We start from the raw sequence: 72,089 nt of genomic DNA, 5'->3' as shown, positions 1-72,089 counted from the left end.
CAATCTCTATTTGGCTAGTGTTACCGGAATGCTGTGCTCTAGGCACCTTGCTGGGAGAAGATTTCACAGACTTCTCCTGTGTAGATTTTACCAGTTGGGAATGAAACTATTGACACCACAGTCACAAGCTTGGCTTGAGATTCAGTAGACTACTATTGCGGTCCATTGTGTAAAAGTAGTGCTCTTGTCAGCCACAGACCGTAATTAGCAACTATCCTTGACAAAATTCCAAGATTAGTTCTAACTTTGTGTTCTCCATCATTCTGTGGGGGTGGGGGTAGATGTCAGTTTGTTTTCAACCAATGGGAACACATTCAGTAAAAAGAAACAGATGTTTGTTTTCCTTTTTGATTTTGCCTCTGGCTGCACCAAGCCCCCAGTGAGGCTCTCCAACGTTGAGGCGTTCGGCCCTAGTGGTAAGAGCAGGGACTGCAGGCGGACCCGTGGAGTTATGACGAGGAAACCCCGTGCATCTGGGCTTTAACATTGAGCGCTCGTTTGCACTTCCGCATTTTGGACACCAAATTTTGGTGTCCTTTGTCCAAATCGAAAAAATGCGGAAGTAGACTGTTCTTCCAAAACGCCACTGAGCAACTTCCACTGAAATAAATAGCGGGGGGTGGGGCTATCACTCCGGTTCAGTCTCTATCCTTTTAATACTCTATGGGACACCACCTTTTTTGTGATGAGACAGGAACTCTGTTTGGCGCCTCCCCTTTCTAAGTCCACTTCCTCCCGGGGGTCTCCTGTGTTTATTCCTACTAACAACATTTCATGTTTATGGCAGTGAGTGGTGCTGACATATTCTGCTGTTAGTACTTAGCAGAATCTGTCTTGAGACATTTAGCTTTCGAATGGTAGATGTCTCATTTTGGAATGAAAGCCTGTCACTGTTTTGACAACATGGAATCTGTCCCATGAAGAAAGCCGACCGTTAATTTTGATTTGAATTTCAAACCGAGACTGGCTACTCGGTGAGCCTCGACATCCATCGCAACTGGGCCTGGAATTTAATCAACTGGCTGTGAGTGGAGGGAATTCCTGACGCGCCAAACACCAGCCTCTACTATACTGGACCATATTTAGACAGCCGTTACTGCAGCCCTAAACCCCCCCTACCCTCCCCTACCACCCTTGTCCAGAGGAAATGGGTGGGCCCTGAGCCATGGCCTCTGTCCAGGAAATCATCCAGCAACCGCTCGTACCATTTATACAGCACGGTGGAACAGGAAGGGCCTGTTTCATACACCCCAGTGGATAAATGACATTAGATCATATGTGTGAGTAACCAGAGCCGTTGTACCACATGGAGGGGACATGGGTATACGGAGAGTTTCACATTCTAAGCTTTCATTCGGACCAAAGGTTATGAAATTGGCCACAAGTCTGATTCTGAATCATAGACAAAACATGCAAACCTCTCACCCAGATCGGTGTAAAGAAATGTTTAAGGGAACATTCCGTCATCAATATATCCATCTATCACATACACATTGTAGACGATATTTCCATTAATGGCCTTTTTCTTTTCTTTTTTAATTGAAAAAGTCCCTAGACAATCATTGAGTCACTGTTGGCTAAAATGCATTGTGCGGTTAGAAAGGTCTCTGAGGTCATTTAATTTGGAAATCAATCTCTTCACCAGGGGCTATATTTGGCTAGACTTTTCAGATCATTACACACTTTAAAATGGGTTGAAATCGAGCACTAACACAACTGTCATGAAGTATATTCAGTTAATTGTGTTATATTATCTTTGTCAAGCAAGGTTAATGCTGTACTGAAATAAATGGAATACATGCAATGGCTTGTTCAAAATTAAAACGAACCACAATATGCCTTGGGAAATGATTAGCAGTAATTGTCAAGTATACCGTAAGTCAGAGTCAACAGTCTGATGCCAGACCACTGGTATGGTCTTAAAAAAATTGGCCGTGGTGCCTCAATGGCTCATCATAAAGTGTGTGTGCTGACCACACAATCGCATGAATACCCCCGGGTGAGAATGTGGCTTTCAAGACGCGTGTTTTCTCCCTTCTCTGACCTTTCAGGACAGGAAGTTGTACCAGCCTCCGGTGGTGGTGTTTGTGGACTGCAAGCTGGGGGCAGACTTGCTGTGCGAGGCCGTCGCCAAGGTGATGGAGCTCAACGTCGTGGCCATCCACTCTGACAAGACTCAGTGGGAACGTAACCGCATCCTCAAGGTGAGGCCACCGGCAGCCATGACACGGGCCGTAAAACAACAGTAAAACAACAAGACAGGAACATGGCTCAAGTACAGCCAGCCAACCACATTACCCTGGCATCCACACTTTGAGTAGATTTTCAACTCTTTCCATTGTGAGCTTACATGGCAATTTATTTTTTCTTTCTTTGTCATACAGTACAATGACATACTGCATATAGGGCGTATGCATATTAAGTGGTTAATGCAACATGTTAATGCAACATGTCACTAGTGTTTAATACAACATGTGTACATATCTCTACATATCTCTCCCACAATTATCTTTAGAATAATTACGCCTTACAGTATTGTACTTTGAAGCCATACAGTGCAATTTTATTTTTGTTTTGCATAGATTAATTCATTCAAGTTTTGTTTGTTCTCGAAATTACACTGAATAATCAAACTCATTTTCAGTGTCGTCGAGTAATACAATTTACAATTTACAATTTAGGCATTTAGCAGACAGGAAAAGAAAAACAAAAGATATACATGTGAATTACATAGGTTTACAAATAAAAAGCTAAGACAAATTTCAAAACGACTCAAAGGTACCAATGTGGTCAGTTTCAATGTCGTTTGCAGGTCATTCCATGTATTAGGGCCACAGAAGCCAAAAGCAGATCTACCGAGTTCAGAGCTAACTTTTGGTTAGATGATCCCAGTAGGAATTTGACATTTGTTGTGAGGACCATGTTTTGTCCAATGGGGTAGAAGAACTCTGCAGTCAGGCAGATGTTGTGAATATTAATTTGTATTTCCATAAGTCATTTGTGGTATAAATACATAAAGGTACTTATATTTTGCACAAATAATATTAGAGTGGCTGGTAGGTAGAGTGGCCGGATGGGAACCACAAGTTTTCCAGTTTGATCTCAGGCTACCCCAGAGTTAGTAGTGTCCTTGAGCAAGACTCTGAACCCCTAATTACTCCCGCAGGTTGGTGCCTTGCATGGTTTCCGACGCCATCGGTGTATGAATGTGTGTGTGTGAATGTAATGCACAATCCATGTAAAAGCGATTTGGATAAAAGCGCTACATAAATGCACCATTTAATGTAAAAATGTCATTGTTAATTGTCTACAAACCATTTAGTGCTCTGAACATGTGGTGTCTTGCTGTGCTTGTGTGCTCAGGGTCTTCTAGAGGGGGACTTTGAGGTGGTGGTCAGCACTGGAGTGCTGGGCAGAGGACTGGACCTGGTCAATGTTAAAGTGGTGGTCAACTTCGACATGCCTCCCAGTATGGATGAGTATGTTCACCAGGTAGGTTCTACCTCTGTAGGTGGTTTGCTAATCTGAGTTCCCAGAAGTTTTATTTTTCGCCACTAGTAGTTTTCTAATGTTGTGTCCAAGGCACGCTCAAAGGTCAACTAAACATCTCAAGGTACAGCTCTATTTAAAATGTTTTATCACTCTTTAAAGGTTTATTTGTATATTGTTTATTTGTTTATTGTATTTACTAGTGCCAAATAAAAAGTTCAAAATATTTTTTTTGTTTATGGATTTTACTAATGTGCATTTATATTGGAAATGATTGTGTACAAACTACTCGTATAGTAAACAATACAATAATTAATCTATTTTTGTATACTGCAAATAATGCAATAATAATGTGTGGTTGTCACATATATAATCCCAATGCATACCTGGACTCTCACTCTGTTTGGGAACCACTATGCAATATTATCTTTCAGTCAGCAGCAGTGACTGTAAAAAACGTTTACAGTCAGAATCTCTTCAGTGACCAAATACAATTAGCATAGATGGAGCATACTGTATGTTGACATTTGTCACAGGGACATACTGTATATTGACCAATATTGAGTTGCACAGCCAGTGTTCAAGTTACACGATGACTTTCAGGAGAGCCCTGTTTCCCTGGGTTGGGAGCCTGGGGTGGTACAGTACTGTACAGTACAGTGTTGTCACGCATACATGACGTACTGTAAGTTGCATCCCATAACCATTACCCACGCCACGGCTGTACAACGACATACAAATATAGTATGGGGTCCTGACTCCTTTTATTTTCTATACTAACCTTTCATCCTGGCGTCCCTATTTTATCTATTTTTCATTGTAGGCGAACATTTTCAAATGCATATACTTAAAATAAATGCCCAAACGTTCAAAAATATCGTATCTACAATTACACAACGTGTCACGTTCTGAGCTTTTAGATTGGCTACTAATGCTATTTGTAATAAAATAAATATGCAGGTATAGGACTTTAATTTTAAACATTCAGCTGGTCACTCTGCTACGGTGGTCGTCAAAGTGGGGTCCAGGGACCTTGAAGGAGTTCCCAAATGGATCTTTACACGTCTATAATCCTGAGAGTTATTGCCACCTTGACATTAAAAAAACATTTGAGAACCACGTGTAGGAGCCATAATGTGACAATTGTGACATAATGCCTAGTCTTGTGTTTTATTGGTGACGTAAGGCATGTCACTTTAATGGACAGACACTGCACTGGTAGTAGGTGGTGGGCATGATCACTGGTGCTTTGGCACTGCCACGCTAAAAACTATCTTATTCACCTGCCGGGCACTATACTACTGTGGGAATTTGGACAGAGAGAGGGGTTGAGCGTGGGAGAGGACGTTTTCTGTTGACCGTCAAATGCAACTTTTAACACCGTAACATCCACGTTTAGGCAATAGTTAAGGCCTGGGAACTGTTGTACCTTTTAACGTGTGTTGTGGAGAATAAATGGTCAAACTATTTTCGTGTGCGTGTCATGTTTAACTCCTCGGCTGGCGACTTTATGAACAGCCGCAACACCACCACCACTGCTCCACTAACCTGTTGTGTACCCCCCCTCTCTCCAGATGGGGAGGGCAGGTCGCCTGGGTCATAGAGGTACGGCCATCACCTTCCTCAACGGCAACAACAAGCGCCTGTTCCTGGATGTAGTGAATAGAGTGAAGCCCACGGGCTCCATCTTGCCCCCGCAGCTCCTCAACTCGCCCCACCTCCACGAGCAGCAGAGGAGGGAGAAACAGAAAGCCAAACCGTGGGCCGATGACCCGCTGGTCACCCCCAACAACCTCATAGACATCATCAGGAAACACGACCGGCGCAAGAAATGACCACCATGTTGACTGTTTACTGGTCAGTGGTTCTCAAAGTTTATTTTCATGTCAAGGACCGCCAAATTGATGTGTTTTTGGCCGCGGACAGTCCATGGCATGTAAATGTTAAAGATTACTGTATGTAAATGTTTGATTTGTTTTTATTAATAAATTATAAAAATATGACAGATGTATGTGCGTTTATAAACGACAGCAGTGCTATGCAATCAACACAGATGACCAAACAAAAATCAAAACCATACAAAATGTAAAACTCGTAAATCACAATAAGCCTATAAAAGTTGAGGCAATACAATTTTAAAGTTTAGAAATTGAATGAAAATGGATGTATTCTGCTGTGCCATTACTCTGATAGAATGCAAACTGTTTGAGTTGAGTATCTATGGTTGAGTATTACAAGATAGCGTTGAGAGTGCTGCCACCTACTGCCTGTCCTATTTACATACAAGATAGCGTTGAGAGTGCTGCCACCTACTGCCTGTCCATGTATTTACATGCAAATCTACACACAATATATCTGAGAATTCAGTTACAGTAGGAATGGGATCATTTTAGACAAGCAGTATTTGAAATGTATTTATTCAACCAAGAATATGTGTAATGTTTAAGTTCAAATGCATGAGACTGCAAGCTCCGTACAGTAGGTGGCGCCGCAGTGGCAGAATACAACTTGAAGCCAGTGTTGCCAGATTTTGTGAGAATCAACCAAGTGTAGGAAAACAAGACCAAAACAAAAGCTACTATAGGCCACATGAGCACTTCATTATTTGGCTATTTGAAAATAATACAATCTACAATCAACAACACTTGATGTCTGGTAGGGGGCGGGGCTACCTCCCTGGCGGCTGGCACAAAACATTTTCAGATGGGGTTCCATCATCAATGACATGGAAATATTTGATAACCACTGGCTTAAATAAAAAAATAAAAAAAGCTGCAAGCAGCGACACAGGGGCCAAGGAATGCATGAAAATAAACCATAAAGCAAGCAGTTGATCACAATTTCAAAATAACAAAGGAAACTAAAATATAATTCAGACAATCGTGACAAAAGTCAGATATGATTCATGTGTTCTGAGAGATGCTACTGACTTCATGATGTTCCTGAGGGACAATCATATAGCCAGCTTGCTGATTCTACTCAAACTATCATCTCAGATTAACCTCGGATAAATCCAAAATCTCCAATAAAGGTGTTATTGTATGCGGGCTAAGTGATCATTTTATGCTATTATGTAGGCCTACCCACAAAGGCTTGATAGCACATCAGTGAGCTGGATGCAATCCTACCTGGAGGGGAGAGAACAGATGGTGGAGGTGAACGGAACAATGCCCCCCTCCCAGTGAGATGTGGCGTTCCACAAGGAAGCATACTAGGGACTTGCTGGGCCGTGCTGGTCTCGGACATGCAGGGATTCAAAAGGCCCTCAGCTCTGACCTCGGTATAATCTGCACCTGGGTGGGCTCACTGATAACAAACTTTCATTACACCTGGGAAAAACTGAATCCATTCTTTCCTGTGATAAAATGGCTACCAAAAAAGTCAACCAAAGAACAAGATTCTTGTACAGGATCTCCTCACTGTTCAGGAAAAATACCTCGAAGACCCTCATACAAGGTATTCTCTTTGACTGCATGCACCTTATGGTACCACAGCACCTCAAAGGCCCTAAAACAAGGCTCCAGACATCCCAAAACAAACTGGTCAGGCTACTACTTGGCCTCACTCCCAGAACCCATACCTCACCCCTGCTCATTTTGATAGGTTGGAATGGTTGACGATAGAGTACAGCCACTTGGGCCTGGTCTACAAGATTCGCTACACCACTAAGATACCCTTGTACAAAAATACTTCCTTAATGTCAATGAAGTACACAATCACAACACCAGAGGGAGTTCCACGGCTCAAAGAAGGGGTTAAATTAATTATGCTACTATGCCACTAAAATGTGGAACGCCCTACGAACAGCTGTTAAGAAATGTGAATCCCTAGACTCCTTCAAAAGACTCCTTCCTGCCCCCCTCCTACTATTTTTCTATACTGTACAATACATGTTTTCCCTGTTTTTCTAACTGTGTATATGATGATTTTTTTTGAGTGGTGTAAACCACTCCTACAACTGGCTTTTTGAGTGGTGTAAACCACTCCTACAACTGGCTTTGTTAGTTTACGTGTCTGTTCGTACCAAAAAATGAGCATGGTTGCTATGGCCACCCAGTTCACCCGGGTGTGATTTCAGCTTTGTTAGTTTACGTGTGTTCGTACCAAAAAATGAGCATGGTTGCTATGGTCACCCAGTTCATCACACGGGTGTGATTTTATTACGTCAGACCACAGCTGATCAGTCTATATAAGACCTTGCACCACTCAGTTCACACGGGTGTGATTTTTTTTGTTTTTACATAGAAGTGTATATTTGTATGTCTTTAAATGTTCTGATAAATTGAAAATGGAGGACCCTTATGTAAACAAGTCTTAGTACTTTTTATGGTTTTATAGAAGATTTTGTATTGACCTGTACTGTTGTTGAACTGTAGTACCCATTCTACAAACTGTTAATAGCATATTCATTCACTCAATCAATGTCACGTTGCCATTAAGAGCATGCAAATCCCTTGACTCCTTCAAAACCGCTCTCAAAGGGCACCTACGGACGGCTGCAATTCGAAACTGGCACCCGTAAAATCTCAATCCCCCCCCCCCCCCCCCGCGCCCCCTTTCTCCCTTACTGTATATGTTTCCTTTCCCTTTTTACCTCCTTACATATTTCCTGTTTTTTTGAGTGGTGTAAACCACTCCTACGACTGGCTTTGTTAGTCTGTCTGTCTGTCTGTGCATGAAAAATGAGCATGGTTGCTACGGTCACCCAGTTCACCCGGGTGTGATTTCATTACGTCAGACATTACATCAGATCAGAGCTGATCAGGCTATATAAGACCTTACACCACTCAGTTCACACAGGTGTGATTTTTTTTTATATAGAAGTGTATATTTGTTCGTCAATGTTCTGATGAATTGAAAAAGGTGGACCCTGTTGTAAACAAGTGTAATGCTTTATCAGTGTGTCGTCCACAGTAACAGTCTTTGTATTGAGTTGTGCTTTCTCATGAAATGTACCCATTCTGCAAACTGTTAATAAATACTTCAATCAATCAATCAAACGTCATTCATCAGAAAGTCAACAATCATACAAGCATGCTGCAGAGACGTGTGCACATCACAAGATGTTGCTCCTTGACATAATGAACTCATTGCATGTACTGTACATTAACTAGCCATGGGCGCTCCTCTGAGCACAGATCCCCACCATCTGGGTGGATTGTCTTTATATTAAAATACGTAATTCAATATTGAGTTAGGCGCTGACGTTTGAGCTCAAACAGTGTTGTATAAGTGAATGTAAACTATGTATTCATCATTAGCAGGAGTCTAAAGAGCATGATTTGAAGCAAGACGTATAGTCTACATCAGTTGATCAGCTGCATGGTTTAAATAAGAAAAAATATATCTGCAAGCAGCGATATCATAGGGGCCAAGGAATGCAGCAATAAGAAGAAAAAAAAAATATATGCAATACGCAAAATAAGCCATAAAAATATATAGAAGATCCAATGTCAGAGAAAGATGAGATTAATGAGCATTTTAAATAGCTGACCCTAACCACAGTAAAACTATACAGTACCTAAACCCAACCCTATATAATCCTGAGCTCACTATATGTTAAACCTCAGTTTAGCATATGTTAAAACTATATTATGTTAAACCTCCTCAACTATGCTTAACCTCAGTAATGTAGCATTATTGTAACGGTTTCCACTTAGATTAATTTGTATTTTGTATTAGTCAGGGTGACAGGTAGACACCTTAGTGAGTTCCACATCTGAGTTTTTAACCACTTGTGAAAACCGACGTATACACATTCAAGATATGAACCCTTGTCATTGAGAATAAAACCATAAAGACAATTGTCAGACAGTCAAAATGTTGCTCTTTGTCCCGATAAGGTGGAGAAGCACTGGTCTAGTTCAGTGGTTATAAACGTAGGTTAGTTTGCAGAATGGGTACAGTTCACCTGGAAGAAAGTTGAGTCCAAAGGGAATGCTCCATGTTTAAGAACTTATTAACAGTATGGAATCACATGGTATTCTGTTGCATGGTGGGAGATCGTATCATCCTCTTTGGAGGATATAGATCATACAACACAGTCAATGATGACCTGTATGTCTTAGACTTGTGTCCTAGTCTGAAGACCTTATGCAAGCTGGCAGTTATTCAGTACGGTCTGGATCAGTCTGAACTCCCACACATCAGGTGGGAACTGGCAGCCATGACAACCAACAGCCAATAGAAAGAAAATCAGACTTGTGTGAAGTGAGGGGCGCTCTTATCATCATACATCACAATCCGTGCTCAGCCAATGAAATCATTGCTATGGGGTACACACATTGCTCAACCAATCAAATCATTGCTATGGGGTACACAAACAAACACACAAAGGCGTAGGAGGGGCTAGCGCCGCTCAGAAATAACAGCCCGTAGAAAAAGAGAAGGGCGGCATCTCCAAATATGGAGTTCCAGGCTGACGTCATCAACATGCCATCAGAGATGAATGAAACAGTCAGATTGTTCTGATCCGACTTCGGCGCTCTGTAGCTGATTCATCATAGAGGTGACCTTTGACCCCTAGACTCATTAAAGTGATAATATTCTACAGCTGATTCATCATAGGGCTACACCCACCTGACACAGAGGTGACCTTAACCCCTAAATGGAACTATTGGGCCAAAGAACTAGTGCACTGTTTGTTTCCCAAACAGTGGGTCGGGGCCCCCATGAGGGTCACGGACCAATGTTTATGAGTCTAGAGTAAATTACCCTTTATTTGTTTTTATTTTGCTTCCTACATTTATTTTTAATTAATTAATTAATTAATTAATTATAAAGTAAAACTATTTTAAAAAAATCTTCCACTTCCACGGGGCAGATAACAGCTTGAAGCCCCTACGCCCCACTTCCACGGGGCAGATAACAGCTTGAAGCCCCTACGCCCCACTTCCACAGGGCACATAACAGCTCTCCAGCCAGCCTCCCTGCACTCCACCACCAGGTCTGAATACTTGGCTCGCTTGCGCTCATTAGCAGCATCCAAACCTCCCTCCCATGGCACGGTGAGTTCCACCAGAAGGACTGTCTTCAAGCCTCTGACCACATGACTAGGTCAAGCCTCTGACCACATGACTAGGTCAAGCCTCTGACCACATGTCTGGCCGCAGCGACTGATTCCCACTCTTCCTGCACCCTTTAGTGAAATTCCACCTGTTGAGTTTCACAGCTCCTTAGCGTGTGTACCAGGAATAAACTAGAAAAAGTGCCCTTCTGGGCACAGGTCTCCACAGAGGATAGGAGTGTGAGTGTGATGTTTGGCAAAATGTTTAGGAGCAATATAAACGTGTGTGTGCGCGTGCGTACATGCGTGCGTTTGAGTGACGTAGCTTGGCCTGTTGTAGCGCCACCATGAGGCTGATTTGAAAACTGTCAAGTGGCATTTCTTCCAAAGCCTAGTGGGAATATGCATGCACAGTTTCACCACAATCAGACGCTGCGTTGAGTAGTTGTGGCGATTTGTACAAAACGGGTACAAAGCGGGCTACTCCTGAAAAGTTTAGAAGCCAATCGTAGCCAATGAGGGTGGATTATGATAAATCAAACAAACCCGTCTTGATCACATGACTATGGAGAGCATGTGTACCGATTTGCGTGAAATTTGGATACAATCTGAAGGAGTAATATTAGAAAATGTGTTTTACATATGTCGGCCTCCTGGTGGCGCTATAAAGAGCAGATGTGAAAAATTCCAGGCAAAGGTTTTTCCTTGGCCTCTAGGGAGTTGGCATACAAAGTTATCCACAGATCCGTGCAGTTAGAGGTAAAAACACTTTTCTGCCAGTTATAGCGCCACCATGAGGCTGAGTTGAAAATGTTCATGTGGCATTTCTTCCTCGGCCTAGTGGGAATGTGCGTGCACAATTTCACGGAAATCACACGATGTGTTCATGATTTGCAGAATTGTGTTTGAAACCGAGCACTCCTGCTTGCTTTGGAAGCCAATCTTAGCCAATCAGGATGGAGTCTGAGAAATCTGAAAGACCCGTTTCGTTGAATGGCTCTAGAGAGACTGTGTACCAATTTGCGTGATGTTTGGACAAAATCTGTAGGTGCAAACTTGTTATTTCAGATTTATATACACATAGGACTTAACAAGCACTTCCTGTCTAGGTCTTGTCACTTCACAATAAGAGTTCATTAATAATAAAATATATATACAATTCAGATGACAAATCTCAACACCACCGAATCAGTAATTTTGCTTCTTCTATGGGCCATGTGAAAATTAACTTGTGAAATCTGATCTGATCTGATGAAGGCAAAAGTTTCAGAATGTCTCACATCCTGCATATTTCCGCGTGCTGAAAATAGCTGATCTACAAGCTCTGGCTGATAACGTCCCATAACTGGCGTGTATGAATATATAAGCTCTGGCTGATAACGTCCCATAACTGGGGGGTATGAATATATTCGTACTTTGAAAAAAAAGTGTTAAGTGTGTTAGTGTTAGAAGTATAGTGAAAGTATAGCCGATCTACAAGCTCACAACGTGGCTCGAAGTGACACGTGAGAATATTTGTAACATTTTATTTTAACATGTTTTAATGTATTTTTGTTAGATTTTGTGAATATTTTTACATTTTGTGAATATTCTTTTACATTTTGTGAATATTTTTAACATTTTGTGAATATTATTTTACATTTTGTGAATATTTTTAACACTTTGTGAATATTTCTAAACATTTTGTGAATATTTCTAAACATTTTGTGAATATTCTTTTACATTTTGTGAATATTTTTAACACTTTGTGAACGTTCTCAGATCTGCGTCCTGCTTTCCCTCTTTATTTTCTTTCTTACGGGCAGTTGATTTTTTTCCTTTACTATTTATTTTGCTGTTGCTATTCATGGCTTCCAGTTCCCACCTGATGTTGTGTGGGAGTTCAGACTGATCCAGTCCGTACTGAATAACTGCCAGCTTGCATAAGGTCTTCAGACTAGGACACAAGTCTAAGATGAACAGGCCACATTCTTCAAAGAAGATGATACGATCTCCCACAATGCAACAGCCGCAAGCATTCATCCTTGATGGGCTGTTCCCCTTGGGCTTAACCTCCTTCCAGGAGAAAGTCTCTGGATTGAATTTCCACACATCATTGATTGGCCGAGACGTCTCACCACCAAATATGTACAGCTCTCCATTGTAGGTAAAGGCTGAATGATAACAGCGTCCTTCTGGAAGGGGCTGTGTAGAAGGTGTGTCCATCCAGTGGTTGGTCTCTGTGTCAAACACTCTGATGGTGTTGTAGTACTCATCCAGTTCCCCCCTGTAGCCCCCAAATACAAACATCTTTGTCCCGATGATGGTGGCAGAGTGACCTGCTGTAACAGGTGGTGGAGTTCCTCTGGTGTTAATTAAAGTCCAGACCATTGTGGTGGTGTCCAACTTGTAGATGTCATTGATTTGTAATTGTCCATCCTGGGTCCATCCTCCATGAATGTACATGACCTTCTCCAACACACAGGCTGAGTGGTTTTCCCTCCCCTCTGGAACAGCCCCAGAAACCCTGGGTTTGGACCATGTGTGGGCGTCGACATCAAGTGCATAAAGCACGTTGCAGAGACATGTGTTAGTGCACCCTCCCCAGATGTAGACGATATCTCCTACCAGCACAGCTGTGTGGGAGTAGCGCCAGGAGGGAACCACAAGGTGACGTTTTCTTTTTCCAGTCGTCACTGGAGACAACTTTGTCCAGCGTAGAGACACTGTGTTGAAGACGTGCACAACCATGGGATCAGAATTGTTCCTCACATCGCCTCTCCAATTAGGAAAGGCGTAAACTTGATGTCCGATTGCTACGGCAGCACCGGAATGCTCTGGACCCTCCGGTCCTTTGATTCTGCACACTGTGTAGTGAAACATGTCTGTCTGTCTGTCTTCGTCTCTGTCAGGCCTGCCTGCCTTTCAGCTTATATAGAGTGACCAGGGCTGTGGTGTGACATCACATGACATCAGCACACTGCCAATCGGACTGATATGCCCATTTATGGAGAGCTCTGATGTCATCAATACATGCCCATATATGCAGATCTCTGATGTCATCAATACATGCCCATATATGCAGATCTCTGATGTCATCAATACATGCCCATATATGGAGATTTCTGATGTCATCAATACATGCCCATATATGGAGATCTTCAGTCCCTGTTCCTTTCACGACTAGACGTGTCATTAATGACATCATAGACGTGTCATTAATTACATCATAGACGTGTCATTAATTACATCATAGACGTGTCATTAATTACATCATAGACGTGTCATTAATTACATCATAGATGTGTCATTAATGACTGTAAATCACAACCCTCAAGTGTAATATTGCGATTATACAACAGTTACCCTTAAAGGACCACTTCACCACTTTTCAACCTATCTTCATATAATAGGTCCTCAGTAATAATCATGATAAAATGGCACAATTTTCTGCTCAGTATGTGTCTCATAGGAGGGCTGTGGGCAGTTCAGAAACCAGTCTGTGTCTCATAGGAGGGCTTTGGGCAGTTCAGAAACCAGTCTGTGTCTCATAGGAGAGCTGTGGGCAGTTCAGAAACCAGTCTGTGTCTCATAGGAGGGCTGTGGGCAGTTCACACACCAGTCTGTGTTTCATAGGAGGGCTGTGGGCAGTTCAGAAACCAGTCTGTGTCTCATAGGAGGGCTGTGGGCAGTTCACAAACCAGTCTGTGTCTCATAGGAGGGCTGGGGGCAGTTCACAAACCAGTCTGTGTCTCATAGGAGGGCTGTGGGCAGTTCAGAAACCTGTCTGTGTCTCATAGGAGGGCTGTGGGCAGTTCAGAAACCAGTCTGTGTATCTTAGGAGGGCTGTGGGCAGTTCAGAAACCAGTCTGTGTCTCATAGGATGGCTGTGGGTGCGTGCGTGTAAGACCATCCTTTGAACAACGAGTGACACATTTGTCTTTATTTTTCAATGCTCAAACAATTGGAAACAAGCCAGTCTTTTCTTGCCTTCTTGGGCTCAATTCTTTAAGCATTGAATTTGTATTAAATTAAACTACTTTTTCTTACAACTGTTCGAATGTATTCAATTAAAAAAAATGTTCTCAAACTTCTCAGTGAGTGCAAATGGACTTGAAAACAAACTGTAAAAATCCTCAAATACCAATACAATGCTGCTGATACTTAATCATCAATAAACTCTGAGAGTGTAACACATGGAAACAAATTGACCCTTACAGGTCTGTAACGCAGAGTGTAACACATGGAAACAAATGGACCCTTACAGGTCTGTAACTCTGAGAGTGTAACACATGGAACCAAATGGACACTTACAGGTCTGTAACTCTGAGAGTGTAACACATGGAACCAAATGGACCCTTATGAGTCTGTAACTCTGAGAGTGTAACACATGGAAAACCAAATGGACCCTTACAGGTATGTAACTCTGAGAGTGTAACACATGGAACCAAATGGACCCTTATGGGTCTGTAACTCTGAGAGTGTAACACATGGAAACAAATGGACCCTTACAGGTCTGTAACTCAGAGTGTAACACATGGAAACAAATGGACCCTTACAGGTCTGTAACTCTGAGAGTGTAACACATGGAAACAAATGGACCCTTACAGGTCTGTAACTCTGAGAGTGTAACACATGGAACCAAATGGACCCTTACAGGTCTGTAACTCTGAGAGTGTAACACATGGAACCAAATGGACCCTTACAGGTCTGTGACTTTGAGAGTGTAACACATGGAACCAAATGGACCCTTACAGGTCTGTAACTCAGAGTGTAACACATGGAAACAAATGGACCCTTACAGGTCTGTAACTCTGAGAGTGTAACACATGGAACCAAATGGACCCTTACAGGTCTGTGACTTTGAGAGTGTAACACATGGAACCAAATGGACCCTTATGAGTCTGTAACTCTGAGAGTGTAACACATGGAAAACCAAATGGACCCTTATGGGTCTGTAACTCTGAGAGTGTAACACATGGAAAACCAAATGGACCCTTATGGGTCTGTAACTCTGAGAGTGTAACACATGGAAAACCAAATGTACCCTCACGGGTCTGTAACTCTGAGTGTACCCTAACAGGTCCATTTGGTTCCATTTGTACGAGTTAAATTTACATTGATTATACAATATAAACTGGGGTCTCAGAGATAGAAATGCCATTAAATGGGGGTCCGTACCCTGTTGCATATCAAACTGGGGGTCCTTCTGTTATGGGGGTCCTATCTTTTCAAATGGGGGTCCACAGGCTAATAATACGTAAGCTAAGAACGTATGTGGAATATCTATATAATGAAACTATACATATAAACTACATACTATACTATACTATACTATACTATACTATACTATACTATACTATACTATACTATACTATGGATATATACTATAAAGTGCTATGACTACTTAAAATGCAATTCTAGCGCTGTCTACGTAACATGCTATAAGTCTGTTTAAAATACTATCTAAGTCTATACATAAAGTGCTATCTAAGGGGGTAGGGTAAGTGCTACGGGCCATGATGGAGTCTGAAAAGGTGGGTTTTCAGACTACGGTGGAAGATTGGGAGTGAGGCTGCAGTTCTGATTGTAATGGGAAGTGCATTCCATAGTTTTGGAGCCAGAATGAACTAAAAGCATATTGAGAAACACAATACATAACTTTTCAAAACTCATATTTATTCAAATATAAATGAATAAATAGATAAATAGATACATAAATAAATAGATACATAGATAGATATATTGATAGATGCATAAATAAATAAATACATAAATAAATAAATAAATAAATACATAAATACATAAATACATAAATAAATAAATAAATGAATGAATGAACAAATGAACGAATGAATGAATGAATGAATGAATAAATAAATAGATTGATATATGAATGAATGAACGGACGGACGGACGGACAGACGGACAGACAGACAGACAGACAGACAGACAGACAGACAGACAGACAGACAGACAGACAGACAGACAGACAGACAGACAGACAGACAGACAGACAGACAGACAGACAGACAGACAGACTGATTGGGGATCTATAGACTAATGCATGTCAAACTGCATGGGGGCCCTTGAAATTAAACGTGTTGAGAATTATTGGGCCGTAAACATATGCATATCTCTTTAAACTGGGCCTAAAACATATCATGCATGCAGCATGGGGTCTCTAACATATTTTTTTAAACTGGGCCGTAAACATATCATGCATGCAGCATGGGGTCCCTAACATATTTTTTTAAACTGGGCCGTAAACATATCATGCATGCATCATGGGGTCCCTAACAATAACATATATTTTTAAACTGTAGGGTGAGCCTTTTTTTTGTGAACACTGAGGCCTGAAGGCTGCTTGTAGTCCTTAGGACAGATGTCGCACTTAAAAGGCCTCTCTGTGCTGTGAGACAGCATGTGGCTCTTCAGCTCCCGGTTCCTTCGGAAGATCTGGTCGCACTCCTGGCACTTCACAGGCTTTGCCCAGGGCTGGCGGTGTACGATCTGGTGCCGGTCATGAGCTATTGGTGAGGAAAATGTTTTCTTGCACGATTGACATGGGAATTCCTGCTGCTGCTCCCCGATGGCGATGGCCTCCTCCGCAATCACCTCGTTCTGTAATGGATGGAAAGAACAGGCACAATTCAATTACAATTCACAATGTAGGCATTTATCAGACACTTAACCTTATAACACCCAGCGTTGCAATAATACAACATATTTTAATTAATTATTTAATTATTCATTTTTATGTTTTTTTTTTCACCTAAACGTCATCATTGATGTTCATTGCAATGCCATTGGTCATGATATTTGCATATTATTACCCCCCACAGAGGCTGAAATTCACACAAATTAAAAATCTCTGGACTCTGCAATTTTGAACAATTTTAACCTATGACCTTTTTTGACCGTTTTGTTGTGATCATTAGAATGTCTAGAACATGTTTTATTTATTATTGTGAAAGATATCCACCAAATGTAAATTATTAATTTATTATTATTATTTTAATAATTATTATAAATGTGCATAACATTTCCAAAAAACTTTGTTTACATCATTTCCTCTGATGCTAGTAGTAAAAAGTAGTAGTAAGGTTAAAATATCTTTTTTACAAGTAGAAATTAATCCGGGTTTTACAGGACTAATCCAGAGCGATTTACAGTCGTGCGTGTGTGCGTGTGTGTGTGCGTGCATGCGTGCGTGTGTGCGTGCGTGCGTGCCAGCCGGGACTCGAACTCTGCCTCTCGCCTGAAAGTCCAGATTTAGATTTTAGTTTTAGTCATGATAGTCTCTTGAATAGTTTTAATTTAGTTTTAGTCACATTTTAGTCACCCGGACTGTTTTAGCGTTAGTCTAGTTTTAGTCGACTAAATATCACAAGATTTTAGTCGACTGAATCTACAGATGATTTAGTCGACTAAAATGTACCTTGGCGGGCCTTGATGCCGTCTGACTGATTTTACACATGCTGAAAATAGCCGATCTACAAGCTCGCGACGAGTTGTGAGCTTGTATATCTGCTATTTTCAGCATGCAACCAAGTGTAAAAGGACTTATACTGGATGTCTTGTCCACTAGTCCCTTCCTGACATTTTAGTTGACTTTATTTGTTGACAAAATTGTCAGTATATTTAGTCTTAGTTTTAGTCATCATACTGTAGCTTATTTTTCATGTAGATTCCATGTAGTGGAAGTAGTCGATGGACATTTTTCGTCTTAGTTTTAGTCGACAAAATCAACAGTAGGCTACCAACCTCTTCCAAACTGGCCATGTTTTTTCCTATCTTCTCTGCTCGGCTCTGCTCGTCTCTTCAACCTCTGGAGACAAACCAAAGTTTGGTTAATTAGCACCAACTACATAACATTATTATTATTATTATTACATCAACAAGGTTTTCAACCACTTTCATATCAAGTTCCATTATTTATTTATGTATTTATTTATTCAGCATTTGGTGACATTTTGCCTCTCAGAAATGTTGATCAAAATAACAATTCTTCTACATTATCTTTGTGTCGACTTCTAGTAAATTAAGTGATGTCCAACCATGGTTTGGTTTCATTTCATCCTCTCAAGAGTTAAAGATATTTAAGGGTTAAATATCCATCATGGGTCCATTTGGTTACCAAGTCAAACCACTGACATAGACTGATTGTTGGTGATGCTTTAGCTTCAGGTTAGCTGTAGTAGCTTAAGTAGTTTAACAATTAAAGTGATTTAAACAGTCATCATAGAGTCACCATATTAAGCTCTAGATAAGTATTTGTTGTGAAATGATAGATTTATTGTTTCTCCACCTACCGTCACTCGTTCTATCTTCAAAGTATTCAAAGTATAAATGTTGTTTTAAAACAATGACAAAGTTTGTCAACAAATTGATGTGTCTTAAATTGTCACTTAAGTTAAGCGGGAAGTTAGTTCGCGGGCATCCACCTACGTGATGATGACGTCATCGCGCAGTGTGTGTGTGTGTGTGTGTGTGTGTGAGTGCGTTCATACAGAGGAGGGACACGCACACGCACATGCACACGCACACACGCACGCACACACGCGCACACGCACACAGAGAGAGAGAGTTTGTGTACAGCCTGCACAGGTCTACAGAGCAGCAGCGAGGCTCCGAGCGTGTTGAACATCAACACCATGCGGGTCAGTGCACCAATAGCAGCAGATGAAGGTAATTATTCTCTCTATGGATGTGATCATGCCTCCATGTCTCCGTGGCTTGTTACCTGCTCACCCCTTTTCCCCTCACTATATATTTTTTCCGGTCTATTTGGTACGTCTCTAAATGCTTTGATGAATTGAACAAGGTGGACCCTCTTGTAAACAAGTGTAATGCTTTATATTGGGTCGTCCACTCCCAGTTAACAGTCTTTGTATTGAGTTGTGCTTGAAATGTAGGGGAGAGAAAACTAGAAAACTGTGTTGCCATGTGACCTTAAATCTAGTAAGCATCCATCATTTACACCTGGCTGTGAAGTTGGGAAGCACATGGGGAAAGTAGAAAACATTATTTTACACAAAAAACTGTTTTTTGTCGGTCAAAGTAATATATACTCTGAGAGTGTACAAATGACACTTTCATGTAAAAAAGGTTGCCGTCGTCAGCCGGATTTGCCTGTCTCCAGCCAGGAGGTCTCAGGTGATCCAAGTCAGTGGTTCTCAAACTGTGGGTCCACACATCATGTTTGGGAGGGGTCCCCACTCCCCAGGTCACGGTGACAGTAAAGTGATGATTTAAGGACTTTCAAGACCTTTGTAATACCTGCAACAAAAAAAAAGACCATTACTGCATTATGCCCGTAGCCTCGACGACCTTACAGGCGTATGCAAAGGCTCAACTTATGTAACTTAGATATACATTTTATGTAGACATAGCACCCTATTGTACACGTTTCATTATATAGATATTCCACTGTTAGGTTCTTAGCGTAGCGTATGTATGATTCTTGACTATTTTATCATGCATTTGATTTATTACCATGTTTGATTCTTGCTTACTGTAAATCGCTCTGGATTAAGAGCATCTGCTAAATGCCTAAATTGTATATTGTAAAGATATTCAACAAAGTATAGGCCTACTATAAAACTAATTGACATGAAAACGTTTGAGAACCGCTGCTTTACAGTATGCATGTGGTACATGCATTACATTACAGATGTGTGACAAATAAGGAGGATGCAGCTAGTACCTCTGGACACCCACCCACGGACCCCCATTTGAAAAGATAAGCCAGTTACCCCATGAGTTTTATTTTATTTTTTATTGATCTAGCAGTGAGTGATTTAACTACTTTCAGTTCAAGGACCCACGTACAGTTTGCCATGCATTATGCTACAATAAATATCCTTTCGTTCCATTTATACACTCTCTGAGTAACAGACCAATACGGGTCCATTTGGTTCCTAACTATTACTAATAGCCTATCATTCACCCGGGGACCCCCTTTAGCCCTTCTTCACAAATTGTTCCAACCCAACTCCCTTGGGAAACAAAAATGTCCAAATTTCATTATACTTTAAGTAGCATGTGATGTGTCAAACTAGGGGGTTTTCATGATTCTGAAACTATTGCAAGCATTAGTTTTGCACAAAAAATGACCATAGCCGTCATCACAAATGTGATGAGGTCAGCACATTTGGGCACATTTGGGCAAGTGGCTATGGCCAGATTTAGCCCAAGGAGGGTTTTCGTGCAAAACTATTGCTTGGGATGGATTCAGCATCATGAAAACCCCCTAGTTTGACACGTCACATGCTACTTAAAGTATAATGAAATTTGGGGAATTTTGCCTTATATTGGTTGATAATGGTACCCCAACTTTCAGCAGCTGTCACAAAGTTTCCCAAGGGAGTTGGGTTGGAACAAATGTATATGTTACAGTAGACACCTTTATGAACACATTTGTGAAGAAAGCTAGTGGTATTATATCATTCAAACTACAATATGACTACAATACCCATCGGCATCAAGCGAAGCACTACGTCATCAACGTGCGCTGGACCGGTGCTTGTTTGTTTTGATGAACGTCTGGAAAGAAAATTAGAAGAAAGCGGCTAAATATAATGTCGTGTGTTATATTGTTGCGTTAATTGATCTTTCACTGCATTCCAGAAACTATCCGGTAGGTTTACATTAAAACATTTGACAGCGGCCTGGGCCGTGGCTCAGCGGTCCAGGCACCTTGGCTGGTAACCCAGTCTGGCAGTGTGCCGCGGGTTCGACTCCCGATCCCGACGGCCTTTACTGCATGTCATCCCCCCATCTCTCTTCCCATTTCCTGTCAGCCTACTGTCTGTCCCTCCATAAAAAATATAAAATAAAGGCGAAAGCCACAAAAGAAAACATAAAAAAAAAAAACATTTGACAGCCGCGAACTTCGGCCTAAACATTCTAACTGCGTGATTTCTACTGTAGCTAAAATGTAATAATAATAATAATAATAACACTGTCATTGATCTCTGTCTGTGCTAACAGAACACCATGTTTATGCCGAGAGCCCTGAAAGTGAAGAGACCCGCCGAGGTCCCAGCACAACGTCCTACTATAAAGAAGGTCAAGGTGGGTCCTCCTCCAGGAGAGAGGGAGACCCCCGTCCAAAGCTCCACTGGAGCCCCTCTGGACCACGAGGAAGATCTGGACCACGAGGAAGAGCGCACAGATGTGAACCTGACAACAGAACAGACAGCAGCAGCACCACCACCTGTTACAGACAGTGGTGGACAAAGTATTTGCATATTTTATTTGTTACTGTGGACGACACCATGATAAAGCATTACACTTTAGTTACACTTTTGAGTTACACTATTGAGTTGTGCTTGAAATGTACTGTAATTCTCCATTCTGTTAATACATCTTTCAATCAATCAATCAAACTTGTTTACAACACCACCACCATTTTTAATTCATTCAGAACCACCACAATGTAGAAAAATAATACCAGTATTCACATTAAAAATCACACCCGTGTGAACTGAGTGGTGCAACTACACATTTAATGTGGCATATGTTATAGTTACTGTACATTAGAACCAGGAAAGCATCTGTGTCATAAGTACTCTCCGCAAACAAATTATATAAGGTATTTGTATCTATTCCTCTACATGTCCCTAAGGTATTTCTATGTAATTCAGGGTCTTTTGATTTTTCCATATCGTCTTCTAAAGTGAAATATCTCCAATCTGATCTTTTGCCACTATGCCTAACATCTGTTGAGGAATAACTATAAAGATTGATTATATAGAGATTGATTCACTCTGACGTGATATCTGTGATGTCAGTGACGTCACATACTAACCATAGCAACCATGCTCGTTTTTTTGGTTGCTAACCATAGCAACCATGCTCATTTTTTCGGTACGACTACGAACAAACACGGGTACACAGGTACAAAGCCAGTTGTTGGAGTGGTTTGCACCAAAAAAGTGGGGGTGGCAGTGGGTCAGGAGTTAGAGTGGCTGTCCTTGGAATCCGAAGGTTTCAGGTTCGATTCCCTCCCTCCCTAACTGCAGAGCAACCCTAACTGCTCCCGATGAGCAGGTTGGTACCTTGCCTTGCATAGTTTACTCCACCATCGGTGTGTGTCTGTGTGAATGGGTGAATGTGAAGTAGGCTACATTGTAATGTAAAGTGCTTCGAATAAAATATAAATGCAGTCCACTCCATTTACCATTTACTGTAAAAAAAAGTATTGGCATCAACATGTATTTAAAGTAGCAATAGTGTTCAAAATGTAAACAAATGTATATAAATATATAAATGTAGATCGGCTATTTTCAAATGGGGGTTAATGTATGTTTTGTAATAATAATAATCAAAATCTACAAAGTAACTAGTAACAAAGGTTTTCAAATAATTGTAGCGGAGAAAAAAGTACAATATTACAATACATTTTAAAATACTTCATTAAAGTAAAACAATCCTCAAATGTGTACTTAAGTGCACTACTTGAGGACATGTACTTAGTTACTTTCCACCACTGGTTACAGACACAGCATCTGTGAAAGAGAGCCAACCATGTGAGGACGGTGAAAGGGGGTCGTCGTCAGATGACAGTGAGGAGGATGAAGATGACGACGATGATGAGGAGGAGGAACCGGTCAAGTCGTTCAGGAAGAGCCAGAGGTGGCCCCAGCCCGGGGAGCCGGCGTGCGTGATGTGCGGCCGCTACGGGGAGTACATCTGTGACAGCACGGACAACGACGTGTGCAGCCTGGAGTGCAAGGCCAAGCACCTGGCCCAGATGGGGCTGGGGACCGGGGCGGACGCGTTTGACCGCAAACACAGAACGGAGCACGACAATGTATCGCAGAGATTTTAATTTAATGTGAAATTGTCCCCTCTGGATTTGGTTCAGCTGCAAATTCAGTATTCCCTTATACTAAAACCAGTAAAGAGTGCATTTGATTCGCAAAATTAGCAGATCTCCAATCTCACAAGCTTGTAGATCGTACATGTTTTGTGACCCCCCAGAATAGGGATGCTGGGGATTCAAGTGCTTAACAACAGTGACATTTTAAGTTTTAAGCATATTTTGATTATCGCGATAATATCGTTAATCTCTTATTATTTTTTGCCACAATAATCGTGACGTGTCATTGTCATATCGTCCCATCCCTAATGACAGGACTGCAGAACCAGCCGTGGACCCAGACCCCGGCGGCGGCTCCTCGTCTGACACCCTTCAAACCGCCGTCTACTCCTACAGAGAGGACCCCTTCATCTCCGGGCTGACGGAGGCCCAGGTGCAGCGAGTGAAGCAGGAGCTGGGCATCTCCACCCAGGGCACGGACGTGAGCAGACCCATCGTGGAGTTTCAGCACTGCGGCTTCCCCGACACGCTGGCCGGCAACCTGAAGAAGGCGGGCTACGAGGCCCCGACGCCCGTCCAGATGCAGATGGTGCCGGTGGGTCTGTCGGGCCGGGACGTGATTGCCAGCGCCGAGACGGGGTCGGGGAAGACCGTGGCGTTTCTGCTGCCGGTGTTGCTGAGGGCACTGGAGGTACAGGATTATATAATAATATTATTGTTACAGACCTTTTACTGTTCTTACACCTTTGACCAGGACAGGTTTGCCACTTATTATAGTAATGACCTTTTGCCTTACCGTTACATAATGTCTGTCCTGTATAACCCCACAGGGATCAATAAAGTTCCTGTCTTATCAATATCTTATCTTCTAAATCAATGCATGGGAACCGTTCTTGGCCACAGTGGAGGAGAAGAGTTTTATTCATTCATTTCAGTCTCAAATGTTGCTAATCCCCCTTATTAAATCTTATCTTATATTATCTTATTAAAATGAATCAGTCACTTTGAATAGTAAAAAGAGCAGGCTTGTTTAATTTCTTCACGATCATTAGACTGCATTTCTCATCAGTATTGGTGCTGGTTTGAGAAAATAAATTCAAATAATGCACTCATCCTTGGGGATGTGAAATTCAGAATAATACTAAGAAATGAAGAAAACATAAATATAAATGCCTAGAGATGGGCTTGAACCCAAATACTTTAATCGTGTTTGTTAGAGCAGTATTCTCTCAGTCTCTTGAGTCCTCGCACCATTTGTGGAGAAAGTAAAGTTGGTGGAAATCAGTTCAATTTGATCCTCTAGTGTCTAGTCCAGCTGCAGCTGCCCCCCCCCCCCCCCCCCATGGAAAAACAACAATGATTAATTCATAAGGAGAGGTCTATTTTTAGCTTTTGTAATCTGTGCAACCTCAAATTTCAACAAACAATTAATTGTCTTTCTCAGCTATTGAGAAGTGAACTTTAAAATGAAGTTGGAAGTTTGGAACTAAAACTTAAACAATCGTGGAATTTGGAATTTGACTGCATGAAATGTTTTGATTTACTTTGCTTGGGAAGTTCAAGTTTGTAACAGAAATAGGCTGAGGGCTACTTTCAGTCTTGCTTTTATTTTGTACTTTATCTCGTACCATGATGAATCTTAAATATTCACATCTTAAAACTGTCTTAAATTGTCAATTAGGCAAACTAGTGTTGTGTGTCTTATTGTTTTATTACCGGTATATGTAGTTATTAGTATTTCTCCTGGGAAGAGCAGAGAACATGTGTTCTCTGCGTATTATGTTTATCCAGAAATGATGTGTACGGTAGAAATGAGTGTGATTCTCAACATTAAGTCCAGCTCTGCCTCTCGCTGTTCTCCATAGAGTCCAGTAAGCACAGCGGGTCGCCCTGTGGCACTGATTCTGACCCCCACCAGGGAGCTGGCCATCCAGATAGAAAGGCAGGCCAAGGAGCTGGTGGTGGGCGTGCCCAACATGAGGACAGCCCTGCTGGTTGGGGGCATGCCCCTGCCCCCTCAACTTCACCGGCTGAAACGCACCATCAACGTACGGTCACTCATTCTGCCCTAACACTTTTTTGTCTCTTTTATTGGTTATTAACTTATGACTGTGTGTGTGTGTGTGTGTGTGTGTGTGTGTGTGTGTGTGTGTGTGTGTGTGTGTGTGTGCGTGTGCGTGTGCGCGCGTAATCCCGGCTCCATACTGGCAATTTGCAATACTAAACCATTTAATTTCATTTAGAACTCAAGCTGTAGTTAAAAAATCAATCAATCAAAAATGAAGTGAGGGGCGCTAATATATTAAAGTCTAACTCATGTTGATTAGGTGATGTAATGGTGATGTAAAACAAAAGGTGCCATTAACAATAAAGAGGCAATATGACGTAATGAGGCACATGACGTACATTTTCCCTTCATTGTCAATGGCTTTTACAAAACAAACATTGAACTAAAGACAAACATTAAACCTGTGTATAGGAGGGGCTCAAAAATAGCACGGCTGCTAATGTAATGAAAAAGTTGGCAAAAGGGCCTTTCTGTGTGGAGTTTGCATGTTCTCCTTGTGTCCCCTAGGCTAGGCAGGTACCCTCACAAAAACATGCAGTAATCCTGGTCTCTAAACTACGTACCCCTGGCCAGCCTGATGGAGGGGAAAATAACTGGTCAGAATAACGTGTTCCTTCCACGCGCTACGTCCGGCCAGGGAGAGTCTCCCCTGTCAGGTGAAAAGAAGCAGCTTGGACTCCTCGTGCATATAAGGAAACATGAGGTCAGTCCGCTGCCCCCCCCTAGGTTGGCAGAGGAAGTGTAGCGCCCAGGATTACATTAGATAATTGACACTGGGTGAAAAGAATGGGTTGCAAAATCGTGGGATAAAAATTTAGTTAAAACAAAAAAAAGATGGAAAAAGTGCAATAGAATTAGTTTACCAAATTAAAGATGGGACATTTTAAGCTTAAACAAACCGGATGACAAGGATTTCACTGTTCCGTCCTTTTTGTCATCATCCTCTGGTTAACCTTTGAAGTCTCTCCCTTCCAGGTTGTCATAGCAACGCCTGGGCGGCTACTTGAGGTGCTGAAGCAGGGGGCGGTGAAGCTGGATGGAGTGAAGGTGGTGGTGGTTGATGAGGTATGGACATTATGTTAATTTCGTGATATCACACGTCATTATTGCAAAATAAATCCTAACGAGGTGAATGATGCAGGGCTAGATATCCTGGGAAGCCCAGAGAAATGTATGTTTATAGGCAGGGGTTCTTGCCATCAGTCATCCTGACCGATACCAGGTCAGGCCTGTCCTGGTATCTGGCCTCTTCCAGGTCCCTTGTTCCGCTCTGGGGCCCCTAAATTGTTCAGGGTACCTGGTTTTTGAGGGGCGCTAGCCCTTCCGATGTCCAGCTTTGAGGGTTTGTGTAAACACAAACATTGAAGACAATGAAGAATCCTATGCGCAGGTTTGAGTGTTCGTGTAAACACAAACATTGAAGACAAGAGTGAGGACGTAAATTGTGATTGGCCGGAATGAGATGATGTATGATGATAAGAGCACCCCTCACTTCACACGGGTGTGATTTCTATATTTAACCGATGACATGCCACCACCATTGGCGGCGCTCTGGAGCCAGTGCTAACAGAATGCACGAAGAAGACCCCGTGATTTGCTACCGTGAACCGGAAGTCACCGTCAGTCCTCTTCTCTAGTTAGAAATGCTATATGCTAACCGGGAGGTTGTCATATCTTTGAGGGGCGCTAGCCCCTCCTATATACAGCTTTTGTCCACACACGTCTCAATATTTGCCACTGACAATGAAAGGGGAAATTTGGTCGAATGTCCGCCAAATATGACATACATTTTGTCCTCACACATCTCAATATTTTGCCATTGACAATGAAAGGAGAATTGGATCAAAATGTCTGCCAAATATGACGTAAATTTGTGGCAACAGAAACATTAAAGGCAATTGACAATGAAGGGAAAATTTACGTCATATGTATAGACGAGCAAATCGGCTAACCAATCACATAAATTCAGTTCATGAGATGATGTATGATTATGTATAATGATAAGAGCGCCCCTCACTTCACACGGGTGTGATTGTTTTTATTGAGCTCCTACCATTGTCCCTCACCCCGTATCACCTCTTTCTGAGCCTCTAAAAGCCACGAAAGATCGTGTGTGCGCCAGTCCACCAGGTGGCACTCATTGTGTTAAATTCAAGAACCGCCCCAGTGTGCAGTCCGTGGGGAAAAAATGCAGGCGAGCTTTTTTGGGGTGAGCCTTCCGGTTACCCTTAGTAGTACATTCAGTATAAAATAGATCAAATAAACAACAATTAATAGACAGGATACCACTGATATGGTTGACTGTACGCCATTTTCTTTTCAGATGTTTTCCATGAGCATTTCATCATCTTACTGTTCTATTCTATAGTATGCAGTGTTACTGAGCAGCATGGGTGGCAGGGTTGAGGGTTTTCTTTTGCTTTTTGACTTTGTATTTTTTCTTTCCTCCTTTTTTGTTTTCTATAAAAGAAAAATGTATTTCATATCATAATGTTTGTGTAACAATTTATAATCTGTTCTCAATAAAAACCTATTTGGCAAAAAAAATTAATATACACCATCAACAATCAATACAAATAGACTATTAAAATCTGTACATTGCATCATGCATCAAGTTAAGTTGAATCTGGCATCCCTGTTTGGGACTTGCCATTATATAGTTGAAAATTGTCATGTAATGTTTTTATGTGTTGTTGTCTTCCGCAGGCAGACACGATGTTGAAAATGGGATTCCAGCAGCAAGTTATGGCTGCCCGCCTGACCCGTGACGCTGTGGGCATCACCATCGGGGAGAAGAACCAGCCCTGTGCCAACGTCAGGCAGATCCTTCTCTGGGTGGAAGAACCCTCCAAGAAGAAGAAGCTGTTTGAGATCCTCAATGTATGTTACACACCGTGGTGTGTTCTACCATGTTTCACTATATATACACACTAGTATACCAAGGGCTGTCACCATAAAAATGTAGCTTGACGATTATTTGCCATCCATATAATTGTGATTAACGATTTGCATTCAACATTGGAACGTTACAATTTGTATTTATTATTTTCTTTTAGGCTTTGTAATCAGAAATTGCACATAGGGCAGACATGACAAATAACTTAAATATACAAAGAAATCACTGACACATTTCATATAATATAATATAATCTTTTCATTGACAGTACATTATCAAACGTCTTTAAAAAAAACCCACTGGTTACATGCTACTCCAGTAAATACTTGGACACAGACCAGATCATTAGAGCTTTGCCACCGTCTTTGAATACCTACTGTACATGCTTTGATCACAGTTATGAAACTGTGCCAAAAACAAACAAAGTCATTTATTCACCTTTCCAACAACAGTGTTTCACATTATATCTTTATGGGGTAGAGAGGCCGCTTGGGAAGCAGAAGGTCCCAGCAGGTTCGATGCCCGCCCCCAGAAATGTGTACTGTAAACTGTAACTGCTCCCTGGTGCACTCAAGTCTGACCACTTGGGCAGCAATCAGTTGATTTGGGTGAAGGTGAAATTGGAATTTCTCCCACGGGAACAAATGGGCCTAATTACTGTATAATCAAGAAACTGCCTAATATAATACAACCTTCTGTTCTGCTTATTTGCCACTGTGTGCAGTGTTACCGGAATGCCGACATCTTTACAAGTCACTAGACATGGCTGAATAATTGAGTCACTGTTGGCTAAAATGCATTGTGCGGTAAGAAAAGTCATGGAGGTCATTTCATTTGGAAATCAATCTCTATTTGGCTAGTGTTACCGGAATGCTGTGCTCTAGGCACCTTGCTGGGAGAAGCTTTCAGCAAGGCAGATCTACAAGCTCATAGCGCGCCACCGAGTGGCGCGCTACGAGCTTGTAGGTCTGCTATTCTTTGTAGATTTTACCAGTTGGGAATGAAACTATTGACACCACAGTCACAAGCTTGGCTTGAGATTCATTAGACTACTATTGCGGTCCATTGTGTAAAAGTAGTACTCTTGTCAGCCACAGACCGTAATTAGCAACTATCCTTGACAAAATTCCAAGATTAGTTCTAACTTTGTCTTATCCATCATTCTGTGGGGGTGGGGGTAGATGTCAGTTTGTTTTCAACCAATGGGAACACATTCAGTAAAAAGAAACAGATGTTTGTTTTCCTTTTTGATTTTGCCTCTGGCTGCACCAAGCCCCCAGTGAGGCTCTCCAACGTTGAGGCGTTCGGCAACTTCGGCCCTAGTGGTAAGAGCAGGGACTGCAGGCGGACCCTTGGAGTTATGACGAGGAAACCCCGTGCATCTGGGCTTTAACCTTAGAGTATATATGAAGCTTTAACATTGAGCGCTCGTTTGCACTTCCGCATTTTGGACACCAAATTTTGGTGTCCTTTGTCCAAATGCGGAAGTAGACTGTTCTTCCAAAACGCCACTGAGCAACTTCCACTGAAATGAATAGCGGGGGGTGGGGCTATCACTCCGGTTCAGTCTCTATCCTTTTAATACTCTATGGGGACACCACCTTTTTTGTGATGATACAGGAACTCTGTTTGGCGCCTCCCCTTTCTAAGTCCACTTCCTCCCGGGGTGGTCTCCTGTGTTTATTCCTACTAACAACATTTCATGTTTATGGCAGTGGTGCTGACAGATTCGGCTGTTAGCACTTAGCAGAATCTGTCTTGAGACATTTAGCTTTCGACTGGTAGATGTCTCATTTTGGAATGAAAGCCTGTCACTGTTTTGACAACATGGAATCTGTTCCATGAAGAAAGCCGGCCCTTAATTTTGATTTGAATTTCAAACCGAGACTGGCTACTCGGTGAGCCTCGACATCCATCGCAACTGGGCCTGGAATTGAATCAACTGGCTGCGAGTGGAGGGAATTCCTGACGCGCCAAACACCAGCCTCTACTACTGGACCATATTTAGACAGCCGTTACTGCAGCCCTAAACCCCCCCCCCCCCCCCTACCCTCCCCTACCACCCTTGTCCAGAGGAAATGGGTGGGCCCTGAGCCATGGCCTCTGTCCAGGAAATCATCCAGCAACGGCTCGTACCCTTTCTACAGCACGGTGGAACAGGAAGGGCCTGTTTCATACACCCCAGTGGATAAATGACATTAGATCATATGTGTGAGTAACCAGAGCCGTTGTACCACATGGAGGGGACATGGGTATACGGAGAGTTTCACATTCTAAGCTTTCATTCGGACCAAAGGTTATGAAATTGGCCACAAGTCTGATTCTGAATCATAGACAAAACATGCAAACCTCTCACCCAGATTGGTGTAAAGAAATGTTTAAGGGACCATTCCATCTATCACATACACATAGTAGACAATCTTTCCCTTAATGTCCTTTTTTTTCTTTTTCTTTTCTTTTTTAATTGAAAAAGTCCCTAGACAATCATTGAGTCACTGTTGGCTAAAATGCATTGTGCGGTTAGAAAGGTCTCGGAGGGCATTTCATTTGGAAATCAATCTCTTCACCAGGGGCTATATTTGGCTAGACTTTTCAGATCATTACACACTTTAAAATGGGTTGAAATCGAGCACTAACACAAGGTTAATACTGTACTGAAATAAATGGAATACATGCAATGGCGTGTTAAAAATTAAAACGAACCACAATATGCCTTGGGAAATGATTAGCAGTAATTGTCAAGTATACCGTAAGTCAGAGTCAACAGTCTGATGCCAGACCACTGGTATGGTCTTAAAAAAATTGACCGTGGTGCCTCAATGGCTCATCATAAAGTGTGTGTGCTGACCACACACTCACATGAATACCCCCGGGTGAGAATGTGGCTTTCAAGACGCGTGTTTTCTCCCTTCTCTGACCTTTCAGGACAGGAAGTTGTACCAGCCTCCGGTGGTGGTGTTTGTGGACTGCAAGCTGGGGGCAGACTTGCTGTGCGAGGCCGTCGCCAAGGTGATGGAGCTCAACGTCGTGGCTATTCACTCTGACAAGACTCAGTGGGAACGTAACCGCATCCTCAAGGTGAGGCCACCGGCAGCCATGACACGGACCATAAAACAACAAGACAGGAACATGGCTCAAGTACAGCCAGCCAACCACATTACCCTGGCATCCATACTTTGAGTAGATTTTCAACTCTTTCCATTGTGAGCTTACATGGCAATTTATTTTTTCTTTCTTTGTCATACAGTACAATGACATACTGCATATAGGGCGTATGCATATTAAGTGGTTAATGCAACATGTTAATGCAACATGTCACTAGTGTTTAATGCAACATGTGTACATATCTCTACATATCTCTGCCACAATTATATTTAGAATAATTACGCCTTACAGTATTGTACTTTGAAGCCATACAGTGCAATTTTATTTTTGTTTTGCATAGATTCATTCATTCAAGTTTTGTTTGTTCTCGAAATTACACTGAATAATCAAACTCATTTTCAGTGTCGTCGAGTAATACAATTTACAATTTACAATTTAGGCATTTAGCAGACGCTCTTAATCCAGAGCGACAATATCATATAGAAAAAAAACATCACAATACATCAGGAAAAGAAAAACAAAATATATACATGTGAATTACATAGGTTTACAAATAAAAAGCTAAGACAAATTTCAAAACGACTCAAAGGTACCAATGTGGTCAGTTTCAATGTCGTTTGCAGGTCATTCCATGTATTAGGGCCACAGAAGCCAAAAGCAGATCTACCGAGTTCAGAGCTAACTTTTGGTTAGATGATCCCAGTAGGAATTTGACATTTGTTGTGAGGACCATGTTTTGTCCAATGGGGTAGAAGAACTCTGCAGTCAGGCAGATGTTGTGAATATTAATTTGTATTTCCATAAGTCATTTGTGGTATAAATACATAAAGGTACTTATATTTTGCACAAATAATATTAGAGTGGCTGGTAGGTAGAGTGGCCGGATGGGAACCACAAGGTTTCCAGTTTGATCTCAGGCTACCCCAGAGTTAGTAGTGTCCTTGAGCAAGACTCTGAACCCCTAATTACTCCCGCAGGTTGGTGCCTTGCATGGTTTCCGACGCCATCGGTGTATGAATGTGTGTGTGTGAATGTAATGCACAATCCATGTAAAAGCGATTTGGATAAAAGCGCTACATAAATGCACCATTTAATGTAAAAATGTCATTGTTAATTGTCTACAAACCATTTAGTGCTCTGAACATGTGGTGTCTTGCTGTGCTTGTGTGCTCAGGGTCTTCTAGAGGGGGACTTTGAGGTGGTGGTCAGCACTGGAGTGCTGGGCAGAGGACTGGACCTGGTCAATGTTAAAGTATTGTTCACCAGGTAGGTTCTACCTCTGTAGGTGGTTTGCTAATCTGAGTTCCCAGAAGTTTTATTTTTCGCCACTAGTGGTTTTCTAATGTTGTGTCCAAGGCACGCTCAAAGGTCAACTAAACATCTCAAGGTACAGCTCTATTTAAAATGTGTTATCACTCTTTAAAGGTTTATTTGTATATTGTTTATTTGTTTATTGTATTTACTAGTGCCAAATAAAAAGTTCAAAATATTTTTTTTGTTTATGGATTTTAATAATGTGCATTTATATTGGAAATGATTGTGTACAAACTACTCGTATAGTAAACAATACAATAATTAATCTATTTTTGTATACTGCAAATAATGCAATAATAATGTGTGGTTGTCACATATATAATCCCAATGCATACCTGGACTCTCACTCTGTTTGGGAACCACTATGCAATATTATCTTTCAGTCAGCAGCAGTGACTGTAAAAAACGTTTACAGTCAGAATCTCTTCAGTGACCAAATACAATTAGCATAGATGGAGCATACTGTATGTTGACATTTGTCACAGGGACATACTGTATATTGACCAATATTGAGTTGCACAGCCAGTGTTCAAGTTACACGATGACTTTCAGGAGAGCCCTGTTTCCCTGGGTTGGGAGCCTGGGGTGGTACAGTACTGTACAGTACAGTGTTGTCACGCATACATGACGTACTGTAAGTTGCATCCCATAACCATTACCCACGCCACGGCTGTACAACGACATACAAATATAGTATGGGGTCCTGACTCCTTTTATTTTCTATACTAACCTTTCATCCTGGCGTCCCTATTTTATCTATTTTTCATTGTAGGCGAACATTTTCAAATGCATATACTTAAAATAAATGCCCAAACGTTCAAAAATATCGTATCTACAATTACACAACGTGTCACGTTCTGAGCTTTTAGATTGGCTACTAATGCTATTTGTAATAAAATAAATATGCAGGTATAGGACTTTAATTTTAAACATTCAGCTGGTCACTCTGCTACGGTGGTCGTCAAAGTGGGGTCCAGGGACCTTGAAGGAGTTCCCAAATGGATCTTTACACGTCTATAATCCTGAGAGTTATTGCCACCTTGACATTAAAAAAACATTTGAGAACCACGTGTAGGAGCCATAATGTGACAATTGTGACATAATGCCTAGTCTTGTGTTTTATTGGTGACGTAAGGCATGTCACTTTAATGGACAGACACTGCACTGGTAGTAGGTGGTGGGCATGATCACTGGTGCTTTGGCACTGCCACGCTAAAAACTATCTTATTCACCTGCCGGGCACTATACTACTGTGGGAATTTGGACAGAGAGAGGGGTTGAGCGTGGGAGAGGACGTTTTCTGTTGACCGTCAAATGCAACTTTTAACACCGTAACATCCACGTTTAGGCAATAGTTAAGGCCTGGGAACTGTTGTACCTTTTAACGTGTGTTGTGGAGAATAAATGGTCAAACTATTTTCGTGTGCGTGTCATGTTTAACTCCTCGGCTGGCGACTTTATGAACAGCCGCAACACCACCACCACTGCTCCACTAACCTGTTGTGTACCCCCCCTCTCTCCAGATGGGGAGGGCAGGTCGCCTGGGTCATAGAGGTACGGCCATCACCTTCCTCAACGGCAACAACAAGCGCCTGTTCCTGGATGTAGTGAATAGAGTGAAGCCCACGGGCTCCATCTTGCCCCCGCAGCTCCTCAACTCGCCCCACCTCCACGAGCAGCAGAGGAGGGAGAAACAGAAAGCCAAACCGTGGGCCGATGACCCGCTGGTCACCCCCAACAACCTCATAGACATCATCAGGAAACACGACCGGCGCAAGAAATGACCACCATGTTGACTGTTTACTGGTCAGTGGTTCTCAAAGTTTATTTTCATGTCAAGGACCGCCAAATTGATGTGTTTTTGGCCGCGGACAACCATCTGAAAGGGAAGATTTGAAAATGTTCATAAATAGCAGATGTACAAGCTTTCGAGCCGGGCACGAAGTGACGTGCTGTGAGCTTGTAGATCTTCTATTTTTGAATCGCCAACATAGAAATGGTTACATTTGGGAGTCCTTGGCATGTAAATGTTAAAGATTACTGTATGTAAATGTTTGATTTGTTTTTATTAATAAATTATAAAAATATGACAGATGTATGTGTGTTTTAAACGACAGCAGTGGGCCCAAAGTGCTATGCAATCAACACAGATGACCAAACAAAAATCAAAACCATACAAAATGTAAAACTCATAAATCACAATAAGCCTATAAAAGTTGAGGCAATACAATTTTAAAGTTTAGAAATTGAATGAAAATGGATGTATTCTGCTGTGCCATTACTCTGATAGAATGCAAACTGTTGTAATGATGTTTTAGACAAAATGTTTGAGTATCTATGGTTGAGTATTACAAGATAGCGTTGAGAGTGCTGCCACCTACTGCCTGTCCTATTTACATGAGAGTGCTGCCACCTACTGCCTGTCCTATACATGCAAATCTACACACAATATATCTGAGAATTCAGTTACAGTAGGAATGGGATCATTTTAGACGAGCAGTGTTTGAAATGTATTTATTCAACCAAGAATATGTGTAATGTTTAAGTTCAAATGCATGAGACTGCAAGCTCCGTACAGTAGGTGGCGCCGCAGTGGCAGAATACAACTTGAAGCCAGTGTTGCCAGATTTTGTGAGAATACAACCAAGTGTTGGAAAACAAGACCAAAACAAAAGCTACTATAGGCCACATGAGCACTTAATTATTTGGCTATTTGAAAATAATAGCCAATCTACAATCAACAACACTTGATGTCTGGTAGGGGGCGGGGCTACCTCCCTGGCACAAAACATTTTCAGATGGGGTTCCAACATCAATGACATGGAAATATTTGATAACCACTGGCTTAAATATAAAAATTTTAAAAAAGCTGCAAGCAGCGACACAGGGGCCAAGGAATGCATGAAAATAAACCATAAAGCAAGCAGTTGATCACAATTTAAAAATAACAAAGGAAACTAAAATATAATTCAGACAATCATAAGTCAGAGATGATTCATGTGTTCTGAGAGATGCTACTGACTTCATGTCTTCATGATGTTCCTGAGGGACAATCATATAGTCAGCTAGTAATTACCCAACCCACACAGGTGTGTGATTCGCTGATTCTACTCAAACTATCATCTCAGATTCTCAGTCTAACCTCGGATAAGTCCAAAATCTCCAATAAAGGTGTTATTGTATGCGGGCTAAGTGATCATTTTATGCTATTATGTAGGCCTACCCGCAAAGCCTTGATAGCACATCAGTGAGCTGGATGCAATCCTACCTGGAGGGGAGAGAACAGATGGTGGAGGTGAACGGAACAATGCCCCCCTCCCAGTGAGATGTGGCGTTCCACAAGGAAGCATACTAGGGTCTTTACTGTTCCATGTAAACGAGTGATGATTGAATTTTTTTATTTCACAGTAAGAGCAATGGGTACATTTCAAACGAAAGCACAAGTCAACGACATGACATCAGCTTGTGACTGCAATTTGTTCCTGTTCGCGGATGACTCAGCCGTGCTGGTCTCGGACATGCAGGGATTCAAAAGGCCCTCAGCTCTGACCTCGGTATAATCTGCACCTGGGTGGGCTCACTGATAACAAACTTTCATTACACCTGGGAAAAACTGAATCCATTCTTTCCTGTGATAAAATGGCTACCAAAAGGTCAACCAAAGAACAAGATTCCTGTATAGGATCTCCTCACTGGTCAGGAAAAATACAGCGAAGACCCTAATCCTGTTAGGGCCCTCATACAAGGTATTCCCTTTGACTGCATGCACCTCATGGTACCACATCACCTCAAAGACCCTAAAACAAGGCTCCAGACATCCCAAAACAAACTGGTCAGGCTACTACTTGGCCTCACTCCCAGAGTACAGCCACTTGGGCCTGGTCTACAAGATTCGCTACACCACTAAGATACCCATGTACAAAAATACGTCCTTAATGTCAATGAAGTCCACAATCACAACACCAGAGGGAGTTCCACGGCTCAAAAAGGGGTTAAATTAATTTTGCTACTATGCCACTAAAATGTGGAACGCCCTACGAACAGCTGTTAAGAAATGTGAATCCCTAGACTCCTTCAAAAGACTCCTTCCCGCCCCCCTCCTACTATTTTTCTATACTGTACAATACATGTTTTCCCTGTTTTTCTAACTGTGTATATGATGATTGTCTCCACCAGGCCGAAGGCATGGGGAGAGAGTATGTTTTGCACTCCGTCCGTCCGTCCTTGTGTCCGTCCGTGTGTCCGTCCGTGTGTCCGTCCGTGTGTCCGTCCGTGTGTCCGTCTGTGAACAGCTAATCTCCGGCACCATTAACCCGGTTGATGCCAAATTTTGCACACACACTCCCTGGATGCCAACGATGAACCTCTGCCCCAAAATTTCCAGAACGGCCTGTTATAGCGCCACCAGGAGGCCGCTATGTGCAAAACAAGTTTTTGGACAGTACATCTACAGATTTTGTCCAAACATCACGCAAATTGGTACATAGTCTCTCTAGAGCCATTCAACAAAACGGGTTTTTCAGATTTCTCAGACTCCATCCTGATTGGCTAAGATTGGCTTCCAAAGTTCGCAAGAGTGTTCAGTTTCAAACAAAATGCTGCAAAGCATGAACACATCGTGTGATTTCCGTGAAATTGCGCACGCACATTCCCACTAGGCCGAGGAAGACATGCCACGTGAACATTTTCAACTCAGCCTCATGGTGGCACTATAACTGGCCGAAAAGTGTTTTTACCTCCAACTGCACGGATTTGTGGATAACTTTGTATGCTAACTCCCTAGAGGCCAAGGAAAAACCTTTGCCTGGAATTTTTCACATCTGCTCTTTATAGCGCCACCAGGAGGCCGACATATGTAAAACACATTTTCTAATATTACTCCTTCAGATGTTATCCAAATTTCACGGAAATCGGTACACATGCTCTCCATAGTCATGTGATCAAGACGGGTTTGCTTGATTTCTCATAATCCACCTTCATTGCCTACGATTGGCTTCTAAACTTTTCAGGAGTAGCCCGCTTTGTACCCGTTTTGTACAAATCGCCACAACAACTCAACGCAGCGTCCGATTGCGGTGAAACTGTGCATGCATATTCCCACTAGGCTGAGGAAGAAATGCCACAGTTTTCAAATCAGCCTCATGGTGGCGCTACAACAGGCCAAGCCGTGACACACACACACACACACACACACACACACGATTATATTACTCCTAAACATTTTTCCAAACATCACACACACTCCTATCCTCCTGGTGGAGACCTGTGCCCAGAAGGGCACTTTTTCTAGTTTTTTTTTCTTTTTGCATAGAAGTGTATATTTGTATGTCTTTAAATGTTCTGATAAATTGAAAATGGAGGACCCTTATGTAAACAAGTCTTAGTACTTTTTGTGGTTTTATAGAAGATTTTGTATTGACCTGTACTGTTGTTGAACTGTAGTACCCATTCTACAAACTGTTAATAACATATTCATTCACTCAATCAATGTCACGTTTCCATTAAAACATGCAAATCCCTTGACTCCTTCAAAACCGCTCTCAAAGGGCACCTACGGACGGCTGCAATTCGAAACTGGCACCCGTAAAATCTCAATCCCCCCCCCCCCCCCCCGCGCCCCCTTTCTCCCTTACTGTATATGTTTCCTTTCCCTTTTTACCTCCTTACATATTTCCTGTTTTTTTTTTATATAGAAGTGTATATTTGTTCGTCAATGTTCTGATGAATTGAAAAAGGTGGACCCTGTTGTAAACAAGTGTAATGCTTTATCAGTGTGTCGTCCACAGTAACAGTCTTTGTATTGAGTTGTGCTTTCTTATGAAATGTACCCATTCTGCAAACTGTTAATAAATACTTCAATCAATCAATCAAACGTCATTCATCAGAAAGTCAACAATCATACAAGCATGCTGCAGAGACGTGTGCACATCACAAGGTGTTGCTCCTTGACATAATGAACTCATTGCATGTACTGTACATTAACTAGCCATGGGCGCTCCTCTGAGCACAGATCCCCACCATCTGGGTGGATTGTCTTTAGATTAAAATACGTAATCAAATATTGAGTTAGGAGCTGACAGTTTGAGCTCAAACAGTGTTGTATAAGTGAATATAAACTATGTATTCATCATTAGCAGGAGTCTAAAGAGCATGATTTGAAGCAAGACGTATAGTCTACATCAGTTGATCAGCTGCATGGTTTAAATAAGAAAAAATATATCTGCAAGCAGCGATATCATAGGGGCCAAGGAATGCAGCAATAAGAAGAAAAAAAAAATATATGCAATACGCAAAATAAGCCATAAAAATATATAGAAGATCCAATGTCAGAGAAAGAAGAGATTAATGAGCATTTTAAATAGCTGACCCTAACCACAGTAAAACTATACAGTACCTAAACCCAACCCTATATAATCCTGAGCTCACTATATGTTAAACCTCAGTTTAGCCTATGTTAAAACTATATTATGTTAAACCTCCTCAACTATGCTTAACCTCAGTAATGTAGCATTATTGTAACGGTTTCCACTTAGATTAATTTGTATTTTGTATTAGTCAGGGTGACAGGTAGACACCTTAGTGAGTTCCACATCTGAGTTTTTAACCACTTGTGAAAACCGACGTATACACATTCAAGATATAAACCCTTGTCATTGAGAATAAAACCATAAAGACAATTGTCAGACAATTGTCAAAATGTTGCTCTTTGTCCCGATAAGGTGGAGAAGCACTGGTCTAGTTCAGTGGTTATAACCGTAGGTTAGTTTGCAGAATGGGTACAGTTCACCTGGAAGAAAGTTGAGTCCAAAGGGAATGCTCCATGTTTAAGAACGTATTACACAGTATGGAATCACATGGTATTCTGTTGCATGGTGGGAGATCGTATCATCCTCTTTGGAGGATATAGATCATACAACACAGTCAATGATGACCTGTATGTCTTAGACTTGAGTCCTAGTCTGAAGACCTTATGCAAGCTGGCAGTTATTCAGTACGGTCTGGATCAGTCTGAACTCCCACACAACATCAGGTGGGAACTGGCAGCCATGACAACCAACAGCCAATAGAAAGAAAATCAGACTTGTGTGAAGTGAGGGGCGCTCTTATCATCATACATCACAATCCGTGCTCAGCCAATGAAATCATTGCTATGGGGTACACACATTTCTCAACCAATCAAATAATTGCTATGGGGTACACAAACAAACACACAAAGCTGGGCGTAGGAGGGGCTAGCGCCGCTCAGAAATAACAGCCCGTAGAAAAAGAGAAGGGCGGCATCTCCAAATATGGAGTTCCAGGCTGACGTCATCAACATGCCATCAGAGATGAATGAAACAGTCAGATTGTTCTGATCCGACTTCGGCGCTCTGTAGCTGATTCATCATAGAGGTGACCTTTGACCCCTAGACTCATTAAAGTGATAATATTCTACAGCTGATTCATCATAGGGCTACACCCACCTGACACAGAGGTGACCTTTAACCCCTAAATGGAACTATTGGGCCAAAGAACTAGTGCACTGCTTGTTTCCCAAACAGTGGGTCGGGGCCCAATGTTTATGAGTCTAGAGTAAATTACCCTTTATTTGTTTTTATTTTGCTTCCTATATTTATTTTTAATTAATTAATTAATTAATTATAAAGTAAAACTATTTAAAAAAAATCTTCCACTTCCACAGGGCAGATAACAGCTTGAAGCCCCTACGCCCCACTTCCACGGGGCAGATAACAGCTTGAAGCCCCTACGCCCCACTTCCACGGGGCAGATAACAGCTTGAAGCCCCTACGCCCCACTTCCACGGGGCAGATAACAGCTTGAAGCCCCTACGCCCCACTTCCACGGGGCAGATAACAGCTTGAAGCCCCTACGCCCCACTTCCACGGGGCAGATAACAGCTCTCCAGCCAGCCTCCCTGCACTCCACCACCAGGTCTGAATACTTGGCTCGCTTGCGCTCATTAGCAGCATCCAAACCTCCCTCCCATGGCACGATGAGTTCCACCAGAAGGAGTCTTCAAGCCTCTGACCACATGACTAGGTCAAGCCTCTGACCACATGTCTGATGCCCACTGATGCCCACTCTTCCTGCACCCTTTAGTGAAATTCCACCTGTTGAGTTTCACAGTTCCTTAGCGTGTGTACCAGGAATAAACTTCTGGGCACAGGTCTCCACCAGGAGGATAGGAGTGTGAGTGTGATGTTTGGCAAAATGTTTAGGAGCAATATAAACGTGTGTGTGCGTGTGCACGTGCGTACATGCGTGCGTGTGTGTGACGTAGCTTGGCCTGTTGTAGCGCCACCATGAGGCTGATTTGAAAACTGTCAAGTGGCATTTCTTCCAAAGCCTAGTGGGAATATGCATGCACAGTTTCACCACAATCAGACGCTGCGTTGAGTAGTTGTGGCGATTTGTACAAAACGGGTACAAAGCGGGCTACTCCTGAAAAGTTTAGAAGCCAATCGTAGCCAATGAGGGTGGATTATGATAAATCAAACAAACCCGTCTTGATCACATGACTATGGAGAGCATGTGTACCGATTTGCGTGAAATTTGGATACAATCTGAAGGAGTAATATTAGAAAATGTGTTTTACATGTCTGCCTCCTGGTGGCGCTATAAAGAGCAGATGTGAAAAATTCCAGGCAAAGGTTTTTCCTTGGCCTCTAGGGAGTTGGCATACAAAGTTATCCACAGATCCGTGCAGTTAGAGGTAAAAACACTTTTCTGCCAGTTATAGCGCCACCATGAGGCTGAGTTGAAAATGTTCATGTGGCATTTCTTCCTCAGCCTAGTGGGAATGTGCGTGCACAATTTCACAGAAATCACACGATGTGTTCATGATTTGCAGAATTTTGTTTGAAACTGAGCACTCCTGCTTGCTTTGGAAGCCAATCTTAGCCAATCAGGATGGAGTCTGAGAAATCTGAAAGACCCGTTTCGTTGAATGGCTCTAGAGAGACTGTGTACCAATTTGCGTGATGTTTGGACAAAATCTGTAGGTGCAAACTTGTTTTGCACAAAGCGGCCTCCTGGTGGCGCTATAACAGGCCGTTCTGGAAATTTTGGGGCAGAGGTTCATCGTTGGCATCCAGGGAGTGTGTGTGCAAAAAATGGCATCGACCGGGTTAACGGTACCGGAGATTAGCTGATCACAGACGGACGGACGGACGGACGGACGGACGGACGGACGGACGGACACACGGACACACGGACACACGGACGGACGGAGTGCAAAACATACTCTCTCCCCATGCCTTCGGCCTAGTGGAGACAATAAGGTGAAGAATAATAGACGGAGGAATAACACTCAGTAAATAATAACATACGAGGAGGCATCAGCGTTGTGTTGCTGGATCTCAGTACGACCCACGTCATCTGAGCAGGTTTATTCTGACAGATTTATATACACATAGGACTTAACAAGCACTTCTTGTCTAGGTCTTGTCACTTCACAATAAGAGTTCATTAATAATAATATATATATACAATTCAGATGACAAATCTCAACACCACCGAATCAGTAATTTTGCTTCTTCTATGGGCCATGTGAAAAAGTTTCAGAACGTCTCACATCCTGCATATTTCCGCGTGCTGAAAATAGCTGATCTACAAGCTCTGGCTGATAACATCCCATAACTGGGGGGTATGAATATATAAGCTCTGGCTGATAACGTCCCATAACTGGGGGGTATGAATATATTCGTACTTTGAAAAAAAAAAGTGTTAAGTGTGTTAGTGTTAGAAGTATAGTGAAAGTATAGCCGATCTACAAGCTCACAACGTGGCGCGAAGTGACACGTGAGAATATTTGTAACATTTTATTTTAACATGTTTTAACATGTATTTTTGTTAGATTTTGTGAATATTTTTAACATGAATATTTTTAACATTTTGTGAATATTTTTACATTTTGTGAATATTCTTTTACATTTTGTGAAAAAAAATTACATTTTGTGAATATTATTTTACATTTTGTGAATATTTCTAACATTCTGTGAATATTTTTAACATTTTGTGAATATTTTTAACACTTTGTGAATATTTTTTAACACTTTGTGAATATTTCTAAACATTTTGTGAATATTTTAACATTTTGTGAATATTTTAACATTTTGTGAATATTTTTTACATTTTGTGAATATTTTTAACACTTTGTGAACGTTCTCAGATCTGCGTCCTGCTTTCCCTCTTTATTTTCTTTCTTACGGACAGTTGATTTTTTTACTTTACTATTTATTTTGCTGTTGCTAGTCATGGCTTCCAGTTCCCACCTGATGTTGTGTGGGAGTTCAGACTGATCCAGTCCGTACTGAATAACTGCCAGCTTGCATAAGGTCTTCAGACTAGGACACAAGTCTAAGATGAACAGGCCACATTCTTCAAAGAGGATGATACGATCTCCCACAATGCAACAGCCGCAAGCATTCATCCTTGATGGGCTGTTCCCCTTGGGCTTAACCTCCTTCCAGGAGAAAGTCTCTGGATTGAATTTCCACACATCATTGAATTGCCGAGACTTCACACCACCAAATATGTACAGCTCTCCATTGTAGGTAAAGGCTGAATGATAACCGCGTCCTTCTGGAAGGGGCTGTGTAGAAGGTGTGTCCATCCAGTGGTTGGTCTCTGTGTCAAACACTCTGATGGTGTTGTAGTACTCATCCAGTTCCCCCCTGTAGCCCCCAAATACAAACATCTTTGTCCCGATGATGGTGGCAGAGTGACCTGCTGTAACAGGTGGTGGAGTTCCTCTGGTGTTAATTAAAGTCCAGACCATTGTGGTGGTGTCCAACTTGTAGATGTCATTGATTTGTAATTGTCCATCCTGGGTCCATCCTCCATGAATGTACATGACCTTCTCCAACACACAGGCTGAGTGGTTTTCCCTCCCCTCTGGAACAGCCCCAGAAACCCTGGGTTTGGACCATGTGTGGGCGTCGACATCAAGTGCATAAAGCACATTGCAGAGACATGTGTTAGTGCACCCTCCCCAGATGTAGACGATATCTCCTACCAGCACAGCTGTGTGGGAGTAGCGCCAGGAGGGAACCACAAGGTGACGTTTTCTTTTTCCAGTCGTCACTGGAGACAACTTTGTCCAGCGTAGAGACACTGTGTTGAAGACGTGCACAACCATGGGATCAGAATTGTTCCTCACATCGCCTCTCCAATTAGGAAAGGCGTAAACTTGATGTCCGATTGCTACGGCAGCACCGGGATGCTCTGGACCCTCCGGTCCTTTGATTCTGCACACTGTGTAGTGAAACATGTCTGTCTGTCTGTCTTCGTCTCTGTCAGGCCTGCCTGCCTTTCAGCTTATATAGAGTGACCAGGGCTGTGGTGTGACATCACATGACATCAGCACACTGCCAATCGGACTGATATGCCCATTTATGGAGAGCTCTGATGTCATCAATACATGCCCATATATGCAGATCTCTGATGTCATCAATACATGCCCATATATGCAGATCTCTGATGTCATCAATACATGCCCATATATGGAGATTTCTGATGTCATCAATACATGCCCATATATGGAGATCTTCAGTCCCTGTTCCTTTCACGACTAGACGTGTCATTAATGACATCATAGACGTGTCATTAATTACATCATAGACGTGTCATTAATTACATCATAGACGTGTCATTAATTACATCATAGATGTGTCATTAATGACTGTAAATCACGACCCTCAAGTGTAATATTGCGATTATACAACAGTTACCCTTAAAGGACCACTTCACCACTTTTCAACCTATCTTCATATAATAGGTCCTCAGTAATAATCATGATAAAATGGCACAATTTTCTGCTCAGTATGTGTCTCATAGGAGGGCTGTGGGCAGTTCAGAAACCAGTCTGTGTATCATAGGAGGGCTGTGGGCAGTTCAGAAACCAGTCTGTGTCTCATAGGAGGGCTGTGGGCAGTTCACACACCAGTCTGTGTTTCATAGGAGGGCTGTGGGCAGTTCAGAAACCAGTCTGTGTCTCATAGGAGGGCTGTGGGCAGTTCAGAAACCAGTCTGTGTCTCATAGGAGGGCTGTGGGCAGTTCACAAACCAGTCTGTGTCTCATAGGAGGGCTGGGGGCAGTTCACAAACCAGTCTGTGTCTCATAGGAGGGCTGTGGGCAGTTCAGAAACCTGTCTGTGTCTCATAGGAGGGCTGTGGGCAGTTCAGAAACCAGTCTGTGTATCTTAGGAGGGCTGTGGGCAGTTCAGAAACCAGTCTGTGTCTCATAGGATGGCTGTGGGTGCGTGCGTGTAAGACCATCCTTTGAACAACGAGTGACACATTTGTCTTTATTTTTCAATGCTCAAACAATTGGAAACAAGCCAGTCTTTTCTTGCCTTCTTGGGCTCAATTCTTTAAGCATTGAATTTGTATTAAATTAAACTACTTTTTCTTACAACTGTTCGAATGTATTCAATTAAAAAAAATGTTCTCAAACTTCTCAGTGAGTGCAAATGGACTTGAAAACAAACTGTAAAAATCCTCAAATACCAATACAATGCTGCTGATACTTAATCATCAATAAACTCTGAGAGTGTAACACATGGAAACAAATTGACCCTTACAGGTCTGTAACGCAGAGTGTAACACATGGAAACAAATGGACCCTTACAGGTCTGTAACTCTGAGAGTGTAACACATGGAACCAAATGGACACTTACAGGTCTGTAACTCTGAGAGTGTAACACATGGAACCAAATGGACCCTTATGAGTCTGTAACTCTGAGAGTGTAACACATGGAAAACCAAATGGACCCTTACAGGTATGTAACTCTGAGAGTGTAACACATGGAACCAAATGGACCCTTATGGGTCTGTAACTCTGAGAGTGTAACACATGGAAACAAATGGACCCTTACAGGTCTGTAACTCAGAGTGTAACACATGGAAACAAATGGACCCTTACAGGTCTGTAACTCTGAGAGTGTAACACATGGAAACAAATGGACCCTTACAGGTCTGTAACTCTGAGAGTGTAACACATGGAACCAAATGGACCCTTACAGGTCTGTAACTCTGAGAGTGTAACACATGGAACCAAATGGACCCTTACAGGTCTGTGACTTTGAGAGTGTAACACATGGAACCAAATGGACCCTTACAGGTCTGTAACTCAGAGTGTAACACATGGAAACAAATGGACCCTTACAGGTCTGTAACTCTGAGAGTGTAACACATGGAACCAAATGGACCCTTACAGGTCTGTGACTTTGAGAGTGTAACACATGGAACCAAATGGACCCTTATGAGTCTGTAACTCTGAGAGTGTAACACATGGAAAACCAAATGGACCCTTATGGGTCTGTAACTCTGAGAGTGTAACACATGGAAAACCAAATGGACCCTTATGGGTCTGTAACTCTGAGAGTGTAACACATGGAAAACCAAATGGACCCTCACGGGTCTGTAACTCTGAGTGTACCCTAACAGGTCCATTTGGTTCCATTTGTACGAGTTAAATTTACATTGATTATACAATATAAACTGGGGTCTCAGAGATAGAAATGCCATTAAATGGGGGTCCGTACCCTGTTGCATATCAAACTGGGGGTCCTTCTGTTATGGGGGTCCTATCTTTTCAAATGGGGGTCCACAGGCTAATAATACGTAAGCTAAGAACGTATGTGGAATATCTATATAATGAAACTATACATATAAACTACATACTATACTATACTATACTATACTATACTATACTATACTATACTATACTATACTATACTATGGATATATACTATAAAGTGCTATGACTACTTAAAATGCAATTCTAGCGCTGTCTACGTAACATGCTATAAGTCTGTTTAAAATACTATCTAAGTCTATACATAAAGTGCTATCTAAGGGGGTAGGGTAAGTGCTACGGGCCATGATGGAGTCTGAAAAGGTGGGTTTTCAGACTACGGTGGAAGATTGGGAGTGAGGCTGCAGTTCTGATTGTAATGGGAAGTGCATTCCATAGTTTTGGAGCCAGAATGAACTAAAAGCATATTGAGAAACACAATACATAACTTTTCAAAACTCATATTTATTCAAATATAAATGAATAAATAGATAAATAGATACATAAATAAATAGATACATAAATAAATAGATACATAGATAGATATATTGATAGATGCATAAATAAATAAATACATAAATAAATAAATAAATAAATAAATACATAAATACATAAATACATAAATACATAAATAAATAAATAAATGAATGAATGAACAAATGAACGAATGAATGAATGAATGAATGAATAAATAAATAGATTGATATATGAATGAATGAACGGACGGACGGACGGACAGACAGACAGACAGACAGACAGACAGACAGACAGACAGACAGACAGACAGACAGACAGACAGACAGACAGACAGACAGACAGACAGACAGACAGACAGACAGACAGACAGACAGACAGACAGACAGACAGACAGACAGACAGACTGATTGGGGATCTATAGACTAATGCATGTCAAACTGCATGGGGGCCCTTGAAATTAAACGTGTTGAGAATTATTGGGCCGTAAACATATGCATATCTCTTTAAACTGGGCCTAAAACATATCATGCATGCAGCATGGGGTCTCTAACATATTTTTTTAAACTGGGCCGTAAACATATCATGCATGCAGCATGGGGTCCCTAACATATTTTTTTAAACTGGGCCGTAAACATATCATGCATGCATCATGGGGTCCCTAACAATAACATATATTTTTAAACTGTAGGGTGAGCCTTTTTTTTGTGAACACTGAGGCCTGAAGGCTGCTTGTAGTCCTTAGGACAGATGTCGCACTTAAAAGGCCTCTCTGTGCTGTGAGACAGCATGTGGCTCTTCAGCTCCCGGTTCCTTCGGAAGATCTGGTCGCACTCCTGGCACTTCACAGGCTTTGCCCAGGGCTGGCGGTGTACGATCTGGTGCCGGTCATGAGCTATTGGTGAGGAAAATGTTTTCTTGCACGATTGACATGGGAATTCCTGCTGCTGCTCCCCGATGGCGATGGCCTCCTCCGCAATCACCTCGTTCTGTAATGGATGGAAAGAACAGGCACAATTCAATTACAATTCACAATGTAGGCATTTATCAGACACTTAACCTTATAACACCCAGCGTTGCAATAATACAACATATTTTAATTAATTATTTAATTATTCATTTTTATGTTTTTTTTTCCACCTAAACGTCATCATTGATGTTCATTGCAATGCCATTGGTCATGATATTTGCATATTATTACCCCCCACAGAGGCTGAAATTCACACAAATTAAAAATCTCTGGACTCTGCAATTTTGAACAATTTTAACCTATGACCTTTTTTGACCGTTTTGTTGTGATCATTAGAATGTCTAGAACATGTTTTATTTATTATTGTGAAAGATATCCACCAAATGTAAATTATTAATTTATTATTATTATTTTAATAATTATTATAAATGTGCATAACATTTCCAAAAAACTTTGTTTACATCATTTCCTCTGATGCTAGTAGTAAAAAGTAGTAGTAAGGTTAAAATATCTTTTTTACAAGTAGAAATTAATCCGGGTGTTACAGGACTAATCCAGAGCGATTTACAGTCGTGCGTGTGTGCGTGTGTGTGTGCGTGCATGCGTGCGTGTGTGCGTGCGTGCGTGCCAGCCGGGACTCGAACTCTGCCTCTCGCCTGAAAGTCCAGATTTAGATTTTAGTTTTAGTCATGATAGTCTCTTGAATAGTTTTAATTTAGTTTTAGTCACATTTTAGTCACCCGGACTGTTTTAGCGTTAGTCTAGTTTTAGTCGACTAAATATCACAAGATTTTAGTCGACTGAATCTACAGATGATTTAGTCGACTAAAATGTACCTTGGCGGGCCTTGATGCCGTCTGACTGATTTTACACATGCTGAAAATAGCCGATCTACAAGCTCGCGACGAGTTGTGAGCTTGTATATCTGCTATTTTCAGCATGCAACCAAGTGTAAAAGGACTTATACTGGATGTCTTGTCCACTAGTCCCTTCCTGACATTTTAGTTGACTTTATTTGTTGACAAAATTGTCAGTATATTTAGTCTTAGTTTTAGTCATCATACTGTAGCTTATTTTTCATGTAGATTCCATGTAGTGGAAGTAGTCGATGGACATTTTTCGTCTTAGTTTTAGTCGACAAAATCAACAGTAGGCTACCAACCTCTTCCAAACTGGCCATGTTTTTTCCTATCTTCTCTGCTCGGCTCTGCTCGTCTCTTCAACCTCTGGAGACAAACCAAAGTTTGGTTAATTAGCACCAACTACATAACATTATTATTATTATTATTACATCAACAAGGTTTTCAACCACTTTCATATCAAGTTCCATTATTTATTTATGTATTTATTTATTCAGCATTTGGTGACATTTTGCCTCTCAGAAATGTTGATCAAAATAACAATTCTTCTACATTATCTTTGTGTCGACTTCTAGTAAATTAAGTGATGTCCAACCATGGTTTGGTTTCATTTCATCCTCTCAAGAGTTAAAGATATTTAAGGGTTAAATATCCATCATGGGTCCATTTGGTTACCAAGTCAAACCACTGACATAGACTGTCTGATTGTTGGTGATGCTTTAGCTTCAGGTTAGCTGTAGTAGCTTAAGTAGTTTAACAATTAAAGTGATTTAAACAGTCATCATAGAGTCACCATATTAAGCTCTAGATAAGTATTTGTTGTGAAATGATAGATTTATTGTTTCTCCACCTACCGTCACTCGTTCTATCTTCAAAGTATTCAAAGTATAAATGTTGTTTTAAAACAATGACAAAGTTTGTCAACAAATTGATGTGTCTTAAATTGTCACTTAAGTTAAGCGGGAAGTTAGTTCGCGGGCATCCACCTACGTGATGATGACGTCATCGCGCAGTGTGTGTGTGTGTGTGTGTGTGTGTGTGTGAGTGCGTTCATACAGAGGAGGGACACGCACACGCACATGCACACGCACACACGCACGCGCACACGCGCACACGCACACAGAGAGAGAGAGTTTGTGTACAGCCTGCACAGGTCTACAGAGCAGCAGCGAGGCTCCGAGCGTGTTGAACATCAACACCATGCGGGTCAGTGCACCAATAGCAGCAGATGAAGGTAATTATTCTCTCTATGGATGTGATCATGCCTCCATGTCTCCGTGGCTTGTTACCTGCTCACCCCTTTTCCCCTCACTATATATTTTTTCCGGTCTATTTGGTACGTCTCTAAATGCTTTGATGAATTGAACAAGGTGGACCCTCTTGTAAACAAGTGTAATGCTTTATATTGGGTCGTCCACTCCCAGTTAACAGTCTTTGTATTGAGTTGTGCTTGAAATGTAGGGGAGAGAAAACTAGAAAACTGTGTTGCCATGTGACCTTAAATCTAGTAAGCATCCATCATTTACACCTGGCTGTGAAGTTGGGAAGCACATGGGGAAAGTAGAAAACATTATTTTACACAAAAAACTGTTTTTTGTCGGTCAAAGTAATATATACTCTGAGAGTGTACAAATGACACTTTCATGTAAAAAAGGTTGCCGTCGTCAGCCGGATTTGCCTGTCTCCAGCCAGGAGGTCTCAGGTGATCCAAGTCAGTGGTTCTCAAACTGTGGGTCCACACATCATGTTTGGGAGGGGTCCCCACTCCCCAGGTCACGGTGACAGTAAAGTGATGATTTAAGGACTTTCAAGACCTTTGTAATACCTGCAACAAAAAAAAAGACCATTACTGCATTATGCCCGTAGCCTCGACGACCTTACAGGCGTATGCAAAGGCTCAACGTATGTAACTTAGATATACATTTTATGTAGACATAGCACCCTATTGTACACGTTTCATTATATAGATATTCCACTGTTAGGTTCTTAGCGTAGCGTATGTATGATTCTTGACTATTTTATCATGCATTTGATTTATTACCATGTTTGATTCTTGCTTACTGTAAATCGCTCTGGATTAAGAGCATCTGCTAAATGCCTAAATTGTATATTGTAAAGATATTCAACAAAGTATAGGCCTACTATAAAACTAATTGACATGAAAACGTTTGAGAACCGCTGCTTTACAGTATGCATGTGGTACATGCATTACATTACAGATGTGTGACAAATAAGGAGGATGCAGCTAGTACCTCTGGACACCCACCCACGGACCCCCATTTGAAAAGATAAGCCAGTTACCCCATGAGTTTTATTTTATTTTTTATTGATCTAGCAGTGAGTGATTTAACTACTTTCAGTTCAAGGACCCACGTACAGTTTGCCATGCATTATGCTACAATAAATATCCTTTCGTTCCATTTATACACTCTCTGAGTAACAGACCAATACGGGTCCATTTGGTTCCTAACTATTACTAATAGCCTATCATTCACCCGGGGACCCCCTTTAGCCCTTCTTCACAAATTGTTCCAACCCAACTCCCTTGGGAAACAAAAATGTCCAAATTTCATTATACTTTAAGTAGCATGTGATGTGTCAAACTAGGGGGTTTTCATGATTCTGAAACTATTGCAAGCATTAGTTTTGCACAAAAAATGACCATAGCCGTCATCACAAATGTGATGAGGTCAGCACATTTGGGCACATTTGGGCAAGTGGCTATGGCCAGATTTAGCCCAAGGAGGGTTTTCGTGCAAAACTATTGCTTGGGATGGATTCAGCATCATGAAAACCCCCTAGTTTGACACGTCACATGCTACTTAAAGTATAATGAAATTTGGGGAATTTTGCCTTATATTGGTTGATAATGGTACCCCAACTTTCAGCAGCTGTCACAAAGTTTCCCAAGGGAGTTGGGTTGGAACAAATGTATATGTTACAGTAGACACCTTTATGAACACATTTGTGAAGAAAGCTAGTGGTATTATATCATTCAAACTACAATATGACTACAATACCCATCGGCATCAAGCGAAGCACTACGTCATCAACGTGCGCTGGACCGGTGCTTGTTTGTTTTGATGAACGTCTGGAAAGAAAATTAGAAGAAAGCGGCTGAATATAATGTCGTGTGTTATATTGTTGCGTTAATTGATCTTTCACTGCATTCCAGAAACTATCCGGTAGGTTTACATTAAAACATTTGACAGCGGCCTGGGCCGTGGCTCAGCGGTCCAGGCACCTTGGCTGGTAACCCAGTCTGGCAGTGTGCCGCGGGTTCGACTCCCGATCCCGACGGCCTTTACTGCATGTCATCCCCCCATCTCTCTTCCCATTTCCTGTCAGCCTACTGTCTGTCCCTCCATAAAAAATATAAAATAAAGGCGAAAGCCACAAAAGAAAACATAAAAAAAAAAAACATTTGACAGCCGCGAACTTCGGCCTAAACATTCTAACTGCGTGATTTCTACTGTAGCTAAAATGTAATAATAATAATAATAATAACACTGTCATTGATCTCTGTCTGTGCTAACAGAACACCATGTTTATGCCGAGAGCCCGGAAAGTGAAGAGACCCGCCGAGGTCCCAGCACAACGTCCTACTATAAAGAAGGTCAAGGTGGGTCCTCCTCCAGGAGAGAGGGAGACCCCCGTCCAAAGCTCCACTGGAGCCCCTCTGGACCACGAGGAAGATCTGGACCACGAGGAAGAGCGCACAGATGTGAACCTGACAACAGAACAGACAGCAGCAGCACCACCACCTGTTACAGACAGTGGTGGACAAAGTATTTGCATATTTTATTTGTTACTGTGGACGACACCATGATAAAGCATTACACTTTAGTTACACTTTTGAGTTACACTATTGAGTTGTGCTTGAAATGTACTGTAATTCTCCATTCTGTTAATACATCTTTCAATCAATCAATCAAACTTGTTTACAACACCACCACCATTTTTAATTCATTCAGAACCACCACAATGTAGAAAAATAATACCAGTATTCACATTAAAAATCACACCCGTGTGAACTGAGTGGTGCAACTACACATTTAATGTGGCATATGTTATAGTTACTGTACATTAGAACCAGGAAAGCATCTGTGTCATAAGTACTCTCCGCAAACAAATTATATAAGGTATTTGTATCTATTCCTCTACATGTCCCTAAGGTATTTCTATGTAATTCAGGGTCTTTTGATTTTTCCATATCGTCTTCTAAAGTGAAATATCTCCAATCTGATCTTTTGCCACTATGCCTAACATCTGTTGAGGAATAACTATAAAGATTGATTATATAGAGATTGATTCACTCTGACGTGATATCTGTGATGTCAGTGACGTCACATACTAACCATAGCAACCATGCTCGTTTTTTTGGTTGCTAACCATAGCAACCATGCTCATTTTTTCGGTACGACTACGAACAAACACGGGTACACAGGTACAAAGCCAGTTGTTGGAGTGGTTTGCACCAAAAAAGTGGGGGTGGCAGTGGGTCAGGAGTTAGAGTGGCTGTCCTTGGAATCCGAAGGTTTCAGGTTCGATTCCCTCCCTCCCTAACTGCAGAGCAACCCTAACTGCTCCCGATGAGCAGGTTGGTACCTTGCCTTGCATAGTTTACTCCACCATCGGTGTGTGTCTGTGTGAATGGGTGAATGTGAAGTAGGCTACATTGTAATGTAAAGTGCTTCGAATAAAATATAAATGCAGTCCACTCCATTTACCATTTACTGTAAAAAAAAGTATTGGCATCAACATGTATTTAAAGTAGCAATAGTGTTCAAAATGTAAACAAATGTATATAAATATATAAATGTAGATCGGCTATTTTCAAATGGGGGTTAATGTATGTTTTGTAATAATAATAATCAAAATCTACAAAGTAACTAGTAACAAAGGTTTTCAAATAATTGTAGCGGAGAAAAAAGTACAATATTACAATACATTTTAAAATACTTCATTAAAGTAAAACAATCCTCAAATGTGTACTTAAGTGCACTACTTGAGGACATGTACTTAGTTACTTTCCACCACTGGTTACAGACACAGCATCTGTGAAAGAGAGCCAACCATGTGAGGACGGTGAAAGGGGGTCGTCGTCAGATGACAGTGAGGAGGATGAAGATGACGACGATGATGAGGAGGAGGAACCGGTCAAGTCGTTCAGGAAGAGCCAGAGGTGGCCCCAGCCCGGGGAGCCGGCGTGCGTGATGTGCGGCCGCTACGGGGAGTACATCTGTGACAGCACGGACAACGACGTGTGCAGCCTGGAGTGCAAGGCCAAGCACCTGGCCCAGATGGGGCTGGGGACCGGGGCGGACGCGTTTGACCGCAAACACAGAACGGAGCACGACAATGTATCGCAGAGATTTTAATTTAATGTGAAATTGTCCCCTCTGGATTTGGTTCAGCTGCAAATTCAGTATTCCCTTATACTAAAACCAGTAAAGAGTGCATTTGATTCGCAAAATTAGCAGATCTCCAATCTCACAAGCTTGTAGATCGTACATGTTTTGTGACCCCCCAGAATAGGGATGCTGGGGATTCAAGTGCTTAACAACAGTGACATTTTAAGTTTTAAGCATATTTTGATTATCGCGATAATATCGTTAATCTCTTATTATTTTTTGCCACAATAATCGTGACGTGTCATTGTCATATCGTCCCATCCCTAATGACAGGACTGCAGAACCAGCCGTGGACCCAGACCCCGGCGGCGGCTCCTCGTCTGACACCCTTCAAACCGCCGTCTACTCCTACAGAGAGGACCCCTTCATCTCCGGGCTGACGGAGGCCCAGGTGCAGCGAGTGAAGCAGGAGCTGGGCATCTCCACCCAGGGCACGGACGTGAGCAGACCCATCGTGGAGTTTCAGCACTGCGGCTTCCCCGACACGCTGGCCGGCAACCTGAAGAAGGCGGGCTACGAGGCCCCGACGCCCGTCCAGATGCAGATGGTGCCGGTGGGTCTGTCGGGCCGGGACGTGATTGCCAGCGCCGAGACGGGGTCGGGGAAGACCGTGGCGTTTCTGCTGCCGGTGTTGCTGAGGGCACTGGAGGTACAGGATTATATAATAATATTATTGTTACAGACCTTTTACTGTTCTTACACCTTTGACCAGGACAGGTTTGCCACTTATTATAGTAATGACCTTTTGCCTTACCGTTACATAATGTCTGTCCTGTATAACCCCACAGGGATCAATAAAGTTCCTGTCTTATCAATATCTTATCTTCTAAATCAATGCATGGGAACCGTTCTTGGCCACAGTGGAGGAGAAGAGTTTTATTCATTCATTTCAGTCTCAAATGTTGCTAATCCCCCTTATTAAATCTTATCTTATATTATCTTATTAAAATGAATCAGTCACTTTGAATAGTAAAAAGAGCAGGCTTGTTTAATTTCTTCACGATCATTAGACTGCATTTCTCATCAGTATTGGTGCTGGTTTGAGAAAATAAATTCAAATAATGCACTCATCCTTGGGGATGTGAAATTCAGAATAATACTAAGAAATGAAGAAAACATAAATATAAATGCCTAGAGATGGGCTTGAACCCAAATACTTTAATCGTGTTTGTTAGAGCAGTATTCTCTCAGTCTCTTGAGTCCTCGCACCATTTGTGGAGAAAGTAAAGTTGGTGGAAATCAGTTCAATTTGATCCTCTAGTGTCTAGTCCAGCTGCAGCTGCCCCCCCCCCCCCCCCCCCCCCCCATGGAAAAACAACAATGATTAATTCACAAGGAGAGGTCTATTTTTAGCTTTTGTAATCTGTGCAACCTCAAATTTCAACAAACAATTAATTGTCTTTCTCAGCTATTGAGAAGTGAACTTTAAAATGAAGTTGGAAGTTTGGAACTAAAACTTAAACAATCGTGGAATTTGGAATTTGACTGCATGAAATGTTTTGATTTACTTTGCTTGGGAAGTTCAAGTTTGTAACAGAAATAGGCTGAGGGCTACTTTCAGTCTTGCTTTTATTTTGTACTTTATCTCGTACCATGATGAATCTTAAATATTCACATCTTAAAACTGTCTTAAATTGTCAATTAGGCAAACTAGTGTTGTGTGTCTTATTGTTTTATTACCGGTATATGTAGTTATTAGTATTTCTCCTGGGAAGAGCAGAGAACATGTGTTCTCTGCGTATTATGTTTATCCAGAAATGATGTGTACGGTAGAAATGAGTGTGATTCTCAACATTAAGTCCAGCTCTGCCTCTCGCTGTTCTCCATAGAGTCCAGTAAGCACAGCGGGTCGCCCTGTGGCACTGATTCTGACCCCCACCAGGGAGCTGGCCATCCAGATAGAAAGGCAGGCCAAGGAGCTGGTGGTGGGCGTGCCCAACATGAGGACAGCCCTGCTGGTTGGGGGCATGCCCCTGCCCCCTCAACTTCACCGGCTGAAACGCACCATCAACGTACGGTCACTCATTCTGCCCTAACACTTTTTTGTCTCTTTTATTGGTTATTAACTTATGACTGTGTGTGTGTGTGTGTGTGTGTGTGTGTGTGTGTGTGTGTGTGTGTGTGTGTGTGTGTGTGTGTGTGTGTGTGCGTGTGCGTGTGCGCGCGTAATCCCGGCTCCATACTGGCAATTTGCAATACTAAACCATTTAATTTCATTTAGAACTCAAGCTGTAGTTAAAAAATCACACCCGTGTGAACTGAGTGGTGTAAGGTTTTATATAGCATGATCAGCTGTGGTCTGACGTAATGTCTGACGTAATTAAATCACACAAAATATGTTAAGTAAAAAAAGCTATCATTTTTGATAAATGTATGTATCACACCCGGATGTGATTTCACAACTGGCTTTTTTTGCGCAGAGAAAATGACCACGGTTGCTACGGTCATCCAGTTCACCCGGGTGTGATTTAATTACGTCAGAAATTATTTTGAACATAGCAACCATGGTCATTTTTTTATGCACACAAAAGCCAGTTGTAGGAGTGGTTTACACCACTCAAAAAAATCAATCAATCAAAAATGAAGTGAGGGGCGCTAATATATTAAAGTCTAACTCATGTTGATTAGGTGATGTAATGGTGATGTAAAACAAAAGGTGCCATTAACAATAAAGAGGCAATATGACGTAATGAGGCACATGACGTACATTTTCCCTTCATTGTCAATGGCTTTTACAAAACAAACATTGAACTAAAGACAAACATTAAACCTGTGTATAGGAGGGGCTCAAAAATAGCACGGCTGCTAATGTAATGAAAAAGTTGGCAAAAGGGCCTTTCTGTGTGGAGTTTGCATGTTCTCCTTGTGTCCCCTAGGCTAGGCAGGTACCCTCACATAAACATGCAGTAATCCTGGTCTCTAAACTACGTACCCCTGGCCAGCCTGATGGAGGGGAAAATAACTGGTCAGAATAACGTGTTCCTTCCACGCGCTACGTCCGGCCAGGGAGAGTCTCCCCTGTCAGGTGAAAAGAAGCAGCTTGGACTCCTCGTGCATATAAGGAAACATGAGGTCAGTCCGCTGCCCCCCCCTAGGTTGGCAGAGGAAGTGTAGCGCCCAGGATTACATTAGATAATTGACACTGGGTGAAAAGAATGGGTTGCAAAATCGTGGGATAAAAATTTAGTTAAAACAAAAAAAAGATGGAAAAAGTGCAATAGAATTAGTTTACCAAATTAAAGATGGGACATTTTAAGCTTAAACAAACCGGATGACAAGGATTTCACTGTTCCGTCCTTTTTGTCATCATCCTCTGGTTAACCTTTGAAGTCTCTCCCTTCCAGGTTGTCATAGCAACGCCTGGGCGGCTACTTGAGGTGCTGAAGCAGGGGGCGGTGAAGCTGGATGGAGTGAAGGTGGTGGTGGTTGATGAGGTATGGACATTATGTTAATTTCGTGATATCACACGTCATTATTGCAAAATAAATCCTAACGAGGTGAATGATGCAGGGCTAGATATCCTGGGAAGCCCAGAGAAATGTATGTTTATAGGCAGGGGTTCTTGCCATCAGTCATCCTGACTGATACCAGGTCAGGCCTGTCCTGGTATCTGGCCTCTTCCAGGTCCCTTGTTCCGCTCTGGGGCCCCTAAATTGTTCAGGGTACCTGGTTTTTGAGGGGCGCTAGCCCTTCCGATGTCCAGCTTTGAGGGTTTGTGTAAACACAAACATTGAAGACAATGAAGAATCCTATGCGCAGGTTTGAGTGTTCGTGTAAACACAAACATTGAAGACAAGAGTGAGGACGTAAATTGTGATTGGCCGGAATGAGATGATGTATGATGATAAGAGCACCCCTCACTTCACACGGGTGTGATTTCTATATTTAACCGATGACATGCCACCACCATTGGCGGCGCTCTGGAGCCAGTGCTAACAGAATGCACGAAGAAGACCCCGTGATTTGCTACCGTGAACCGGAAGTCACCGTCAGTCCTCTTCTCTAGTTAGAAATGCTATATGCTAACCGGGAGGTTGTCATATCTTTGAGGGGCGCTAGCCCCTCCTATATACAGCTTTTGTCCACACACGTCTCAATATTTGCCACTGACAATGAAAGGGGAAATTTGGTCGAATGTCCGCCAAATATGACATACATTTTGTCCTCACACATCTCAATATTTTGCCATTGACAATGAAAGGAGAATTGGATCAAAATGTCTGCCAAATATGACGTAAATTTGTGGCAACAGAAACATTAAAGGCAATTGACAATGAAGGGAAAATTTACGTCATATGTATAGACGAGCAAATCGGCTAACCAATCACATAAATTCAGTTCATGAGATGATGTATGATTATGTATAATGATAAGAGCGCCCCTCACTTCACACGGGTGTGATTGTTTTTATTGAGCTCCTACCATTGTCCCTCACCCCGTATCACCTCTTTCTGAGCCTCTAAAAGCCACGAAAGATCGTGTGTGCGCCAGTCCACCAGGTGGCACTCATTGTGTTAAATTCAAGAACCGCCCCAGTGTGCAGTCCGTGGGGAAAAAATGCAGGCAAGCTTTTTTGGGGTGAGCCTTCCGGTTACCCTTAGTAGTACATTACAGTATAAAATAGATCAAATAAACAACAATTAATAGACAGGATACCACTGATATGGTTGACTGTACGCCATTTTCTTTTCAGATGTTTTCCATGAGCATTTCATCATCTTACTGTTCTATTCTATAGTATGCAGTGTTACTGAGCAGCATGGGTGGGAGGGTTGAGGGTTTTCTTTTGCTTTTTGACTTTGTATTTTTTCTTTCCTCCTTTTTTGTTTTCTATAAAAGAAAAATGTATTTCATATCATAATGTTTGTGTAACAATTTATAATCTGTTCTCAATAAAAACCTATTTGGCAAAAAAAATTAATATACACCATCAACAATCAATACAAATAGACTATTAAAATCTGTACATTGCATCATGCATCAAGTTAAGTTGAATCTGGCATCCCTGTTTGGGACTTGCCATTATATAGTTGAAAATTGTCATGTAATGTTTTTATGTGTTGTTGTCTTCCGCAGGCAGACACGATGTTGAAAATGGGATTCCAGCAGCAAGTTATGGCTGCCCGCCTGACCCGTGACGCTGTGGGCATCACCATCGGGGAGAAGAACCAGCCCTGTGCCAACGTCAGGCAGATCCTTCTCTGGGTGGAAGAACCCTCCAAGAAGAAGAAGCTGTTTGAGATCCTCAATGTATGTTACACACCGTGGTGTGTTCTACCATGTTTCACTATATATACACACTAGTATACCAAGGGCTGTCACCATAAAAATGTAGCTTGACGATTATTTGCCATCCATATAATTGTGATTAACGATTTGCATTCAACATTGGAACGTTACAATTTGTATTTATTATTTTCTTTTAGGCTTTGTAATCAGAAATTGCACATAGGGCAGACATGACAAATAACTTAAATATACAAAGAAATCACTGACACATTTCATATAATATAATATAATCTTTTCATTGACAGTACATTATCAAACGTCTTTAAAAAAAACCCACTGGTTACATGCTACTCCAGTAAATACTTGGACACAGACCAGATCATTAGAGCTTTGCCACCGTCTTTGAATACCTACTGTACATGCTTTGATCACAGTTATGAAACTGTGCCAAAAACAAACAAAGTCATTTATTCACCTTTCCAACAACAGTGTTTCACATTATATCTTTATGGGGTAGAGAGGCCGCTTGGGAAGCAGAAGGTCCCAGCAGGTTCGATGCCCGCCCCCAGAAATGTGTACTGTAAACTGTAACTGCTCCCTGGTGCACTCAAGTCTGACCACTTGGGCAGCAATCAGTTGATTTGGGTGAAGGTGAAATTGGAATTTCTCCCACGGGAACAAATGGGCCTAATTACTGTATAATCAAGAAACTGCCTAATATAATACAACCTTCTGTTCTGCTTATTTGCCACTGTGTGCAGTGTTACCGGAATGCCGACATCTTTACAAGTCACTAGACATGGCTGAATAATTGAGTCACTGTTGGCTAAAATGCATTGTGCGGTAAGAAAAGTCATGGAGGTCATTTCATTTGGAAATCAATCTCTATTTGGCTAGTGTTACCGGAATGCTGTGCTCTAGGCACCTTGCTGGGAGAAGCTTTCAGCAAGGCAGATCTACAAGCTCATAGCGCGCCACCGAGTGGCGCGCTACGAGCTTGTAGGTCTGCTATTCTTTGTAGATTTTACCAGTTGGGAATGAAACTATTGACACCACAGTCACAAGCTTGGCTTGAGATTCAGTAGACTACTATTGCGGTCCATTGTGTAAAAGTAGTACTCTTGTCAGCCACAGACCGTAATTAGCAACTATCCTTGACAAAATTCCAAGATTAGTTCTAACTTTGTCTTATCCATCATTCTGTGGGGGTGGGGGTAGATGTCAGTTTGTTTTCAACCAATGGGAACACATTCAGTAAAAAGAAACAGATGTTTGTTTTCCTTTTTGATTTTGCCTCTGGCTGCACCAAGCCCCCAGTGAGGCTCTCCAACGTTGAGGCGTTCGGCAACTTCGGCCCTAGTGGTAAGAGCAGGGACTGCAGGCGGACCCTTGGAGTTATGACGAGGAAACCCCGTGCATCTGGGCTTTAACCTTAGAGTATATATGAAGCTTTAACATTGAGCGCTCGTTTGCACTTCCGCATTTTGGACACCAAATTTTGGTGTCCTTTGTCCAAATGCGGAAGTAGACTGTTCTTCCAAAACGCCACTGAGCAACTTCCACTGAAATGAATAGCGGGGGGTGGGGCTATCACTCCGGTTCAGTCTCTATCCTTTTAATACTCTATGGGGACACCACCTTTTTTGTGATGATACAGGAACTCTGTTTGGCGCCTCCCCTTTCTAAGTCCACTTCCTCCCGGGGTGGTCTCCTGTGTTTATTCCTACTAACAACATTTCATGTTTATGGCAGTGGTGCTGACAGATTCGGCTGTTAGCACTTAGCAGAATCTGTCTTGAGACATTTAGCTTTCGACTGGTAGATGTCTCATTTTGGAATGAAAGCCTGTCACTGTTTTGACAACATGGAATCTGTTCCATGAAGAAAGCCGGCCCTTAATTTTGATTTGAATTTCAAACCGAGACTGGCTACTCGGTGAGCCTCGACATCCATCGCAACTGGGCCTGGAATTGAATCAACTGGCTGCGAGTGGAGGGAATTCCTGACGCGCCAAACACCAGCCTCTACTACTGGACCATATTTAGACAGCCGTTACTGCAGCCCTAAACCCCCCCCCCCCCCTACCCTCCCCTACCACCCTTGTCCAGAGGAAATGGGTGGGCCCTGAGCCATGGCCTCTGTCCAGGAAATCATCCAGCAACGGCTCGTACCCTTTCTACAGCACGGTGGAACAGGAAGGGCCTGTTTCATACACCCCAGTGGATAAATGACATTAGATCATATGTGTGAGTAACCAGAGCCGTTGTACCACATGGAGGGGACATGGGTATACGGAGAGTTTCACATTCTAAGCTTTCATTCGGACCAAAGGTTATGAAATTGGCCACAAGTCTGATTCTGAATCATAGACAAAACATGCAAACCTCTCACCCAGATTGGTGTAAAGAAATGTTTAAGGGACCATTCCATCTATCACATACACATAGTAGACAATCTTTCCCTTAATGTCCTTTTTTTTCTTTTTCTTTTCTTTTTTAATTGAAAAAGTCCCTAGACAATCATTGAGTCACTGTTGGCTAAAATGCATTGTGCGGTTAGAAAGGTCTCGGAGGGCATTTCATTTGGAAATCAATCTCTTCACCAGGGGCTGTATTTGGCTAGACTTTTCAGATCATTACACACTTTAAAATGGGTTGAAATCGAGCACTAACACAAGGTTAATACTGTACTGAAATAAATGGAATACATGCAATGGCGTGTTAAAAATTAAAACGAACCACAATATGCCTTGGGAAATGATTAGCAGTAATTGTCAAGTATACCGTAAGTCAGAGTCAACAGTCTGATGCCAGACCACTGGTATGGTCTTAAAAAAATTGACCGTGGTGCCTCAATGGCTCATCATAAAGTGTGTGTGCTGACCACACAATCGCATGAATACCCCCGGGTGAGAATGTGGCTTTCAAGACGCGTGTTTTCTCCCTTCTCTGACCTTTCAGGACAGGAAGTTGTACCAGCCTCCGGTGGTGGTGTTTGTGGACTGCAAGCTGGGGGCAGACTTGCTGTGCGAGGCCGTCGCCAAGGTGATGGAGCTCAACGTCGTGGCCATCCACTCTGACAAGACTCAGTGGGAACGTAACCGCATCCTCAAGGTGAGGCCACCGGCAGCCATGACACGGACCATAAAACAACAAGACAGGAACATGGCTCAAGTACAGCCAGCCAACCACATTACCCTGGCATCCATACTTTGAGTAGATTTTCAACTCTTTCCATTGTGAGCTTACATGGCAATTTATTTTTTCTTTCTTTGTCATACAGTACAATGACATACTGCATATAGGGCGTATGCATATTAAGTGGTTAATGCAACATGTTAATGCAACATGTCACTAGTGTTTAATGCAACATGTGTACATATCTCTACATATCTCTGCCACAATTATCTTTAGAATAATTACGCCTTACAGTATTGTACTTTGAAGCCATACAGTGCAATTTTATTTTTGTTTTGCATAGATTCATTCATTCAAGTTTTGTTTGTTCTCGAAATTACACTGAATAATCAAACTCATTTTCAGTGTCGTCGAGTAATACAATTTACAATTTACAATTTAGGCATTTAGCAGACGCTCTTAATCCAGAGCGACAATATCATATAGAAAAAAAACATCACAATACATCAGGAAAAGAAAAACAAAATATATACATGTGAATTACATAGGTTTACAAATAAAAAGCTAAGACAAATTTCAAAACGACTCAAAGGTACCAATGTGGTCAGTTTCAATGTCGTTTGCAGGTCATTCCATGTATTAGGGCCACAGAAGCCAAAAGCAGATCTACCGAGTTCAGAGCTAACTTTTGGTTAGATGATCCCAGTAGGAATTTGACATTTGTTGTGAGGACCATGTTTTGTCCAATGGGGTAGAAGAACTCTGCAGTCAGGCAGATGTTGTGAATATTAATTTGTATTTCCATAAGTCATTTGTGGTATAAATACATAAAGGTACTTATATTTTGCACAAATAATATTAGAGTGGCTGGTAGGTAGAGTGGCCGGATGGGAACCACAAGGTTTCCAGTTTGATCTCAGGCTACCCCAGAGTTAGTAGTGTCCTTGAGCAAGACTCTGAACCCCTAATTACTCCCGCAGGTTGGTGCCTTGCATGGTTTCCGACGCCATCGGTGTATGAATGTGTGTGTGTGAATGTAATGCACAATCCATGTAAAAGCGATTTGGATAAAAGCGCTACATAAATGCACCATTTAATGTAAAAATGTCATTGTTAATTGTCTACAAACCATTTAGTGCTCTGAACATGTGGTGTCTTGCTGTGCTTGTGTGCTCAGGGTCTTCTAGAGGGGGACTTTGAGGTGGTGGTCAGCACTGGAGTGCTGGGCAGAGGACTGGACCTGGTCAATGTTAAAGTGGTGGTCAACTTCGACATGCCTCCCAGTATGGATGAGTATGTTCACCAGGTAGGTTCTACCTCTGTAGGTGGTTTGCTAATCTGAGTTCCCAGAAGTTTTATTTTTCGCCACTAGTGGTTTTCTAATGTTGTGTCCAAGGCACGCTCAAAGGTCAACTAAACATCTCAAGGTACAGCTCTATTTAAAATGTGTTATCACTCTTTAAAGGTTTATTTGTATATTGTTTATTTGTTTATTGTATTTACTAGTGCCAAATAAAAAGTTCAAAATATTTTTTTGTTTATGGATTTTAATAATGTGCATTTATATTGGAAATGATTGTGTACAAACTACTCGTATAGTAAACAATACAATAATTAATCTATTTTTGTATACTGCAAATAATGCAATAATAATGTGTGGTTGTCACATATATAATCCCAATGCATACCTGGACTCTCACTCTGTTTGGGAACCACTATGCAATATTATCTTTCAGTCAGCAGCAGTGACTGTAAAAAACGTTTACAGTCAGAATCTCTTCAGTGACCAAATACAATTAGCATAGATGGAGCATACTGTATGTTGACATTTGTCACAGGGACATACTGTATATTGGCCAATATTGAGTTGCACAGCCAGTGTTCAAGTTACACGATGACTTTCAGGAGAGCCCTGTTTCCCTGGGTTGGGAGCCTGGGGTGGTACAGTACTGTACAGTACAGTGTTGTCACGCATACATGACGTACTGTAAGTTGCATCCCATAACCATTACCCACGCCACGGCTGTACAACGACATACAAATATAGTATGGGGTCCTGACTCCTTTTATTTTCTATACTAACCTTTCATCCTGGCGTCCCTATTTTATCTATTTTTCATTGTAGGCGAACATTTTCAAATGCATATACTTAAAATAAATGCCCAAACGTTCAAAAATATCGTATCTACAATTACACAACGTGTCACGTTCTGAGCTTTTAGATTGGCTACTAATGCTATTTGTAATAAAATAAATATGCAGGTATAGGACTTTAATTTTAAACATTCAGCTGGTCACTCTGCTACGGTGGTCGTCAAAGTGGGGTCCAGGGACCTTGAAGGAGTTCCCAAATGGATCTTTACACGTCTATAATCCTGAGAGTTATTGCCACCTTGACATTAAAAAAACATTTGAGAACCACGTATAGGAGCCATAATGTGACAATTGTGACATAATGCCTAGTCTTGTGTTTTATTGGTGACGTAAGGCATGTCACTTTAATGGACAGACACTGCACTGGTAGTAGGTGGTGGGCGTGATCACTGGTGCTTTGGCACTGCCACGCTAAAAACTATCTTATTCACCTGCCGGGCACTATACTACTGTGGGAATTTGGACAGAGAGAGGGGTTGAGCGTGGGAGAGGACGTTTTCTGTTGACCGTCAAATGCAACTTTTAACACCGTAACATCCACGTTTAGGCAATAGTTAAGGCCTGGGAACTGTTGTACCTTTTAACGTGTGTTGTGGAGAATAAATGGTCAAACTATTTTCGTGTGCGTGTCATGTTTAACTCCTCGGCTGGCGACTTTATGAACAGCCGCAACACCACCACCACTGCTCCACTAACCTGTTGTGTACCCCCCCTCTCTCCAGATGGGGAGGGCAGGTCGCCTGGGTCATAGAGGTACGGCCATCACCTTCCTCAACGGCAACAACAAGCGCCTGTTCCTGGATGTAGTGAATAGAGTGAAGCCCACGGGCTCCATCTTGCCCCCGCAGCTCCTCAACTCGCCCCACCTCCACGAGCAGCAGAGGAGGGAGAAACAGAAAGCCAAACCGTGGGCCGATGACCCGCTGGTCACCCCCAACAACCTCATAGACATCATCAGGAAACACGACCGGCGCAAGAAATGACCACCATGTTGACTGTTTACTGGTCAGTGGTTCTCAAAGTTTATTTTCATGTCAAGGACCGCCAAATTGATGTGTTTTTGGCCGCGGACAACCATCTGAAAGGGAAGATTTGAAAATGTTCATAAATAGCAGATGTACAAGCTTTCGAGCCGGGCACGAAGTGACGTGCTGTGAGCTTGTAGATCTTCTATTTTTGAATCGCCAACATAGAAATGGTTACATTTGGGAGTCCTTGGCATGTAAATGTTAAAGATTACTGTATGTAAATGTTTGATTTGTTTTTATTAATAAATTATAAAAATATGACAGATGTATGTGTGTTTTAAACGACAGCAGTGGGCCCAAAGTGCTATGCAATCAACACAGATGACCAAACAAAAATCAAAACCATACAAAATGTAAAACTCATAAATCACAATAAGCCTATAAAAGTTGAGGCAATACAATTTTAAAGTTTAGAAATTGAATGAAAATGGATGTATTCTGCTGTGCCATTACTCTGATAGAATGCAAACTGTTGTAATGATGTTTTAGACAAAATGTTTGAGTATCTATGGTTGAGTATTACAAGATAGCGTTGAGAGTGCTGCCACCTACTGCCTGTCCTATTTACATGAGAGTGCTGCCACCTACTGCCTGTCCTATACATGCAAATCTACACACAATATATCTGAGAATTCAGTTACAGTAGGAATGGGATCATTTTAGACGAGCAGTGTTTGAAATGTATTTATTCAACCAAGAATATGTGTAATGTTTAAGTTCAAATGCATGAGACTGCAAGCTCCGTACAGTAGGTGGCGCCGCAGTGGCAGAATACAACTTGAAGCCAGTGTTGCCAGATTTTGTGAGAATACAACCAAGTGTTGGAAAACAAGACCAAAACAAAAGCTACTATAGGCCACATGAGCACTTAATTATTTGGCTATTTGAAAATAATAGCCAATCTACAATCAACAACACTTGATGTCTGGTAGGGGGCGGGGCTACCTCCCTGGCACAAAACATTTTCAGATGGGGTTCCAACATCAATGACATGGAAATATTTGATAACCACTGGCTTAAATATAAAAATTTAAAAAAAGCTGCAAGCAGCGACACAGGGGCCAAGGAATGCATGAAAATAAACCATAAAGCAAGCAGTTGATCACAATTTAAAAATAACAAAGGAAACTAAAATATAATTCAGACAATCATAAGTCAGAGATGATTCATGTGTTCTGAGAGATGCTACTGACTTCATGTCTTCATGATGTTCCTGAGGGACAATCATATAGTCAGCTAGTAATTACCCAACCCACACAGGTGTGTGATTCGCTGATTCTACTCAAACTATCATCTCAGATTCTCAGTCTAACCTCGGATAAGTCCAAAATCTCCAATAAAGGTGTTATTGTATGCGGGCTAAGTGATCATTTTATGCTATTATGTAGGCCTACCCGCAAAGCCTTGATAGCACATCAGTGAGCTGGATGCAATCCTACCTGGAGGGGAGAGAACAGATGGTGGAGGTGAACGGAACAATGCCCCCCTCCCAGTGAGATGTGGCGTTCCACAAGGAAGCATACTAGGGTCTTTACTGTTCCATGTAAACGAGTGATGATTGAATTTTTTTATTTCACAGTAAGAGCAATGGGTACATTTCAAACGAAAGCACAAGTCAACGACATGACATCAGCTTGTGACTGCAATTTGTTCCTGTTCGCGGATGACTCAGCCGTGCTGGTCTCGGACATGCAGGGATTCAAAAGGCCCTCAGCTCTGACCTCGGTATAATCTGCACCTGGGTGGGCTCACTGATAACAAACTTTCATTACACCTGGGAAAAACTGAATCCATTCTTTCCTGTGATAAAATGGCTACCAAAAGGTCAACCAAAGAACAAGATTCCTGTACAGGATCTCCTCACTGGTCAGGAAAAATACAGCGAAGACCCTAATCCTGTTAGGGCCCTCATACAAGGTATTCCCTTTGACTGCATGCACCTCATGGTACCACATCACCTCAAAGACCCTAAAACAAGGCTCCAGACATCCCAAAACAAACTGGTCAGGCTACTACTTGGCCTCACTCCCAGAGTACAGCCACTTGGGCCTGGTCTACAAGATTCGCTACACCACTAAGATACCCATGTACAAAAATACGTCCTTAATGTCAATGAAGTCCACAATCACAACACCAGAGGGAGTTCCACGGCTCAAAAAGGGGTTAAATTAATTTTGCTACTATGCCACTAAAATGTGGAACGCCCTACGAACAGCTGTTAAGAAATGTGAATCCCTAGACTCCTTCAAAAGACTCCTTCCCGCCCCCCTCCTACTATTTTTCTATACTGTACAATACATGTTTTCCCTGTTTTTCTAACTGTGTATATGATGATTGTCTCCACCAGGCCGAAGGCATGGGGAGAGAGTATGTTTTGCACTCCGTCCGTCCGTCCTTGTGTCCGTCCGTGTGTCCGTCCGTGTGTCCGTCTGTGAACAGCTAATCTCCGGCACCATTAACCCGGTTGATGCCAAATTTTGCACACACACTCCCTGGATGCCAACGATGAACCTCTGCCCCAAAATTTCCAGAACGGCCTGTTATAGCGCCACCAGGAGGCCGCTTTGTGCAAAACAAGTTTTTGGACAGTACATCTACAGATTTTGTCCAAACATCACGCAAATTGGTACATAGTCTCTCTAGAGCCATTCAACAAAACTGGTTTTTCAGATTTCTCAGACTCCATCCTGATTGGCTAAGATTGGCTTCCAAAGTTCGCAAGAGTGTTCAGTTTCAAACAAAATGCTGCAAAGCATGAACACATCGTGTGATTTCCGTGAAATTGCGCACGCACATTCCCACTAGGCCGAGGAAGACATGCCACGTGAACATTTTCAACTCAGCCTCATGGTGGCACTATAACTGGCCGAAAAGTGTTTTTACCTCCAACTGCACGGATTTGTGGATAACTTTGTATGCTAACTCCCTAGAGGCCAAGGAAAAACCTTTGCCTGGAATTTTTCACATCTGCTCTTTATAGCGCCACCAGGAGGCCGACATATGTAAAACACATTTTCTAATATTACTCCTTCAGATGTTATCCAAATTTCACGGAAATCGGTACACATGCTCTCCATAGTCATGTGATCAAGACGGGTTTGCTTGATTTCTCATAATCCACCTTCATTGCCTACGATTGGCTTCTAAACTTTTCAGGAGTAGCCCGCTTTGTACCCGTTTTGTACAAATCGCCACAACAACTCAACGCAGCGTCCGATTGCGGTGAAACTGTGCATGCATATTCCCACTAGGCTGAGGAAGAAATGCCACAGTTTTCAAATCAGCCTCATGGTGGCGCTACAACAGGCCAAGCCGTGACACACACACACACACACACACACACACGATTATATTACTCCTAAACATTTTTCCAAACATCACACACACTCCTATCCTCCTGGTGGAGACCTGTGCCCAGAAGGGCACTTTTTCTAGTTTTTTTTTCTTTTTGCATAGAAGTGTATATTTGTATGTCTTTAAATGTTCTGATAAATTGAAAATGGAGGACCCTTATGTAAACAAGTCTTAGTACTTTTTGTGGTTTTATAGAAGATTTTGTATTGACCTGTACTGTTGTTGAACTGTAGTACCCATTCTACAAACTGTTAATAACATATTCATTCACTCAATCAATGTCACGTTTCCATTAAAACATGCAAATCCCTTGACTCCTTCAAAACCGCTCTCAAAGGGCACCTACGGACGGCTGCAATTCGAAACTGGCACCCGTAAAATCTCAATCCCCCCCCCCCCCCCCCCGCGCCCCCTTTCTCCCTTACTGTATATGTTTCCTTTCCCTTTTTACCTCCTTACATATTTCCTGTTTTTTTTTTATATAGAAGTGTATATTTGTTCGTCAATGTTCTGATGAATTGAAAAAGGTGGACCCTGTTGTAAACAAGTGTAATGCTTTATCAGTGTGTCGTCCACAGTAACAGTCTTTGTATTGAGTTGTGCTTTCTTATGAAATGTACCCATTCTGCAAACTGTTAATAAATACTTCAATCAATCAATCAAACGTCATTCATCAGAAAGTCAACAATCATACAAGCATGCTGCAGAGACGTGTGCACATCACAAGGTGTTGCTCCTTGACATAATGAACTCATTGCATGTACTGTACATTAACTAGCCATGGGCGCTCCTCTGAGCACAGATCCCCACCATCTGGGTGGATTGTCTTTAGATTAAAATACGTAATCAAATATTGAGTTAGGAGCTGACAGTTTGAGCTCAAACAGTGTTGTATAAGTGAATATAAACTATGTATTCATCATTAGCAGGAGTCTAAAGAGCATGATTTGAAGCAAGACGTATAGTCTACATCAGTTGATCAGCTGCATGGTTTAAATAAGAAAAAATATATCTGCAAGCAGCGATATCATAGGGGCCAAGGAATGCAGCAATAAGAAGAAAAAAAAAATATATGCAATACGCAAAATAAGCCATAAAAATATATAGAAGATCCAATGTCAGAGAAAGAAGAGATTAATGAGCATTTTAAATAGCTGACCCTAACCACAGTAAAACTATACAGTACCTAAACCCAACCCTATATAATCCTGAGCTCACTATATGTTAAACCTCAGTTTAGCATATGTTAAAACTATATTATGTTAAACCTCCTCAACTATGCTTAACCTCAGTAATGTAGCATTATTGTAACGGTTTCCACTTAGATTAATTTGTATTTTGTATTAGTCAGGGTGACAGGTAGACACCTTAGTGAGTTCCACATCTGAGTTTTTAACCACTTGTGAAAACAGACGTATACACATTCAAGATATAAACCCTTGTCATTGAGAATAAAACCATAAAGACAATTGTCAAAATGTTGCTCTTTGTCCCGAAAAGGTGGAGAAGCACTGGTCTAGTTCAGTGGTTATAACCGTAGGTTAGTTTGCAGAATGGGTACAGTTCACCTGGAAGAAAGTTGAGTCCAAAGGGAATGCTCCATGTTTAAGAACGTATTACACAGTATGGAATCACATGGTATTCTGTTGCATGGTGGGAGATCGTATCATCCTCTTTGGAGGATATAGATCATACAACACAGTCAATGATGACCTGTATGTCTTAGACTTGAGTCCTAGTCTGAAGACCTTATGCAAGCTGGCAGTTATTCAGTACGGTCTGGATCAGTCTGAACTCCCACACAACATCAGGTGGGAACTGGCAGCCATGACAACCAACAGCCAATAGAAAGAAAATCAGACTTGTGTGAAGTGAGGGGCGCTCTTATCATCATACATCACAATCCGTGCTCAGCCAATGAAATCATTGCTATGGGGTACACACATTGCTCAACCAATCAAATAATTGCTATGGGGTACACAAACAAACACACAAAGCTGGGCGTAGGAGGGGCTAGCGCCGCTCAGAAATAACAGCCCATAGAAAAAGAGAAGGGCGGCATCTCCAAATATGGAGTTCCAGGCTGACGTCATCAACATGCCATCAGAGATGAATGAAACAGTCAGATTGTTCTGATCCGACTTCGGCGCTCTGTAGCTGATTCATCATAGAGGTGACCTTTGACCCCTAGACTCATTAAAGTGATAATATTCTACAGCTGATTCATCATAGGGCTACACCCACCTGACACAGAGGTGACCTTTAACCCCTAAATGGAACTATTGGGCCAAAGAACTAGTGCACTGCTTGTTTCCCAAACAGTGGGTCGGGGCCCAATGTTTATGAGTCTAGAGTAAATTACCCTTTATTTGTTTTTATTTTGCTTCCTATATTTATTTTTAATTAATTAATTAATTAATTATAAAGTAAAACTATTTAAAAAAAATCTTCCACTTCCACAGGGCAGATAACAGCTTGAAGCCCCTACGCCCCACTTCCACGGGGCAGATAACAGCTTGAAGCCCCTACGCCCCACTTCCACGGGGCAGATAACAGCTTGAAGCCCCTACGCCCCACTTCCACGGGGCAGATAACAGCTTGAAGCCCCTACGCCCCACTTCCACGGGGCAGATAACAGCTTGAAGCCCCTACGCCCCACTTCCACGGGGCAGATAACAGCTCTCCAGCCAGCCTCCCTGCACTCCACCACCAGGTCTGAATACTTGGCTCGCTTGCGCTCATTAGCAGCATCCAAACCTCCCTCCCATGGCACGATGAGTTCCACCAGAAGGAGTCTTCAAGCCTCTGACCACATGACTAGGTCAAGCCTCTGACCACATGTCTGATGCCCACTGATGCCCACTCTTCCTGCACCCTTTAGTGAAATTCCACCTGTTGAGTTTCACAGTTCCTTAGCGTGTGTACCAGGAATAAACTTCTGGGCACAGGTCTCCACCAGGAGGATAGGAGTGTGAGTGTGATGTTTGGCAAAATGTTTAGGAGCAATATAAACGTGTGTGTGCGTGTGCACGTGCGTACATGCGTGCGTGTGTGTGACGTAGCTTGGCCTGTTGTAGCGCCACCATGAGGCTGATTTGAAAACTGTCAAGTGGCATTTCTTCCAAAGCCTAGTGGGAATATGCATGCACAGTTTCACCACAATCAGACGCTGCGTTGAGTAGTTGTGGCGATTTGTACAAAACG

The 72,089-nt window shown here is 41.9% G+C and overlaps 3 protein-coding genes across 4 annotated transcripts in view; all 3 read left to right on the top strand.

The window, feature by feature from the left end:
- The window catches only part of LOC306926746 (putative ATP-dependent RNA helicase DDX59), a 15,770-nt gene extending 10,363 nt beyond the window's left edge, over positions 1 to 5,407 (top strand). For both annotated transcript variants that reach the window (XM_079506157.1, XM_079506158.1), the window contains exons 8-10: positions 2,052 to 2,204; positions 3,364 to 3,492; positions 5,064 to 5,407. In XM_079506157.1, the coding sequence (XP_079362283.1) occupies positions 2,052 to 2,204; positions 3,364 to 3,492; positions 5,064 to 5,324 (543 nt within the window). In that variant the 3' untranslated portion in view covers positions 5,325 to 5,407. The remainder of the gene's footprint in view (positions 1 to 2,051; positions 2,205 to 3,363; positions 3,493 to 5,063) is intronic.
- A 13,703-nt stretch (positions 5,408 to 19,110) lies between these two features.
- Positions 19,111 to 34,770, top strand: LOC306926285 (putative ATP-dependent RNA helicase DDX59). Its single transcript, XM_079505553.1, has 10 exons — positions 19,111 to 19,165; positions 21,470 to 21,719; positions 22,981 to 23,299; positions 23,619 to 23,994; positions 25,169 to 25,351; positions 26,347 to 26,436; positions 28,078 to 28,251; positions 31,193 to 31,345; positions 32,547 to 32,624; positions 34,210 to 34,770. Exons 1-10 carry the CDS (start codon positions 19,160 to 19,162, stop codon positions 34,468 to 34,470), a joined length of 1,890 nt encoding a protein of 629 aa, XP_079361679.1. The 5' UTR covers positions 19,111 to 19,159; the 3' UTR covers positions 34,471 to 34,770.
- Positions 34,771 to 51,653: 16,883 nt separating this feature from the next.
- On the top strand, positions 51,654 to 65,486 carry LOC306926284 (putative ATP-dependent RNA helicase DDX59; the record flags this gene model as incomplete). Its single annotated transcript, XM_079505552.1, has 10 exons — positions 51,654 to 51,754; positions 52,108 to 52,357; positions 53,619 to 53,937; positions 54,257 to 54,632; positions 55,813 to 55,995; positions 57,328 to 57,417; positions 59,060 to 59,233; positions 62,173 to 62,325; positions 63,527 to 63,655; positions 65,226 to 65,486. Exons 2-10 carry the CDS (start codon positions 52,114 to 52,116, stop codon positions 65,484 to 65,486), a joined length of 1,929 nt encoding a protein of 642 aa, XP_079361678.1. The 5' UTR covers positions 51,654 to 51,754; positions 52,108 to 52,113.
- Positions 65,487 to 72,089: the final 6,603 nt, after the last annotated feature.

This window comes from Electrona antarctica, assembly GCF_951216825.1.
Source record: "Electrona antarctica genome assembly, chromosome: 7".
NCBI lineage: Eukaryota > Metazoa > Chordata > Actinopteri > Myctophiformes > Myctophidae > Electrona > Electrona antarctica.
This window is presented reverse-complemented; position numbering and strand designations above follow the sequence as displayed.

Coding starts and splice junctions, on each gene's coding strand:
- LOC306926285 (XM_079505553.1), top strand. Junction 21,720..22,980: donor TACAGACAGTGGTGGACAAA/GTATTTGCATAT, acceptor CACTGGTTACAG/ACACAGCATCTGTGAAAGAG. Junction 28,252..31,192: donor AGCTGTTTGAGATCCTCAAT/GTATGTTACACA, acceptor CTGACCTTTCAG/GACAGGAAGTTGTACCAGCC.